The 72,089-nt window shown below is 33.2% G+C and overlaps 3 protein-coding genes across 6 annotated transcripts; all 3 read left to right on the top strand.

Moving 5' to 3' along the window:
* Positions 1-13,464: 13,464 nt before the first annotated feature.
* LOC128205340 (receptor-type tyrosine-protein phosphatase kappa-like) lies at positions 13,465-28,196 on the top strand. 2 transcript variants are annotated; one of them, XM_052906906.1, is made up of 20 exons: positions 17,493-18,146; positions 18,351-18,468; positions 18,578-18,645; positions 18,942-19,088; positions 19,428-19,585; positions 19,725-19,812; positions 19,972-20,036; positions 21,303-21,339; positions 21,525-21,628; positions 21,984-22,109; positions 22,574-22,722; positions 23,726-23,861; positions 24,516-24,644; positions 24,790-24,892; positions 25,120-25,196; positions 25,286-25,420; positions 25,802-25,930; positions 26,208-26,365; positions 26,592-26,727; positions 27,350-28,196. In XM_052906906.1, exons 1-20 carry the CDS (start codon positions 18,095-18,097, stop codon positions 27,413-27,415), a joined length of 2,181 nt encoding a protein of 726 aa, XP_052762866.1. In that variant the 5' UTR covers positions 17,493-18,094; the 3' UTR covers positions 27,416-28,196. The 2 variants fall into 2 exon arrangements, with proteins under 2 accessions (XP_052762867.1, XP_052762866.1); XM_052906907.1 differs by lacking the exons at positions 17,493-18,146; positions 18,351-18,468 and adding an exon at positions 13,465-13,818 and having other exon boundaries at positions 18,942-19,585.
* A 9,426-nt stretch (positions 28,197-37,622) lies between these two features.
* Positions 37,623-54,639, top strand: LOC128206804 (receptor-type tyrosine-protein phosphatase mu-like). Its single transcript, XM_052909488.1, has 22 exons — positions 37,623-37,641; positions 37,817-37,872; positions 39,875-41,797; positions 41,974-42,094; positions 42,220-42,305; positions 42,545-42,691; positions 43,152-43,315; positions 43,489-43,576; positions 43,822-43,886; positions 45,111-45,147; positions 45,293-45,396; positions 45,765-45,890; positions 46,920-47,077; positions 48,206-48,341; positions 48,774-48,905; positions 49,789-49,891; positions 50,966-51,042; positions 51,679-51,798; positions 52,079-52,207; positions 52,424-52,581; positions 52,726-52,861; positions 53,406-54,639. The coding sequence occupies exons 2-22, from the start codon at positions 37,818-37,820 to the stop codon at positions 53,502-53,504; spliced, it is 4,164 nt and encodes a 1,387-aa protein (XP_052765448.1). The 5' UTR covers positions 37,623-37,641; position 37,817; the 3' UTR covers positions 53,505-54,639.
* Positions 54,640-58,554: 3,915 nt separating this feature from the next.
* Positions 58,555-67,125, top strand: LOC128206805 (multiple epidermal growth factor-like domains protein 10). Of its 3 annotated transcripts, none has more exons than XM_052909490.1 (6): positions 58,555-58,718; positions 59,330-60,667; positions 61,241-61,358; positions 64,950-65,005; positions 66,041-66,192; positions 66,784-67,125. In XM_052909490.1, exons 1-6 carry the CDS (start codon positions 58,664-58,666, stop codon positions 66,808-66,810), a joined length of 1,746 nt encoding a protein of 581 aa, XP_052765450.1. In that variant the 5' UTR covers positions 58,555-58,663; the 3' UTR covers positions 66,811-67,125. The 3 variants fall into 3 exon arrangements, 2 of the variants coding, with proteins under 2 accessions (XP_052765450.1, XP_052765449.1); XM_052909489.1 differs by having other exon boundaries at positions 61,238-61,358; XR_008256587.1 differs by lacking the exon at positions 61,241-61,358.
* Positions 67,126-72,089: the final 4,964 nt, after the last annotated feature.

Below are 72,089 nucleotides of genomic sequence, written 5' to 3'. Positions count from 1 at the left end.
CCTCCTCCAAGTGCTGCAGCTGACGATGTTTGTGTTTCCGCTACTGTTTCAATGACTTGGGAGATAATAAGAGTAACAAAAAATATAAACAACGCATGAAACAAATTTTAGATATTTGCATTAAAAACGTTATGTTTTATTAACCAAAAGTCTTCTTGGTAAATCCAATTTTAATGTAGACACAACTATGAAAGTAAAGCCTGTTTTACCTTTAGGACAAAATATTCCCCTGAAGCCAGTGTCGCAGCCGTATAAACACATTCCTGTCTTTTCAGAACAAAGTGTTTTATTGTCCTTAGGTGTACAATATTCTTTACACATGTTATCACATTGGTTTCCATACATATTTAAAATGCATCCGTATGTACAATTGCCACTTATGTTACACATGGAATTTTTACAGTTTGTGCTACAATCCAGTCTACAATCAGGTCCATATTTTGTATTGTTCTTACATTGTAAACACGATCCATGTGCTTGATTGCAAGATAAGCAATCTGTATGACACTCTTTTTCACAGGAATCATTCCAATATCCATTTGAGCAACCGTGAAGACATCTTCCCGATGACGAATCACACTCATTTGCGACGCATTGTAAATTGCATTTTTCACACTGTCCATTATTGTCAGGAAAATATTCAAGTTTACATGTTTTGCAATTTATGGTATCCAGAGTCTTTTCACAAGAAACACAATTATCAAGGTTGCACAAGCAGCAATAATCATCATTTGCAAAATACGACGTATTTGTACATAGTTTGCAATCAGAATCGACGCAAATATCTGTTCTACATGTACATTGTCTTTGTATGTTTGAAAAACCAGATTTGCATTCGGAACATTTACCGGACTGGTCACATGATCGGCATGATTCGGGACAAGTTTTGTTGCATTGTGCTCCCAAATACCCGCGTTTGCATGAAATACATGATCCAGTTTCCTGTTTGCAATTGTTACCTTCGCACCCATCAGGACATGGTATTTTACAGGATATCCCAAAATATCCCCTTTGGCAGGAAAGACAATAAGACTCGTGTTCGCATGTATTACACGTCTGTAGACACGTCTGCTCACACGTTTGACCATATTGTCCGGATTTACAATCATGACAATATCCTGTAATGAAATTATCATTCTTGCAATGGCAATATCCTGATTTAAAATCACACTTGTCATGTTTGCAGCCTTTCCCACATTTGAATTGACAGTAATCACCATAACGTCCAGGTATGCAAAGGGAACAGTTATATTCCGCAGTACATGCTTCGCAGTTACTATTGCATTTTCTGTTGCACATGTTTCCAAAGTATTTATCAGCACATGTGTCACATCTATCCCCTGCCCAGCCATATTTGCAAGTGCAAAATCCGTCATGTTGATGGCATGTATCAGAGCAGCCTAGTGAACACTGCGTGCAGCCGAAACCATAGTATCCTGACATACAATGGTCACATTTATAACCAGTATAACCTCTTTTGCACTGGCAAAAAGCTTGCATTGAAACACAACTACCATGTATACAATTTCCTTGACATTTATACTGACATATATTTCCAAATCGACCGTCCGTACAGGAAGTGCACTGTGTAGACGTAGTGCACGATGTACAGTTATAGGGACATGGTGAACAAAGGTATGACTCCTTAAAATACCCTTCAATGCAACCAATGCAGTTATGGGAATTAGAACATGTGCACCCATTGGTTTTATAAACACATTCATAACATACTCCTTTATTTGAATAGTATCCGAGTTTGCATCCTGTACATCCTTTTAGGTTATCACAATGAACACAGTTTGCATCACACATGCAAGAGGGTCCATAATACCCTGTGTCGCACGCAGTACAACCTACACGTTTATCACAACTCGCACAATTGTTTCCGCAGTAATATTCGCATCTTGATCCATAATAGATTGCATTGCATTCTGTACAACCACTCCATTTGTTACACGATTTACATTGATATCCACATTCATCAGAACATGATGTTCCCCAGTATCCTTTCACACAAGAAAGGCATCCCCTATTTTTGTCACACGTATTACAATTAGTTCCACACAAAGATCCACAATTGTATCCGTAGTAGCCTGTTTTACACTCCTCGCAAGTATTGCCATTAATTCTTGCACATCGTAAACAGTTAGCGTACTTGCATTTGTTGTAACACCTGTCACCCCAGTATCCATCTTGACACCCATTATAACAGTAACCATTGTTATCACATATATTGTAGTTTCGGTAAGCACAGCAACCACAACTCTGACACTCATCGGGAATTTGTACGCAAATTACTTGAAAAAAAAGAGATAAGAAAACTGGTAACAATTCTTCTTTCTGTGTTAAAGAGATGTTATATCATAGTTTATGCGATCTGGAGAAAGCATAAAAATGCGAAATTGCCAATCAATCGGCTTTTAACATAAGTATTACTAAACGAAAAATATTTAACTTGTATTGAAGAAAGTATGTAGAGTATCTACATATGTAAGTTGGTAGAATGCAATTGAAAATTATATTGACCAAACTAATAAAAGGAATTCCACAGTCGCATTTAAGCTACTAAGAAGATCTCACTTAAGTATAAATTATCAATCCTGCAAAAAATATAGAACAACAGGAGAACTACATACCTTGAATTTGAACAGCTATCAGACAAACAATCACCATGCTGAGGTAACCATCCATGATCGAGATGAAGGCACCTTCAAATTTGTATATCAACACTTATATTCCGGCTTTTTTACTATTCTACAAACAAAATTAGAATATACAAACTATTCTGTTTTTTTTTCAAAATGCATTACTGTTCGATGTTTTACGGACATATACTTTTAAGATAAATCAACTGTTCAACAATATTTGAAAGAATGTATCTAATAATGTAATCTGATAAACACGGAAGTTAATTAAATAGAAATGCTGATACCAGCTACACGCAAAAGAAGGGACGTTTAATAAACTAATTTAACTTAACTTTTTGCCCTCAATGTCTGCGAAATACGAAATACGTCTTCCATTTGGATCTTTCATTCTATCTGTGGTTTTCCTTTTCTAACAAAGAGATTCATATTTAGATTATTGACACTGTGGTTGTATTTTATCTCCGAAATATGTATTGAATGGGTACTTAATTTTCTATGTTCGTCATATAACCAGCTGTTTTCTTTGTTTCTTTTGTTTAATTTGACGAATACTTTTTGAAATGTCATGTGTATTCGAGTGATGTTAACGACATTATGTTCATAGTACACAAGCTAATATAGTGTTGTTGTTTTTTTTGGTTAAAAAATGTACATAATATTCCTTTAATATTAATCAGTATTGTATTGATCAACTTCAATTAAACGGAAATAACTGGAAACGTGTATTTGTATATATATTTTCGTATTTTTATCCGACAGTGCTGAACAAATCCATATGACGATACCATCAGCCATCAGTAAATAAGTGCTACCGTTTACAAAATAAAGTTTATTTTAATTATTGGAACACTCAACAATATCTTCTTACTACCCGACCATAATATTTGTGTTCAGAAAAGTATTATTTGTCCTAATGATTTCGTTTATATAAACTTAACTGCACAAACTCATTAAGTCCATTTGATTTATGAGGAAATTTCAGGGGAATGCCGTGTTTTATCAAAGTGAAGTTGCGATGTTTTGAAAAAGTACGTTTATAAATGGACCTAACAAAGATACAAAGTAAAAAATGAATTACGTTAAACGCTTTTCTGACGTCTGAAGTCTGGCTTTTAGATAGTCCACAAATGAGATCGCCGTAACGACTCACGTTTAATCCTTTAGAATGGATATGTCAAAGCAGAACATCAATAATCTAGTTAGCCGACTACAGACGCCAAATTTCCGTTTAGTTATTAATTAGTGTTACTATATTCACTGTGTAAGAAAGTGGATACAGTTTCATGATAAAACAGGGTCTCACGAATCTCCCGATTCTTTTACTGCTAAAATTCTTTACTGCCCACTACGAGGCACAACATAGTGCGTTTGAAGAAGAACGTATAATTGTTGTAGAAACAAGCCGTCGGTCATTATGTTAACTCCTTAAGTTTAAAGCATGTGTATCTATTCTACTGCGCTATACATATGTCCAAGCCTGGTGGATAGTAGAAAGCCGTTTTATAGAAATCATTGTGCGCATGGGCATACGGAATATAATGTAGTTCCAATGAAAGGACATAACTCTTCCCAAGGTACAAACTAGCGTGTTCACCTTTACAATGTAAACACGCAGTAGTTACTGAAATTAAATGCTTTATGTGGAATATAATGTAGTTCCAATGCAAGGGCATAACTCTTCCCAGCTTACAAACTAGCACGTTCACCGTATACAGTAAAAACTCACTCCCTTAAACAAGGAAATCAACGTGGCAAATGAAAATTTGCCATCTAAGTATTTCATTGTGAAAATCATATCTGATTATGTTTGACTGTGTTTGTTTATCTTATTATAAGTGATTACACACGAACAGTTATTAACACGCATTTCAAACTTGTGTTGCTTCAGTTTATATAGCAGTGCATTCCCCATCGGACTTCAACATTGCAACTACCGTGTTTACTGCTTGGCAGTACATAGTAGTTGTTACTTTACTTATTTAACTTCGTTGTTGTGTGCTCTTCTCGCTTCTCACTTTGTTAGAAAGTATGTTACAATATAATATAACATATACTAGCACATATAAAAAGTATCATAAAATGACAATGAGTGTCACTGCAAAATTAATGATCTTTATACAATACATGACGAATGCAATGACGTCACACTTTACCCAGTCTTCAACCAATTCATACGCCAGTGCTAGTAGCGCATTTATTGAAGGGGTTACTTATAAGCTTGCGCATGCACTCGCTAGGAAAGAGGCATTTCGCGTTCAACACTAAATAATAGCATTTTTTGTGGTTTTCTAAACAATAATGTTATCCCGGCCCCGGGTTTGAGGGTAAACAGTATAATTATGTATTACCTAAGCGAATGTTCAACCAATATTATATAGTTACACTTTTCTGCAAGTAAAAAATGCATACATAAGTGTGTGCGATACTTTTTGTTGGTCAACTTTTTCATTAAAACAAACTAACCACCCATTATTTTATGTTTTTAAGTGTTATGTCTTTTATGGAAACAACTGTTTATGAACTTATTTGATCCGGAAACTAATTATATTACAGAAATGTACTCAAAGATTTATTAAGTTCTCTAAGGCTCCCCAAAGCTTCGTTTTGTATAGGTTGTGTGACGTAGTGAATTGTACGGATACCTGTTAATATAGCTATCGCTGTATAATAATTATAGTAGCGTTAATGTAACTATATATCCACACATTGCATTAAAGAATAGAGAATAACGATACATGATGAAAATACTATACTTGCAACATCAGATTTTAAACAAAACAGATCAAATATTTATTTAGACATTCAAATATGAAATTGTTAGATATATCTTACTTATGTAGATCATCAACAATATCCTCATCAACATCATCACCACCATCATCACCACCATCGTCACCACCACCACCATCATCATCATCATCATCATCATCGTCATCGTCGTCGTCGTCATCCTCGTCGTCGTCGTCGTCGTCGTCATCATGATCATGATCATGATCATGATCATCATCATCATCATCATCATCATCATCATCACCACCACCACCACCACCACCACCACCACCACCACCATCATCATCATCATCATCATCATCACCATCACCATCACCATCATGATGATCATCATCACCACTATCATCATCACAACAATCATCATCATCATCACCAACACCACCACCACCACCATCACCATCATCATCATCATCATCATCATCAAAACCACGAATTTAAGTTTAACAAAAGCCTAGAAAAAATACAAAAATAACACAATCATTATATATACATACCTTGAGTTTGAACAAATATCAGACACAGAAATATCAATTTATAACAATTCTCCATGATTAAGCTATACATCAAATTTACTTAAAACACTTATTTTATAAACGTTCAAATAGAATATAAACGTTACTATCAAGCTATCAAATAAGGAAGTAACTTGGATGCGAAAGCAGATAATAACACCGCATATACACACACAATGTATCAAGTTAAGAAAGTCAAAACTTCTTAATTGGACACTTCCTTCTTATTGCGAAGACCAAGGTTAATCGCATGGTTTTATATATCTTAATAATATATAATCTAACAGCTTTATAACACCGTATTTACGAATGCCGCGATCGCCTAGCAAAATATGTTATATAAAACATCGTTGTTTGTTATGACAGAATGAACAAGTCGGTATGTATAACATATAAATGGGTTGACATTAAGACAAAAGTAAAGAATTGACGCCAGCCAGTTCTTTTAAGTAATAGACAAGGTCATTGTTTATCAACTAATGTGGTTAAAATGCGGCGAAGTTGCATCTCAATTAATCATTTTGGTAAATGCAACTGATGATTTTTATTTTTTTATTTTTGCCTAGCCTCTGCTGATTAAAATCAATAAATGATGACTGATGATTTACCAAGTTATATGTACGGCAGTTTTGAAAAATACTTCATTCCTGTTGGCCACACTATAATTTTAAACACTAACACAACATGTATAAATACACAAATATATATTAGAACAATACTATTTTTATATTTGATTACATAAATACATTATAAATTTCGATACCAAGGTCGTTAACAAAAGCATTAATTTCTTCCTTGCACTTCCTGTGGTCTTTGCACGTGACAGCCTCTCGACCAGTAAAAAGGGATAAATTTTTTACCCAAACATATAGTGGTGCTTGTGAAGTACGTGAAGGTTGTCCATGTTTAATTTCAGTTAAAGGTCAAATACGGAACACAATGATTTACATAACACTGATAACTTTCATGATGGTAATAAAATTCTTTATCCATAATTTGTTATTTGGAATTATATGTTTTAGCCAACCGGCTTTGATGTTGGCAAAAATGACAATTTTTTTAAGAAAAGCGAAAATGTATACATATATAGTAAATAAGGTTGCGTTAATATGTTTTTCTTTCAATATTCAAACATGGCTCATTATAAATAGTTTAAATATAAAACAACTTCGCATGTTCTCATTTATGTTTCAATAAATATAATGTAGGAAAGGTATAATTCACAAACCAAGCGTAATAAAACAGCCACTTTCGCTTGGGCATAGGCAAAAAAAAAATACATTTCAGTAAATTTTGAAATATGAAAAAAGTCCTGATAATACAAGTCACATTATACATTTTCGCAATCTTTAACATTAACCATACTTACTGTAGGAGTATTGTGTTTAAGCATGATCACACGATCGCAAATGTTCACTAGATAAAGTTTTTGTGTGAATTTAACGCTTAAAATAAAAACATTTAGGACCTTAAAACAAAACAAAAACGTTGGCAAAGCCAAGAGTTGAATCGCTGTATTTGTGCTTATTCTTCGCTCGGTAATTTTGGACAATATTTAACACCGAATAAAAAATATATCCTTTGCAACATGTTTGATTGTGTATAGGAGTGGAGCATATTTTGCGATATATTATTGTTTGACACATTTGTGACAGCAGCTACCGGATTATTTTTGACAACATGAACAATAGTATATTTTTATGCCAAAATGTTGCAGACATGTCAATGTCAACAATGTCTCAATGTGCTTATATTTGTAAATAAACTAGTATACCTATAATACTTAATTAAATTATTTTTTCCTCGTTTTAAACATGAAATGTTTCCGCCTTTTTGTACATAATGTGTATATAATTAAAGGGTTTATATCTGAGAAAACATTATAGACGAACAAATATTGTATATTATAACAGCATGACACTCAAACGGCTGTATCGTGTGTGCAACTTATTCTTAGTTTATCTAGCCTAGGATCATATTTAAATAGGCCCTATGCATCCTTAGCCTTAATCGTATGTACACACTACTAATATTCCCGGTTAATTGATAGTTTGTAAGTATATGTTAAAAACGCAACTCTTCAAGCGGTCGCGAACCCTACAAAAATTATACTAATGACCACGTACATGATACATTCAAGGCTCTGATGTGGAAGTGTTTGGTTTCCGCGTGTCACGTGTGACTATATAAACTATATATTGACATTAAATGAGATCGAATTATCTTAAATCAAAAGTATCTCTACATGTCAAAGGACCCAAAAGATGCAATACGTTCCATTAGCTAGAATAAGAGCCTACAGTTACTGCGAAATTTAAGGAATTTCCATTCGCAACCATTATCTTACACCAAATAATATTCGTGGTAGTAAACTGTACCTGTCAAAATTCTAAAGGTTATTGAATGAGGACATAACAATTACCATATGAAGCGGTTAACAAAAACAAGGAATAGTGGACATTGATCAGGCATGAAGGTTACGCTTTCATTATATTCATATCAGGATGAAAATGTTCAAGTGGACAAAGTTGTTTTGTTATTGCATTAGGAAAGTTATTTCAAATAACTCTGAACACCACTGTTAAACTTCAAGTCACTCAATGTTAATAAAGTGTGTATATCCTCCATTCCCGGCCCCAAATTCACGAAAGTTCTTAAGCGTAACAAGCGCACTCAATGTTCATTTCATTAAAGAAATAAATGGATCATCGTTATAATTATAAATAAGATTTCATTTTAAATAGGACTAAAATAAAATAAGTGAGTTCAGCTAAATCCTGTTACAAGAGACTTGTAACGTGCGTCAAGAAACCGGGGTCTTGCATTGGCATTTCATTAATTGAATAAGGCACACGATCTGATTCTGGAAAGGGGCATGATATTAGATACATTTCAACGGTATTTGATTATGCGAAACTCTATTTTGTGAACTCTATCATTGATAACGTAGTATAGCGCCCCTGCATAATCTAAATTACTCACGTTCTGGGTGCCCTACCTGTTTGTGATTATTCATTATGTGAACACAAATGTCCTGATTGCTCAGTTATTCTCGTTTTCATATGGTATCCCTAAATAATTGTTCCAAACAAAACAATTGTCAAGGTTAATAGGGTATTTCAAGTTTTTGGATTATAACTGTTATAAATATATCCAATTTTTGCAGAATTAAAGATTGTGGTAGATTTTGATAATCAATGAAGCGTGTGTAATGATTTGTAAAGGGAAATCAAACATATACTACATAAAAAACAAAACTTAACTAAAAAAATAAAGATATATATATATATATATTAACATATTCCCTGTCATGCATAAACAGACAATCGTTACGAGACCAATGATGTCCTTGCTATAGTTTAAGATTTCAATAAGGCCCTTTAAAGTGGGGAACAAAGTATTACGAATAGAAGGGTCAGTATGATAATCCCGCGCTTTTGAGCAAGTGTATGATTTGCAGCAAACGTAAATGTAATGGTGCGGCTCTAATTGACTATGTAATACGACTTCCGACTCAAATGATATGGCACAAATATGAACAAATGACTGACTCTACGCAAGCCGTACAGTGTTTGCATACTAGTTATAATTTCAATCCTTGGTAAAAGGCGACAGCCCTCCCTCACCCTCGTCGTCAATCATTTAGTCTCAAACTCTTTATAAGCCTCCTGTTTGTTAACATTTTATCTCGTCCATCTTTTAAGCCCAATTCCCCGCAATAATTTTCTTGCCCGACCTCAGCCCGTCCATCTTTCTATCCAAAGTATCAAAATCATCTATTATGTTACAGAAACAAAATTAACACTTTATTTGCTTTGTATTTTAAGCTTTAATCAAATTAGTGTTTACAAATCATCACATCTGTAACGTGAACAGCTCTGTTGTGTGTTGGCAATGGTCAAAATCAAATTGGAAATCAAGACAACAGCCACATATGAATAAGTAATGTACTTTTGTGTATTGAAGTAAAGGGAAGCTTCTCTAGCGAAACAAGTCAGCATTTACAGAATTCACTTTATTGAGCAAAATAACGACAAAGGAATTTATATCTCAGTAACAAAATAATGCTTATACAAAAAACAATTATTAAATGTCACAGCACAAAAAGGTATATTAATTATATTAATTGTACTATGTTGTAACGCGACCATTTGAACAACTCGGTCGAAAGAAAACTGAGGGAAGTTCATGAAACAAACACTACAAATTGCCATCTTATTTTACTATCGATTGCGCGAAATCGTCTTCTTTTTTGTTTTGGTTAGCTACTCATCATACAATTCGTTAATGATTCAAATTTGCAAACATTTGCCAAGATACATCAAGTTTTCTCAGTTGAGAAAATGTCGTGCTCATCATGTGTCTTTGAATATAAAGTTGTTGAATATTAACCTGCTGCTGGTGGCACGAGTAAAAGCCTTTCATGTTATGTTCCTAAAATAAGACATTTTTCAGTTATTTTTATCACGCTAAATTCTGCGACGCGAATGTAGTTCCTAGACTTATAACCGTTCTATCATGATATGGGATCAAAATTCGACAGTAAAGTGATACGGATTTTTAATACGGCGTGCATTAGTTGAAATGTTGGTTGTGGGAAAGGAAACTGCTAGGCATATAATAATCAACATATACCATACATGAGCACATTGTGTCATAGTTTCTATAAGTCTCAGCAGTACGTTTTTATGATAACATAACAATAAAATGTGTTGCCACTAAGAGACTTTATAGCTATTTATTATGTATCATGTTATTAAATTTTAATCAGATAACACCATATATCTAAGGAATGAATTGCGTGTTTGGTGTCATTATAGGTGTATGAACGCAGTTTGACAAGTTAAAATGTGCATAGATTGAAGGATTCCACGCGTACTTAAACCAATCGAACGTTCATATCCTCGATAATGACACCAATTACGCAAGTCATTATTTATATTGACACCAACAGTTAATTATCTCTTTCCAAAAAATACTTAATTTCATGTAAGAAAACCTTACGACAATTCTTTCTTGTCAATCCTGTAAATAGAACGACCCGACCGTTACCGGAAACAGTTGATCAAATGACGTCATAATAAGGCGGGAAAACTTAATCACTTGATAATTGATACGTTACTAAACATGAACGTGAAACGCTAATAACAATATATAATTACAAATCATAAATTAAGTTTAATCAACATGTTGATTAAAGCTTTCGAGGCCTGATGACACATAACAATTAAATCAAGTGAAACACCGAATAACCCAAATACGGCAAATTATATTGACTGATTATATGACATCAATATCAATTTTAAAATGGCCATTGACCATTAAGAAGAGGGAAAATAAAGTTAGAGGTTAAAATCCTGTCTATAATGGCACACGTGGTAAGTATATGTGCCATGAGTATTGACGGAAGGTACACCATCGCATTATGTGACATACTTAAAACCTGTATTTAGCTTTTTATTGCGTATGTTATACAGTGATGAATGTTGAGTGATGTTATTTGTATATAACGGATGTTTTTTTTTCGGAGAATTGTCATTCTAAATGTCTGCCACAACAACACCAATCGATGCTTTATCACTCGACCCACTGTCGAGCAATCTGGAGAAGGGCCCGGTATTAAACCCGGGAGGATATCTGGATCGGCAATAAAGGGGGAGGGAGTAAAGCGACGTCACATAGTGTAAAATACAATGGTATAATGCAGCCATTTGAAATTTCACGACACAAATATTTACTGACGCCGGTAGAGTAGAATTCGGATGCGCCGGATTTCTGAGACAATCGTTGGTGGAACTTCGGATTATTTCTCTCAATGTTTATTTCGAATGATCGTTATTTCGAAATATTTAGCTGGGTCACGACGTCTTAGAAATAGCGGTGTTATACTGTATACAAAAACAGTTCATTCATTAGTTGTTATTGCATTATGTTTACTATATTGTTCAAATTCAAGCTTCGTCAATGGAGGTCACTGCTTCAGATATATGCCTCAGTGGAAAAAAAACATACCAGGTACCGGGATTTAGACTGTTTATTATGGAGGATTTATTCGAGTGGTCTTGATTCAAACAATATTTTTTATCACCTTGTTTATTCTATTTAAATGAATTATGTACAATTTCCGACCAGTTTTGAAAAATAATGATACTATACCGTAAAGAAGTCAAGTATGTAATGCCTACATGGTGTTATTTGTATTAGAAGAAATATTTTATTCTAGCACACCGGATAGGCATTTCCGATGAATTCAGTCGTGCTTGTAAATTCCATCTGGAACCCCCATGCCAGGTGAATCACGCGCTGTGATTTAATATATTTTAATTTCTTTTCTTATTTATGTAAATATAATTATGACATTTCAATAGATGAGATATATACACATTAACTTCAAAATAAAGCAAAGTAACCCTTAAAAGACGTGATACTGAACGAACTTCCTAACGTATGCAGTGAATGAAAATTACTGCGCGTCATGACGTCATAAAATATCATCGCACGCGCTTATTGGTGAAATATTCAAAAATTTGATTTTCTATGTAGTTTTTTTATACAATATGTTACTTAAGGTATGCTAGAAAATATATACTGCATTAAAGTAAGACAAGCCTCCTTACATGGCAACGCAGGTGCCCTCGGATCGGATTTTGCTATCCGGAACATAAACACATGACATACATTGTTAGAGTTTTTATCTTTAAGCTGGACATATCACCAAGACAGACGCGTTACGACACGCTCATGTAAAGGTTAGACATGCATCAAGAGGATGCAAAGATGGGCAAGTGCATTTTAGATATTGATATTGACAGCATTTAAGAATACCACCATAATACCGCTTTTATTATGATAGATAGGGAGGTAATTACAGAATATTTGACTATGATTGTAAAAGAAATAAGCCCGTGCAATGAGTAATACACCGAAAGTAAAAAAAAAAGAAAGACCCTTTAAATAGTAGTCATTTCTTATATTTTACAAAATGTTGACTGAAACAATAGCACTGCAGTAAGAAAACGTTACTTTGAACACTTTAAGAAAGTGTTGAAAATGAAATACGTAATAAAAAGAATTATTAGGTTATATCGAACCTGAGCGTAATCGTAATATAAGGTTTAATTTTTAAATTTAAAATATGAAATATGTACCGTGATCTAAATTGCATACGTGAACTATTAAATATACTTTTAATTTAGGTATAAGTACTGGCCTGAGTAGATAACAAATTATCGTTCTAGTTGTTCTAACACTATTATTCAACATGTATAATACATTCATTTTCTATTGTTGTAACTAAAAGTCTTGTATTTTTTAGCGAGTGGTATTGTTGTCTAAGAGTGTGGTATGTGGGATTAATTATCCTCATTTACTTTTTTAATATTGAAGGCGTTTACACACTCTTTATAAAGCTTAACACTTATCATGAAATTTATATGAATACGTAAACCACAAATCCCGTAAAACAATCAGCAAGCGTTTCCTTGTTTCTTTGTCAAACAGTTTCGAGGCTGGATTGTTTAAACTTGATGATTAAATGATGATTAATTTCAAAATCGTGATGCATTTAGAAACCAAGGAATTTGAATTAGGAATATGTTTTAAAAATTTGATTACTTGCCGTGATGTGTGTGGTGACATATTTAAAAGGCAATTCATCTTTAAATCGCAATTCATTTGGAAACAAACGAAGTAACAATTTAAAGTTTGCATATGTTTTGAAGTATACAATACTTGCTATAATTGTGTTGCTTTAATTTAAGTTATGACATATCTATTTGAATGTATTTAAGTTGTATTTTTTCATGACATCAGCATGGAGGTTTGCTTCCATGTGGTGGTTCTGTGGCTGATATTTGTGCAAGCTCAAGGTCAGTATTTTTTCGTTTTTCCCTTTATTTCTCATTACACTCTTTTTTCTTACCAACTTAGATGTTTGTTTTCAAAACTATATGACTTTTATATAACATACAAAAAATATGGTCGCCCGGACTTAGCAACCTATAATTGATATTGTTTCAATTTCCGGGCCCCTTTGGTGTTGCCATTTGTTATATTTCAAGCCCGCGTACTTCTGTGAAGAAGAAATGTATAACAATCATCAAACTACAATACCATCTTCATTAGTGTTCGCGTGATATGCATCTTGACACTACAGTTGCTAAATGTTTTATCTTTTTTTTCTCAAAAAAAATGAATGGAAATTAAACTATTGCTATTAAAACAATGCAGTGTATTCAAAAGCGAGGAAATGATAACAAACATATTTTCACCAGGTGAATCGTCTTTGAAGCTACAGATATAAACACAAACATCTTATAGGTAAAGTAAAGTATGAAACTGTAGTATTTAAAGTAATAAGAAGTGCATATGGACAGAAACAACGTTAAACTTCCACATACATCATTCACAGTGTTAGCCTTAAACACAAAGCTTCTTTAACAATCAACATACATTTCTATATACTTGTACTCAGACGGATAAGAAACATAATATTGTTTTGCATTTCTTTCAAAAATCAAGATATGGACAGGTACATACGAATAGGTCTTTTTCTAAAATATCTCTTGATAAACATAAAAAACATGAAAAGCATCGTCATTCTAAAATGAAAATGGTTACATTTAATATTTCCGTTTGAATTTTCAAACAGGTGGAATAAAACTCTTAGTCTGCAGAAGAATATTTGTGTCGACTTCAAAATAGTTTCATTTTCAAAAAATATTTTCAAGAGATAATTCATGTTCGAAGAATTTTAATTTAACATTGTTGTCTGTTCAAAAAAAACCTGATTTTGCAAAAGTTGCAACACATATGTTTATTTAGTAAGTCTTCTGTATGACATTTTTAAACTAATATTCAAAGTTAAAAATAAGTTAAATGTTTTAACTTTAGTCACATTTAACTGCGATAGCAATTATGTTCATTCAAAACTCTCTAATATATCTGATATATTGATTCTGTATTTATATACTAACAATTAAGCTAACTGTAGATTCTTTTAAGGAGTATGTCGATCGTTTCCTCTGTTTTATTCCGTCACATTTCATGATATCATTTGTAATGTATATTGCCTATTTATTCCGCTGAAAGAAAAGCATATTATATTCTGCTGTAATAAATGCTTATTAAACGTTTATTTATTCTGCTACAATAATGCTTTTTGAATGCTAATTTATTTCTCTGAACTAAATGCATATTGAGCACTCATTTATTACATTTTAATAAATGCATATTGAGTATTCATTTATTCTGCTGTTATAAATGCTTATTGAATGCATATTTATTCTGCTGTTATAAATGCAAATTGAGTACTCATTTATTCTGCTGTTATAAAAGCATATTGAATGCATATCTATTCCGCTAAACAAAATGCATATTGAGTACTCATTTATTTTGTTGTTATAAATGCATATTGAGTACTCATTTATTCTGCTGAAAAAACAACCCATATTGAATGCATATTTATTACGCTGAACTAAATGCATATTGAGTACTCATTTATTTTGTTGTTATAAATGCATATTGAGTTCTCATTTATTCTGCTGAAATAAATGCATATTGAATGCATATTTATAAAGCTAAACTAAATACATATTGAGTACTCATTTATCTTGTTGTCATAGTACATGCTTGTTTATTCAGCTTTATTGAATGAATATTGAATATCTTTTTATTTTGCTGTAATAAAAGTTCATCGAATGCTTATTCTCCTGTCAAAAAATAAATAAAATGCATTTACACCCCTTTATTAAACAATGAATCTACACGGTTTTAAGTTTGGCGATTTAAATTACATTGATATATGTAATGTTCTGCAATTCTGGATTGTTTACCGTCATTTGACATAATAGTTTCCGGATTATTGTGAAAAACTTAATAATAACTACAAAGTCATCTATAAACATACTGGTTGTTTCAAAATTATGGTAAAGGCTTATATGCATCAAGAGTAAAGAAATCTCTCAATTTTCCTATAGTGGCTTTGGAAGTTTTTGGAAGTTCATTTATTAATTAAACTAAGGTGATTTTGTTTTATAGATATAGGTCATAACCATATAAATGAAAGTATAGTGCAAAAATAATATAAAAGGTGATTTCATTGTGTGCCAGTATGCTATAATAACCGTCATTATGGACAAACGACTCAACAAACTAAAATAGTATATATGTAATTACTTTTGTCAGTCATATGAGATTCCACATATTTACTTATTATACTACAAGTAAAGGTACTTGATATAAATCTCCAGGTAGGTACAACGTCATATGAGTAAAGTTGTAATACGTTTACCAAAGACTATCGCTCTAATACTCTAGTTTTTGTTATATTTTTAAAAGGGGATTGCGTAGGCTTGAACATTTCAGTGTTCTTTCGTGAAGGCTTAATGCACGTACATTAATGATACCATCGGTATCAGAATATGTTCTCCAAAGTCCCATGATACGGCATCAGTCCAAACAATTTAATTTACTTGTGGAGTGAAAAAAATGTTTTGTATGTCGCATAGGAATTCTAATTGAGTGTCAGAACTGTGGTTGCTGCAAAACCGGACAGTCCTACACATGTAGAACCGAAGATTACTGCAATTATGGCTGCCTAGATGGGTATTGGGGTGATAAGTGTGTTAGCAAATGCAGTATAACTAATTGTGCCATATGTAACGGCGACAGAGGACATAGCTGTCAAGAGTGTAAAACTGGCTTTTATGGTTACAAGTGTGAATCTGAGTGTAGTAGTCATTGTAAAACGTGTCAGAAATGGCACTGTTGCACAGAATGTAATACCGGATATTATGGTGCCAATTGTAAGCATTATTGTGGATATAACTGTTTGGAATGCAATAAGCAGTCCGGTTGTATTGGATGCAGGCACGGATATTACCTTACAAATGGTGCATGCATGAAATGTCAAAACACGGGATGTACGTGTACTCTTAATTCACAGTGTCATGGGTGTATTGACGGTTATTTTCTACAACAAGAACTATGTGAAAAATGTCCCAATTACTGTATAACGTGTGTCAATTCTACAAAGTGCACGTCATGTACGGATGGATGGTTTGGAAATATATGTCAGTATAGATGTACAGCAAACTGCGTTAACGGTAATTGTGTGTCAACAAATGCTGCATGCGATTGCAATGCCAATTATATCGGAGAGACGTGTGACCAGTGTATCGCGGGTTATTTCGGTAACGACTGTACACAGAAATGTTCTACAGGATGCTCTGATACATGTTCAGCACCAGACGGATCTTGCACATGCAAATCTGGTTGGAAAGGAGATAAATGTGACACATGTGACAATAAACACTATGGAGACATGTGTGAGCAAACATGCCCTCAATGGTGTAAGACATGTGGAAATGAGTCCCATTGTTTAACGTGCAATGACGGATACTTTGGGGTATCCTGTCAAATACCTTGTCCTGATGAGTGCGAAGGAAATAATTGCAAAAAAGAGCATGGGTCGTGTTTATCATGCAAAAGTGGTTATTTCGGAGAACACTGTAACATGTCTTGCCCGGAGTCATGTCTTTCTTGTAAACAACACGACGTATGTTCCGAATGCAAACCTGGGTTTTCGAACACGCAGAAACTGTGTACATGTAGAACAGATATTTGCGATAATTCAGTTAACTGCAACTCATGCACGAACACCTCCTTTTATCCAAATGATGGTAAATGTTGCTTGTGCTATCTTGAGAATTGTCTTTCATGTGCTAAGTTTTTTAATATAATTATTGCATCATTTGCAAGAGAGGATATTATCCAAATAGAAATGGACAATGTGAAGCTTGCAATTCACAATGCGTTAATAATAAATGCAATTCGTCTTCGGGAAATTGTATTCAAGGCTGCACAAATGGATACTGGAATCAAACCTGTGACAACAAATGTGCCCAAGAATGTTTATCTTGCAGTCAAGCAGATGGATCGTGCACACAATGCAAAAATAATACCAAGTATGGACCTAAATGTAGACTAGAATGCAGCACTACCTGTAAATATTCCAAGTGTGGCATTGATGGCAATTGTAAATATGGATGCATAACAAATACGTTTGGAAAGAAATGTGAAAACAAGTGTGATGACCATTGTTCACCAAAGAACAATAGCACACTTTGTTTTGAAGAGTCAGGAATGTGTTTATACGGTTGCCAAACAGGATACCGGGGAAGATTTTGTCATCAAGGTAATACTAGACTCAGTATACTATTTCAACATTAGTATTCATTTAGAATGAATAAAATGTAATAAAATTTTCTGTTACTAAAGCAGAATTATTTTTAGTGCAATTCGTGTTTGAAATTACTCCTGAACAAAGTGGTCCTGGTTTGCTAGTTGTTCTATACAGTATTTTCATTTTGATTTCATCTTGCTCTTGAAATGTCCGCAGTTGAAGCAGTAGTGGAACAACATCCATCGTCAATTGAAGCTCTTGGTGGAGGAATTGGCGGAGGAGTAGTCGCTCTTGCTGTCATTGTGGTTGTTGGACTTTGTTTGCTTCGGAGAAGGTTGAACACTAAATATTTACTTCTGACTTAAGCTACTTCATTTTTGAATCATAGGTTATATTGGTAACAGTAAACCTGAAAATGTAAAGGGTACCTTATTTATTTTCAGAAGAAGCAAACTATCCAAAAAAGAAACCGAGAACCTTTCCGCCCTGTACGCAACAGTGAAAAAAGGAAGTACGTATGAACCCTCTGTACAATTAGTTATGTTCTTTTTGTGTTTTATAACGTATAATGTTTGCACTAAAGATGTTAGGATTTGGTACAGTACGTTTGAATTAAGTAAATTATTAGCGATTATACGCATTGGGTAGACGTGCACACCACACGCTAAATTACTTTATCTATACGAAAATTGACCCATCTTTTATGAACGATTATCAATCAAATAATAAGCCACTGAACAAACAAACACATAATGATAATTCAATAGAGACACACAATAGGGCAACAATCTTGTTTTCGTATTTTAGGAGCTGCGCGAGCAGGGAACGCTAATGCGGATACTGACAATTTTCACTCTGTCATCATCATAGAAAACCCCGATTACGAAAGTCTACTTACGGGTAGTTCTGATAGGAAAAATACACCTTATTTGACAGAAGACAATCTTGAACTTGGTACAGGTGTTTTTTTTAAAACGTTTACTCTGTGTATACGGTGTTTGTGCTTAATCAAACCAACCATATGCCAGACGAATATGTGTTTTTATAAAGCTCGTGTTAATTTAAACTAACGAAATGCCAGAGAAATGTGTCATTTCATAAAACTAATGTTAATTCCAACTAACGATATGACTGAGTATATATAAAGAGAGGATACGTGTTTAAAGTGCACATTAACATTCAAACTTAATCTATTACAGAGAAATATCTGTTCATATCAACTCAATGTAATGCTCTAAAAGTTTTGTTTCTCTAAAATCAACCTGATGTTATCTCCATTTAATGATTTTGCAGACGAAGATGATATTTTCGCAAATGAAACTGCAAAACTATTTGTTGAAAGATGTGGTGTTTATTATAACAACGCTAGAGAAGTTAGCAAACTGAATGTTTCCGATCTTCCAGAACATGTACAAAATATTTCTTTAAAGGAACTAGAAGAAGAATTTCAGGTACCTTTCGCCGCCTTATTGTACTTCATCATAATTGCTCATGGCATTACCTCGAGGGTAATGTGCACATACTTTGCGTTGAAATGTTAACATAATGAACTAGCCTTTTAATATGTTTAATTCGATTTATCTATTGCAGAAAATTCCATACGGTTTTGTGAAATCCTTTGAAGTTTCACAAACAAAGTTAAACATGCACAAAAATAAGTATCGAAGAATCTACCCGTGTAAGGCCACTTACAATTTCTTTTTAATTTAGTTGTCATTCATTGCTATATAGCGTTAAAAATATACGCTGGTGCCTGTGGATTCCAATTCATTTTTGTACCCTGTTCATACTATTTGTATTCGTTGCAAGAGTAGATGTTTTGCTTGTTTCATTTCAGATGATGATACGCGAGTTTTAGTACGCGGCGGAGACACAGACTACATTAATGCAAGCTATATAGACGTATGTTGTTTCTTAAAAGGCAAAATGATTGTATCTATCCTTTATATAAGTCTATTGTCAGTAACACAGGAGCCCATTTTATGAATGAAAATGATATCGGTTATTAAAATTAAACGTTATATCATAATTTCTTTCATGCTTTCTGATGAAAGGTTGTGTTTCACCAGTGAAATAAGAACAGTGAACATAATAATTTGGGGATTAGGAGGGAACATATCAACTTAAAGAACTATTTTTAAAATCTCCTTGATCTAAACTAAAAACGTCATTTCTGAATGAGAAAATGTTGCAGAAAATTAATAATATAATAAATAAATGATAAATAAAAAATTCTTTAACTGTTTGTCTTCTCAACTCTTGACAATAATTTTGCCATGACACTTGTGATAGAAAGTACAATCTTACACCGAAATCAACAAATATATACTCTATATCGTTATGTTTGCAATACAATTGAGTAAAACACCAACGCTCAATAATTAACTCGTGTTTATAGACCGTTCCAAGCTGGTGTCCCAACATGTATTAGGTATTATATATTGTAAACATACGTAGAATGTAATTGTAATGTTGATAAATCGTGACTCTTGTTGAGCACATTAAATATTAGTGCAGTTATGGCTACAATTCCTTATTGAAATAGGCCTCTTGTTCTAGATAACAAATACATATCGTATCTCTGTGTAAAAGACATTACAAACGCGTCGTTGTGGCCAATACTTTAACATTAATTTGTACACTAGAATCAGTCCTATATAGTCATTAAATGCATTTAATAAATCAATATTATTATTACCATTGCACCTACTTTAAACTGCAGTAATTTAAAGCTCCGTATTAGTGACAAACCTTTCACTCATTACGATAGATCAATTATATAATTATATTTTCGTGTAAAAAAAATAAAATATATATATATTCTCACCAATAAGTTTCTTTTTATGTGTTTAAGGAAGTATAATTAATCAACATTATATTTTTAATAATTTAACGTGGCTTGTATATTTTTTGTCTGAAGATGAACTTGAAATGGTCAAGTCCAAATACATGTTTTTGTTATGTTCTGTTCTGTCATATAACACTCTGGCTTAGGCATTACAGACCAACTTAATATTGTATATGCTATAGGATGGATGATTTGCATTTGTAGAACTATTTAAGCCAGGATTTGTGCACATATTTCATGAATAAATGGAAAAACGCGAATAAACACTTTTAATAAATTAAGGTTCTTATAACTAACACAGTTTAGATTCTCTTTCTCAGGGATTCAGAAGACGAAATGCATACATTTCTACCTTGGGTAAGTTTCACGTATTTCTAACACATAATTTAATGTATTATAATGCAATATGAAAACAATTATATCACAACGTTAACGACCATTTTCGTGAATAATTAACTAAATTGATATAAAACCTAATTGCTTACGGTATTGAATATTTGCTGATTATATACATGTTTAAGAATCAATAATACAATTCTAAGGTCCAATGGCTAAACAGCTTGACGATTTCGGCCAGTTCTGGCGAATGGTCTGGCAACAGGAAGTGGAGAAGATTGTCATGTTGACCAATTTGGTAGAGGGTGAGGTAATGTGATCTTTTAATGAAAGGTAGATTACCTTCCATGATTAAGTTTGATGTGGGTGGAACTTTGAATATTACATATTAATTAAAATAGACTTCTTATAAAGTATGGTATGGTTTTGTTGATACTTTAAATTTTTTAAACAATTCTGAACTGGATTACAAAGCAACATCAACTTTTAGGTTATAAGTACATGTATACGTCAGTAAATGTTATAAAGAGATGCAAGATGTATGGATTTGGTCATTCCACTATGGTCGTATGCCATTTGAAGAACAACAGAAAGATACTGCCTTCGCCTTTAAGTTCATTAACTAGATGGTCCTGAATTTTAGTCACATATTTGTTTCTTTGCAGAGCACCAAATGCGAGCAATATTGGCCTCATCATAATCAACGTATACCATACGGCGATATAGAAGTTGTGTGCAAGGTGGACAAATTGTACGCAGATTTCATTTGGAGACAATTTACGCTTTCTAAGGTACATTTCAATTAGATATTTCTGATGTGACTATAAACGAGCTTTTTTGAGAAGTAAATGTTTAAGCATTTCGGTGTATGACAAGATTATGTCACTTAACGATTATTGAAGTCCGAGCACTGACCAGATGTTTTCCCAAACTTATGGAGTTCATTTTAAAGTATTCAAGATTTATTTTTGTACTTTTCATTTACAATTTGTCTTTGGGATTACCCAACTACAACAATGAAAAATCCATTTCATTTTTCCCTAATAAAACATCAATTGACCAAACCCATGCGTCGGTTTTATATTAATCAGGGGTTTTCCGAACATGTGGCGTTCATTGTTATATAGATATGCCTGTACCAACGGAAGAGCAATATGATTGTACATATTGAAGACCATAACCATAACACATATAAAATAGTTATCTAATGAACTTCTTCTTGGCTCTTTACTTTCTTTTTTAAACATGGACACAGAATTCCGAAGAAAGAAGTCTCCATCATCTTCAATTCACAAGCTGGCCAGCAAAAGACGTCCCTGATAATGTTACATCATTGATAGAGTTAAGACAGAGGGTGAACGCCTTGCCGAGTACCTTTAACGGACCAGTAATTGTGCATTGCAGGTTAGATGTCAAACTGTGTTCCAGATACATTTATTTTAGCGTACAATCCCTAACGTGTAGGAAATAATTAAAAAGCTTACGACTCCTACACCAAAAACTCATGATAATAAACGATTCGAAAACAATGCATTAAACTTCGTTTAGATTAAGAAGCGATCCCTTACCATCACAAGGTAATCTTATTAATGAAAGCCGTATCAGTTCCATTGCGACTATTTAATGCGAGCAGTGATTATTCGTTTTGCATGGTATGTTCTTAATAGAGATGTTACATGGTTGTGTATTACACAAATATGTGTTTAATTTGATATGTACTAGGATAAATGGTTTGGCTTACAGGAAAATGTATGAACTCGGCCGTTTATAGACGGGCCTTTCCGGTAACTTAGGTGTATCTAAGTTGTTAAATGCATTGGCTAATGCATAGCATAGTGGAATAAACCCGTCTCTGAAGTACATAAATAGAAACATTGACTCATTGACTAAATAAGAACTCAACCTCATAAAACAATTTCAAACGCAATAAATCTATTTAGATACGTGTTATGGAATCACACACGCTAACAGTGCATAATATTTTTTGAAACAGTTTTTCAACATTGAGTAAGTTTTTGTCGTGTCTTCCAAACGTTATTTTCTTACAAAAAGTCATTTAAAACAGTCACTAAATCCTATGCATAGTTTGGCATACATGGTTAAATGTTTAAGCTGCAAATTTCAGACTGTTATCATTTCTTTAAGTTAAACGGCTTTCCATTCAGGTAAATTGCTGATGAAATAGTGTTAGCTTCAATGTATTGTATGCCAGATATAAACATAAAAATACATACAACGATTTACTGGGACACTCTCGAAAAATATCATAAAGCATGGAAAAACACGCATTGCAACTGACGCTACTTGTAAATCAAAATTAGATTAACAGAATTAAAATTACATGCGTGTTTGAGTCTCTCTTCAGGGAAAATTCAAAAGACTGATATTGACATCTGTTTGAATTCAGTGCTGGTGTTGGAAGAACAGGAACCTATATAGCTCTGGACATTCTGACTAACGAGGGTGAGGCGGAAGGAGCAATAGATATCCCGGGATGTGTTCTCAACATGAGAAAGAACAGACTCAACATGATTCAGACTATGGTGGGATGTTAACTGTTATATAATGTATAATACTATTTTTGCAATGTGAATAGTGCTATAAGCGTTATCACTATTGTGAATAGAGTTATAACCTGCTATGAATCACGATCGTGTCCGCTCCATAGACAACTATAATTCACACCCCGAACCATCGACATCCTTGCTCAGACAATATGACATCTCCGATTAATCATTTGTCGCAATACGGCACCGTTCCTTATTTCTTAAGCGTTATTTCACAATGTAAATTATTCTCCGCAATTTGGTGGTAAGTAAATCTCAGTTTCTTCTATGGCGACGTATGTTAACCATTGGATTGATATGTGAAATTTAGAAGTACCATTTCTATTTTGAAAATGATGGAAATCAGAATTAAATATAGTAGTTGAACTCAAAGCAATATATTTAATGGGCAGAAAGGAGACTGAATCCTTACTTTTCATTATTTTCTCGTTAAGTACATAATATATTTTTTATTCATTACCAATTTCATTTCATCTTAGAGAACCCATGACAGATTCAGATGAATAGCAAAATGTAGCAAAAATGCATTCTTTAAAGGTTTTTAACAATATGTCGAAAATTAACAAATACTGGATGTTACCCTATGCCTAAGAATCACGGTTATTTAATATATATGATTTATATTTAAAGAGTCAATACAAGTTTCTTTACCAAGCTTTGGTCCATTCATTGACCATGGAGGGGTCGTTGATAAAAAGAGACCACTTCCATGAATATATGACGATGTCCAGCCAACAGGAGGTACACAAGCAGTTTGAGGTACGATTGCTACTGAAAGTATAGACTGTTTAAATGAATCCATGTTTGAATTACTATGTGCATATTTTACTCAAGCTTATATGAAAAAATGATCATAGTATAATATAATATTTAAATGTAATAATGCATTCTCATTATGTTTCAGAAACTGCAATTGAACCAAGAGCAAAAGTCGGATAAGGAGCTACAGGCTACTGGAAGGAATCGGCTTCTAACAATCAAAAACAGGAAACTCGCGGATATACCAGGTACCTCGATTGTTTTGTTTGCAAAAGATCTTTTTTTCTTTAAAGAACATGAAATCATACATATATTACATATGTTTCAAATGCAACGATTTACACATATACATATCTCATCAAATAGATTGAAATTTCAAAACCACTTTTCATTTGAAAATTGTATATCTTGTAATGTTGAACATTTGTGTTTATGTGTATACATGATCTGTATTCTTGGTATTTTATATCGTTAGGTGATTCCAATAGACCACGTCTGTATCTGTTTTTGAAACCAGGCGAATCTGATTACATCAATGCAATATACATCAACGTAAGTGAATGTTATATATTCAAATGATAATTTGCGTTTAATGAATTGCTGGAATTATCATTTATGACCTTTTAAACCTGTACTTTTAGAGTTTAAGAACGAGAAATCGTTTTTTGGTTGCGCAAACACCTCTGCCTGATACAGTTTCTGATTTCATCACACTTGCTGTTCAAGAAAACTGTTCATGTATCGTTAGTATGGAGGGACACTTGGAAAAGCATGAGGTAATATCAGACTGTCAATATATTTTAAAAAGTTACGTTTTTAATCTTCTACGCTTACCTTCAAATATTATAACACCATGTTTTAATCTGATTTTTTTATAAATGTCAAATCATTTATAAGGAAGTCATTATTGATTGTCAATATTCGCATATATAATATATATTATTCGTTAAACAAGTTCTATCATGGCGTCATTAATAAATGGGCTGCACGTTGTAGAATGTTAGCGACTTTTATGTATTTAGTCCGTAAACATAAAATACGTTCTCTATAAATTTTGATAGCTAATGAACCCCATACTGAGATACAATGATGATATCCTTTATAGGGAATGCAAATACGAACAATTGGTTTCCTGCTACTTACATTGTTTTATACAGGGGATTGGCTTGTACTTTCCTTGTGACAATCGGACATTGAAGAAGAATATGGTTTCCGTACGATCATCAACAGCTCTGAATGAGATACACTTTGTAAAAAGAATGCTGCATTTTAAACACGAAAGAAAGGTCAGATTTAAGACATGTGATTTTACCAAAATTAGCAAAATGTCATTTTCTCTTTTTTTTATAAAATTAAATTTAATTTAAAACAGTTTTCTTACGTCCGAAAACAAATTCAAAAAACATAAATATAAACAACGATCACAAAACAACAAGAACAGCAAAGGCACCACAACCAACGACTTAAACAATAGCACCACCTCCAACCACAGCAGTGTTAAATGCATTGACTATATAACAGCTCAAACATTCCCTGTGAAAGTATGATATTGCTATATTAAAGACCAAAACAGACGTGATGATTCCACACTATGAATACTTGGACTGGGATACAAAATTCAATATTCCGAAGTCGGCAGAACACTTTGTTGCATTCATCAATGAAGTAGAAGACGCTTCCAAATCATCTCGCCTCAAGGGACCGATCCTGTTGCATTGTCTGTACGTACTAAGTTTGCGTGTCTCCCATTCGCCTTTAATTATTGTCTGTTATTTTATAACATAACCTTTGTACAATCAAAATCACAATGAACAATCCGATATTGATAGGCATAGATTGATACTGTAAATTAAACATCTAACATACCGCAAATTTATGGAGGGAATGAAAACATTGTATTTTATTTAACGATTGAACATCCATAAATTTACATGGCCTTTGTGACAGGAATGGTGCTGGAAAGAGCGGCCTTTTATGTGTTGTCTCGATATTACTCGAAAAACTGATTGAAGATAATGAAGTCAGTGTGGTCAATGCGGTGAATCATGTCAAAGTTAGAAGACCACTCGCTATTCCAAATAAGGTAATACTGTTGCAATGCAATAATTTATCTATTAGTCTATTTTGTATGATTGTGATTCATAATCTGCTTCATAATAGGTTTGGAACACAATGATACAATGGAAACCAATAACTTACAGGGACAATTGAAGTGGGAAGATAATTAACAATAAGCCTCTCAAAGTGGACAAGGTTCAAGTCCTAACATACACTCAACTAGAGACGCAATTTAACCATGCTTGTTTAATACGAATGTTAATGAATTCACTGTACAATTATTGAACAAAAATAACAGAGTATTAATAACAATACATTTTGAGTCTATGCAAATCTCTGTGTGTTAACCACAAACTATTTGTACTAATATTGTATTTAAATTCTGCAACTGTTAACATTTATGTCAAGCTGTCTGTCACATTGAACAGGAAGTAGTAACTACGTAACTACGTTGTTGTTACATCGTGATGTTTTGAATTTTTATTACGTCGCTAACTTAATTGTGCTCGTTTGCTCTCATCGTGTAGACTGACTACAGTTCAATCATGTTTTGAAAGTACGAGCATGCCTTCCTTTTATATATTCAAAAATAATTTATGCATATACTTCATTTTTAAATGCAATTTTATATGAATTTGATATTTTAGGAGCAGTTTTACTTCTGCCACGAGTGTGTTCTCCATTCCTTGAACGCAACTGAAAACGCTGTGTAATACATCATAAGAGAGAATGCTGCGTAATACAATTTAAAAGGGAATGCTGCGTTATACACTATAAGAGGGAATGCTGCGTTAAACATTATAAGAGTGAATGAAGCCGGCTGTCTAATTTAGAGCAATATCATCAGGTGTGTGTCCTTGACTTGAAGAAATGAATAAACATTTGACAAATATATGATGACATGTAAAGCTGTACTGTATAACATTTGCAGACATGGTTATACTTGCAAACATATCATCTGTATAACCGTCATTACATAAGAAACAGAACGCTAGTATTTAATATGGAAAAATGAGCACTGTGTTGTAAATAACGTTGTAAATATTTGCATATATTTATGCTTTTGAGTCCTTTTATCACATGTTTTATTTTATCAGAGTATTATCCGATAGGCAATTAGGCTAAATATGCTAGCGTACCATGCGATAAGTAGCATTTGATTAGAAACATTCATAGATAATCTATGCGCGTCAATATGTGCAGGATTAGCTTGACAATTTGTTACAGAAAACTAACAACACCGAACCGATTAACCCCTTTGATAGCTCGGGCTTTACGCTCGTTGTTTATAGTGAATGAAGTGGCTGTAGGAACATTTTTGATATTTTATGATCGCATTGTACATTTTCATTATCATCTTGTTTACTATAGCTATTCAATCATGTTGGAGGACTTTGCAGAATACACACTATATTTGATACATGGAAACCAATGGCTGAAAGGTTTTTTGTTTAAATAATTGCTCTTATTAATCTAGCCTTTCAGTGTGTTAAAGTGTTATAGGCGTTTAAGGTATGTCATAGACGAGAGGTAATGTACATAGAGAAGGTTTGCATGTAGCAGACCATTGTAATGAATGTTTACACCTATGTATTTATGGTTTGCATTACTTTTGCTGCAAAGAATATATTAGTATTTGTATATACTTGTTTGGGGGTTCCAATTGATTTTTCTGATGTTCTTTGTATTTTATATACTAACAATGTTTCTGAACAAGTACTTCAAATAATCTGTAATACGAATATACAAATAATGAAAAAATATATATTATCGATCAATGTACAGAATAAACAAACACAGATATTTATATTTTGTATTTTTTTTTAATATCAATTGTCGAGAAAAGATACCAGATAATCACATTATTTTCCATATGTGGAATGGATAAAATGTCTAATGAAACTAAAATATCATTTCCCACTCAAAATCGCATGTCTTAAATTTTACAGTGCATTGAGGAATCTGCGCAAATTTAAAACAGGATTCTTCTCTGTTTGATTTAGTTACACAACATCATAATACTTGCATTTTATGTATCGACCGGTTTAAGTCATGCTTCATTTTGCCCTAATATAATGACATATGCTGTACAATAAAGAATTTTCTTCAATGTGACTGGTTGGATCCATTTTCTTTGCCTTTGAGGTTACAATCACCTATTCACCTGAGGATCTTTATCTGTACGATAAGATATCAGCAAGACTGAAAAAACGTTCAATAGAAAATTTTTCGATTATAATAATCCAATAACCCTTTTACAAACAAATATTTGAAATGTTTGGTTGTAGTATTGACATTTGTTTCACACGCTACGCATAATTCGTGCTTTAGTTCATACACTCGAGTCAAAAAGGTCCGGTGCTGTACATATTAATACTCCCTTAGTAGATGTCGATATTTGATATAACCATGTGCAAAGCAGGAAGGTAATACGTGACGTTCGACGGTTACTATTCATTAACTTATCAAGACAACCCCAAGTAAATATTCATTATTCAACTATATTGAAGCTTGAGGACAGTGTTTGTGATCATAATATCATTATCAAGATTGATTAGCAAATGAATTACCCAAGTAACTTGGGTTGATCAGGGGTTCACTTTAGATCGCTAGATGAGCCGTTACTTAAGCAGTACGATCCTCTTCCTCAGGAATCAAACATATAGCCTCTTAGCGTGGTATCTGGGATTATGGTCCTGCTTAAAGAAAAAAACATGTGGTAATAACAGTCTTAAATTGAGCATTCGTTTGTAATCAATGCATATTTTGTCTACCTAAAGGAAACTTGAGCAGTTTTAACTTGAGCCCGCTAGTGGTGAGACTAGCGTTATTCCCCTTAAACATGGAAATACAGTTGGATTTTTTTTGGTTGGTCAAAAAGAAAACATTCTAAAGTTACAACGCGTTACAACCATGCCACAAACGGAGATTGGTATCCCAAAAACGAAAGTAGCGATACAATACAAAATATATTTGATTTCTCCAGATATGCACCGTATTGAGAGAAAGAATTGTGAACAGACATACTTTATCAATGCCTTAAATTTCCGGAGAAACATAGTTCAAGCCGATCGGCTCAATTTGCTTCGTTTAGATTGGTCGCCCTTTGCCATACTTCATAACTTACTATTTGCGAAGTTTGCCCGTGAATCGAATTCATAATACAGTGGAAAGTACAAGTCCGCGTGTAGCAAACATTTAAACAATATACGGTTCAATTGTACAAGAACCTAACTTACACTAAACGGGATACTTACTACGTAGAAAGCAACACAAACATATTTAGCATTAATCACAATATCTTCATGCATACTAGAAATAAAACGTCTTTTGATGTTAATATTTAATCAATTAATAAAATTTGTCACTAATTTGTTAAGTTAATGTTTAGATTTGTTTGTGAAACCGGTCCAATGAGTTGGATACCGTAATACTTCGCAATGAATAAATGTGTTCGATAAGCTTCCTATTCATATGTAAAATGTCTTTCCCCAATGTATTTAGTTTAGTTTAATCATTAATTTAATTCAAATATTGCCACAAAATTGTAAAATTATTATGAGGGTCATTTTGTTTGTTATTTTCTGGTTTTGGTTGTTGTTGTTTTTATAGTCAAATTCCCATTCATACCAACAAGTATAAAATGTTTTATGTCTTACAAATCAAAATATTAATGCCAATATTTATAGTAATAACATACAACCGAAACCAATTGAACAAACTCAATTGGGACTTGGTTTCTACAAAGCTTGTAAAGAAATCGGAGAAAAATGAAAACAACTGGAGGAAAATAGTTCTCAAAAATTAAGATAACAATTTTGGATGGAAAATCTCATGACAAACAGTATTTCACGAGTATTTCATTTAGATATATCTACTATTAACTATATAGAAGAGCACTGCTATCAAAATATAAGAGTTTCCAATTGTTGCCATCGCCTTTTACAGCTTTTACTTTTCTTCTGCACCTTTGCTTTTGTTGTGTATTTGTTAAGTCATGTTCATAGACAGTTGGCAAGCAAGGCAAATATTGGTATTCTTCCTTCCCATTTTGATTTGTAAATAAAGTATTTTGTTAAAAATAACAGTAAATTGATTTGATAGCTTTACCTGTTTTACAATAAATCCGTAAAGGCTATAGGTCTGTAGGATAATTAATTTTACCAACTTCTGTGAATGAGAATGTAATAAAATGCCTGAGTTATGCCAAATTCTTTTGCTTAATATCACATACCAAAAGCCTGTTGTATATTGTTTGTCATTATTTGGAAGGGTAAAACCCTTTTTATGTATACACATGTTAGCACTGGATTGAATTTCATCAAAATTGAGTTTGTTGTTCGGTTAGCGCAGCGGCTAGCGCACTCTCTTCTCACCCAGGCGACCCGGGTTTGATTCCCGGCCTGGGCGCGTGTGAGTTTGGTTAGTGGTCACGAAGCCGGACAAGTGGGTTTTATCCGGGTACTCCGGTTTCCCCCACAACACAATACCAACATCTCGCGCAACATCGTGCCAACGAAAGTGACTTAGTATCGTCACAATCGTTTTAACAGTTATAACGTTAAAACTGAAACTGAGTTTGCAAAATTACTGCCCTATTTTTGTTTTCAGGAATACCATACAATTTTAAATATACATCCATTTTTTAAAATATCTGAATACCAGGAGCGGTATTCCTAAAACGTGTGAAGTCATTTCCTCACTCATGACATTTCCTATGTGATGATAAAATGCCAAACGATAGGTACCAAATTTCATTGACGAGCAGCGGTTTGCTTAGTCTTTTACTTAATAATATATTCAGCTATATAGTTTTTTCCTGTGCTATACAGTCTGATGATTTGTAAATCAATAAATTCTAAGATTTTAAGAATAGACAAGGTACAATAAACCGGGGCTTCACAGGCACTGGTGATCTGGTACAATAGTATGCAACTTGAGACGATGATGCCCTTCATGATCTGCTGCTGCTAATACTAATATTTTATGATATTGTACCGGTTTTAGACAACTCACATTTCAACATGACTACTAAGTTAACAGCTCGTTTGGGGAGTTCAATTTACGTCAGTTAGATGACTGACGCTGCGCTCACTCAGCCTAGTCTTAAGAATTGATTTCATGATATCTAACTAAAACATGAACTATATAAATGACCTCGAATAAAATTTCTCCAGGAAAGAGAACAAAATATAAAATATTTCACATACCTTGAAAAATCAAGTCAATCCACAAAATCAATTTGCACACTTAACGTACACAATGAAATGGCAACGGACACCATTCCAATTTAACATGAACAGAAAACAATTACAATAATACGAAAAAGTAAGGATCCAAAAGCAAGTTACTAAAACTTTAGCTTAGTTTGTAACTCATAGTTAGTGACGTGTTAAAAGAACATGCAATGATATATACTGTTATTATGTTTATTTAATGTAGCTTTATACGTATAAGATTGAATATATGACACACAACCCCGACAATGCTTTCCCAACAAGATGGAATCTCTTTGAAGATGATATAAACCTCTGTTCACATATAAATGTGTACCTTTTTGTCACCTAAGAGAAGAGCATTAAGGGTAAGTACACAGGGGATATCACTAAAAAAAACCTTTCTCTGTGGTGAGTATAAGGGCCATATAAGAAGAAAATAGGAAATCCTTTAAATAGCGTTTCTGACGCATAAGGGCGATTTAATGATATTATTATGTGAAGATCATGATTAAAAGAACTGCAACCAAGCATAAGACGACAGTGATTTGATATCGCCGTGAACCGACGTTGTAAAGCGGGAATAACCTTGCAAGGTGTATGTGAAGTTTAATTTTAAAAGATTGGATAGGTTCCGATTGTTTTTGCTAGTGAAAGGTAGCTCCAAACTCGGATAGTACGTAAACAATGATAAGGGATATGACTGAGTTCGACAAACAGATAGGGGTACGTTTTAGGACATTTTAAGACGATAGCGGTTTTAAGGTTTTGAGGTTGGGTGGGGACTAAGGAATTTAAATAATTAGGTGTAATGCCGTTGTTCATCTAATACAAGTTAACAAGTCTATGTTTATTTCTTCTATATGCAAGGGTGACCCACTTTAACTAAGCCAATAGACTGTGGATGTCACAAAGTATTGTGGCCCCGGCTACAATTCGTGCTGCTTGAATCTGAATCGCCTCGACATTGCTATGTAAATCGGCTCTACAATTGTCCAACACGACGTCAGCATACTCCAAATGCGGCATTATCAAGCTACGTTACAATTTTTCAAGGCAAGAATGGGACAAAACCAATTTAAGGGAACGCAGAATATTTAATATGTAATCTCTGCCAAGATTTGTTGAGAAAATAATTGATATGATATTTCCATCTAACATAATCAGAGAGGCAGAGACCGAGATGTTTATGCGACTAAACCCTTTTTATCTGGAAATTTTGTATAAACAAGGGTTGGTGAATCAATTCATCCCGTTTCCAAGAGAAAATCATTGACTATGTTTTGGAGAGTTGAATGTGACTAGCCATTTCCTTGACCGAGTTGTTAGATTTTGAAGATCAGAATTAATGATAATAGCTGGAACGTCTCGATAACATTATAGAGGCTAGTTTCATCCAGGAAAACGCATTTTTAGCTTCAATGCAAGAAACAATGTCGTTAATGTAGATGAAAAAAGAAGAAGGCAGAGAGTAGAGACTTGGGTACTCCTGACTGTATATCAGCCCAAGATGACGAAGAGTTCGAGACAACGACTTTTTGTCTCAATTTATATAATAGACCCTTATGCCAGCCGCGACCGAAAGCCATTTTAAATGAAGAAGTTATGAACTGTAAAAATGTATATGCATCAAACAAAATGTATACTGAAGATATAAAACAGATCTAAAATAAACTTATTTAGATTATAAACTTACCGATAAATACAAATAAATGCAAAGGCTATTTAGTTCAGAAGAGGTTATAAATGCAGTGTTTGAAATGAAGTCCGATAAAAGTCCGGGTATTGACAGTCTTGTAAATGAATGTATTATAGCCGTGAACTATCATGCACATAAAACTGGTTGTCTTTAGTTTATAAATATAAGGCGCATACACGATGTCTAAGGCTATATAGACAAATTACAAGTAGATGGGAAAGAACTATTTCTAGACTTTCGGAAAGCCTTTGCTATTTTTCATCATGATAGTTCACCGTTATGATTGCTTTCATTCCATGAATGGTCAGTTTTCTGAACTATATACTTCGATAATAAAGCATGCAGTTATAATAATGGGTATAGATCTGAAACGTTTAGCTTAAACCGTGAAATACAACAGGCGTGTCCAGTTTCTGCATTTTTGTATGTTATTGCTACTGAGATTACGGCGCTCTGAATACGTAACGCAAATGATTTAGAATAAGCCGAAATATAAATTAGAAAACAGTAAAAGCACAATTGGCAAATGTGTAAGGGACAATAAAACGGTAAAGATGAAACGAATAATATTTATTGGTGACAGCACTATTGGTGAAATAATTATGATATAAATTGAATCTTACATGATTAAAAAAGATAAAAATGGTCAAATGTCTTACTGACGCACATGAAAATCATATTTAACTGCTTCCTGGATGAATGTGACATTTGCTTCCTAGTATTTACAGCTATAGATAGTATTAACAGTGTAAGTGAAAACATTCCAGACTTCTGTAAGAACGTGTTTGAAGTATGGGTGCAAAATAAAAGTATGTAAAGTAGTAATAAACGCAAAACGTTTGATTGGATAAGAAATCAATTTATATGGGGAAACACACATTTGAAATTTAGCATTAATTTTCTTATTGTATAAAGCCTAGATAGACTCAGGTATTATCATCTTAAACGATATTCTAACTTAAAATGGCTGAGTAGATCAAATAACAGTTCTAGACAACCTTTCCGCTAAACAAAACTGCATAGCGAAGTTAACCACATTTTTATAAGCTGTACCAAATTCCCGAAAACAGATAATGGAATCAGAAGAAACGTTTAAAAAAGGCGGACTTAACAAAAAAAGTCGGGAGCAAATTAATGGAGACTCTTAAAAGCAATGGAATATACCAAAACCTAGCTAAAACAAAATTTGCAAATCCAAAATACATACATATTGGGAAATAGACATCAGCGGTGAAGAACCATCGCGATGGAGGCTGAAATGATCAACCGGGATGTCACTCCTCTTTTTTCAAAGCGCCCGGATGAGATCACAGCCGAATACCATTTCACAATGTTGAAACGTTATAAGAGACACACTGTCATATTACAGTTAGAAGTGTGCTATATAATTTGCGTTTGTATTCATGACAGGTGTTTAGCAACTACAAGATGATTATCTCTATTTATAATTAAACAATTTGCGCAAAATGGATTTACCCAAATTGTTGATATATTGGACATGTTTTACAATGCGTAAATTAATATGGAAAGTATACTTAATTGAACTTCTTCTAAATGTTTATTATTGTTATCAACTTTAAATGAATATTACCTTCGAATAATACTCCGCGTTGACCGTCCTCCCAACAGGCACCGCGTGACACAGGATCATTTCCCGACAGTCCGCAGACATCATGTTCATCTGTTAAACGGCGGAACGTGAGACTCGTGCTTTCTCAGGTGCCGGTGACACAGCTCTCCTCCATACAGCTGAGTGTGCCTTGGTCTCTGGTTCTCTTAGATATAACCAGGTCTCATCTGTCGTGATGACGTTGTTCAGAAAGTCATCTTTTTAGCCGTAGAAACTTCCCCGACTCCTTCACGCGCCTGTCTCTCTCGATGTCGGTTAAAATGCGTGGCACCAAGCGTGCGTGGACCTGCAAAAGCATGAACATCGGCTATCAGAATGATAAAATATGATTTTGTGCTTTTGAACATGATAAAAATAACTGTTTGCGATTTCCTAACTTGGAAGAACAACTTATAAAATGTTAGTGTTCATCAAAATAATTTGCAACAATTTGAATATTCCCCAATCGATCCAGTATTAAACTTTTATTATGCTTCTCTAAATTAGAAATCAGTGAAGACAAGTGAATACTGCTAAATACCTTCCTCATATTAAATTTTGTGGTAAGAATGCTGTGTGCGGTTCCATAGCTGACATTGGCAGCCTCTAACAGCTCCCGTACAGTCATTCTGCAGTCCGCTTGCAGTTTCTCTTTAATTGACAACACGGCTGACGGTCAGATTGTTGACTTCCGTCCACGACCTGCATCATCTTCAAGGGACTTTCGGTCATCGGAAAAGCGTCAATGCCACTTGAATGCATACGTTTCGGATGGTGTTTTCCCTACTTCTTTGCAAAATTTAATGTTTGCGCGAATTTCCAAACCTTCTGGTGACGACATATTTAAATTTATAGCATGCGTGACTGTCATACAGCAGACGCTGTTTATTTAAAAATGTAAATGCTGATTGACGTCATATTTTCAAATGGCGTCGGGCAGACGTCGTCAAACAAAGTCGCGGATTTATTTTAGAACTTCTGCAGCTGATATTTATTTATTAAGTTTTTAAATAAGCATAATTACGATAAAATGTCACCTGGGTCGGTAGCGCGTTACTACGATTGCATTATATCATGTTGTCTCGCAATATGCTATATTATGCATTCTAATCAAGGCAGTCAATGGAAAAGGGGTTACTCTTTCAAATAGTACCAATTTTAATATGTTGCAAGTAGTATGAAAACAATTATTGGACCAGTCTACATAATTATTGATCAAACCTTGTAAAATTATCATTTACGAAGTTAATTTGGAAACTGGATTTTGATATATATAACTACTGTGAATACAAAAACATAAACCAAAATCCCAGTGTGATGTGTACAAGAATATGTAATTAACACTTATTAACAGTATTAACAGTATTATGAGTATTTAAAGTCTATAAATACCTTCTTTACTCATAATACTGTTAATAAATTGTAACTTATTCGAGATATATAATTCATAAATAATTCATAAATATTGATGAAAACATGTTGCCTTTTTATATAAATTGAAAAAAAAAGCTTTCAAATAGAAGGCACTTTACATATTGTTTATGTTTTGATTTGAGATAGAACGCAAAATCACTTAAACGACGGGATTATATTTCATTTATAAATGCGAATGAACAATTTAACCGTGTGATAAAAATGTTTCACCTACATATATAACAGAAATATGTGTGAAAAGCAATATTTCGAAATTATTCTTTCCTAAATGATTATAACGAATCAATATCAGATGATTTTAGGTATCCAGGTTTTAAGATATATATTAAATTGTATTGTTTGATTGGAATCATTACAATTTGAATGCTTCTTATTTGTCCGAAATGATTTTAAACGCTTCTTTTTGTTCGTGACAGTAACAACAAAGAGAAGTAACGCTGCCTGGAGTTTGAAGTTGGTTGAGGTTGGATTATCGTTCACAAATGTATTTATATACTCATGCGCTACAAATATTGATCACACTTATCCCAGATGCAGACCTTCGTATTGTTATGTTTGTTGCAGACTTCATTAACAAAGAATTTTCGAAGACTTGTTATGAGTTTATGATGTTAACTTGGATTAATGGAATGCATACATGTTTACCAAGACGACCTACATAATTTAAACTATAAAAATTAATCTTAAATTATAATTTACCTTGGAATATATTTATAATAAGAGGAAGGAACGTGTATACCAGTTTATATTGAAAAAGTGTATCAATATTTGTATACAATAGCAATATTTAATACCAACATCACTTGAGTTAATGTAGTATGAGTTCCATAAATCTACACTAAGAACCTTTATCGATGATAATGTTTAAATATAAGTAAAACCTACTTAACTTGTATTCTTTTGAGTAAGTTCGTAACACTTGTAAGCACTTATCTATATTCACTTCCTTATTTGTGCGCCTTTTATCAATGTGCTGTTAAGGTTAGACACCATTAAAATATGTTTGAATAATGATTTATGTTAAAATTGTAATGCAGTTGTTAACGTTACAGTGACGTTTTGATGTTGTTATTCAATTGTTATACAAAGCAATGACTGAATTCAAGTGGTGTCAAATTAATTAAGTGCTTTTATTGTGTTTCATTTATAACTTCAGCATGGATATTTGCTTCAATGTTGTGTTTTTTTATCTGGTATTTGTGCACGCCCAAGGTTAGTATATTTTGTTTTTAATTCCAGTCAGTAATTTCTTTTTACTCTTATTTTCATATTCCGCAAAGATATATATGTGTTTCAAAACTATTTTGCTTTTTATTTAAACTCATAAAACCTCATGGATCTGTTGTTACAATGACGCCTGAAATGGGCTGAAACTATTAAGTAACAAAATTCATTCCGTTTCGCTGTGTAAATTGTTAGGATATGTATTCATAGTTGTTTACTTTGATGAACTATCATTAAACTGAGATTCTTTTGTCTCCAGCTTTTATAATACTAAACTGTGTGTGTTATCCTATGCCTTCCCTTTCCCCTTACTTGTTCTATCGGATTCCTTCAAATTTCGAAGAAACCCTGTATTCGATTCGGTAAATCAACTACCACTAATATTTGGGATATAGTGGATAAAATAGAAATATATGACAATCATAAAAATAACCGTATAATTACAAACAAATCGTTATTTTGGCAACATTTTCTAAATGAACATGCAGAAATCTTTTCGGAGGAAAGCTAAGCAACCATTGTTTTTTTGACATTCAGATCATGGGATGGGGCTAGTCGCGTAGAACCTATGGCATGTAACTGTTTAAATCATAGGAAGGTGCATGTTCGATTACTTCGGTTGTCAATTCCTCCAACCTGGTCACGGCTAGTCGCGTCAAAACAGTATCAAAAGTTAAATATGATATCGGAATTGTGAAAAAACAAAAACATTTTTTTTGTGTTGTGAACAATGTTGTGAACCAGTACAATAGTGTGATAGTTCTCTTAAGAAAGAAATGATGAACTGCATGCGAGCTATAACTGTTGTTTGATTCTCAGACTTCTTTGGTGGGCCCAAAGTGTATAAAATTCATCAAAATGCTAAAACAAATATATTGGCGTTCGTATAATATGCATCTTGGCACTACAGGTATACATTTATATTTCATTCTACTATTGTTTTAATCAAAATCAATTTTTAAACTGAATTAAATGATGTTTAATTCATTGATATATGTCAGTGGTCAATTGGAAGGTTTTCAAGGCACATTAGTTTGATCGAATATACTTAAAAAGCATTGCTACAGTGTGTGTGCGGAAATGTGTAGACTAGTGATATATTACATTTTACACTGTACAAAAAATCGAATAACTCTTCGGCCTGTATCAAGTTGAACGACGAAGTTATTTATGATTTATTGTAATTCTTGATGCTATTATAAACGCAATTTTATGTAGTTTCGGTTAGTCTGTGTAGATGTTGACATTATTAGCATATACATCAGTAAATATACTGATAAATGTATCATGATGGTCAAGGATCATACTCATACAAAGATTGAGAATGTCAAAATCAATAAAAAAAACAGTGTGGGCGTTTGGAGTTACGTTAAGTGTATACATTTCTAAAACTGACTAGATGTGTGGTGATCAGATTTGTTGTATTGATTCTTATCAAACTTTTAGACAACAACTATACAATTATAGTACGAAAGTAAACAGCGGTATATTTTCTATTACGCGTCATTGTATGGCAACCATTGAAAAAAGAGTTAAGAAAAAAAACAAATAAAAAATGATGAAATTATTTTTATAACTGATATAAGTATGTCTTTATTTCTTTATATTTTACTATACTACGAGAAAATTCGTAACATATGTTAACAGTATTATGTTTTAAAACAAGAAGTAAGCAATGCGTACATTAATATCCGAGTATGTGCACTATTCTTCAATGTGAACATAAGAAATGCAAAATGATTTAAATATCATGTGAATGACAAATTAAAAGTTTAAATATTCTGTTTTGCCCTTATCCTTTGTAAATCTGATAGCTTTCTCTAATAGTTTTTAGTGTGTTTTTTAACGTTAAATGATTAAATTATATAATTTAATCGGTACTAACATCATGTGATTGGACACAAGCTCACGTGACATGACTCAGCGGTATAATCAGTCCGAACATTTTATTTTATATGTAGGATAATTCCTTATATTGCTATTTTTCTAGTTTGCGCAGAAATTCCAAGCGAGTGTACGGGCTGTGGTTGCTGTGTACCCCGTCTATATACGTGTGATCAAAACGAAAACTGCTATAATGGATGCCTAGATGGATATTGGGGTAATAGGTGTTATAACAAATGTCTATACCGCAACTGTATAAAATGTGATCGTTATTACTGCTATCAGTGTAAAACAGGTTTTTATGACAAAAAGTGTGAATCCTCATGTGGATATCAGTGTAAAACGTGTAACCGTTGGAATGGTTGTACAGAATGTAACACGGGGTATTATGGTTCTAGGTGTGAAAAGCATTGCGGAGACTATTGTGCAAGTTGTGATAAACAAATTGGATGTACTGTATGCGAAGCTGGATATTATTCCAACAACGGATTGTGCCGCCAATGCTATTATAAAAGCACTGGATGCACATGTACAGAATACAAAAATTGCATTGATTGTATGGTTGGGTATTTCCCGAATAAAGAACAATGTTTACGATGTCCAAATACCTGTACATCGTGCACTAGTTCTACACAGTGCACTTCCTGTTCGGACGGTCGATTTGGAAATATGTGTCAATATCAATGTGCAGAAACATGCATACACGGTAGTTGCTTTTCAAAGTACGCTACTTGTCAGTGCAATTGGTATTATACTGGGGACACATGTGATCAGTGTTCCTCGGGATATTATGGTCATGAATGCATGCAGGCGTGTTCAGAAGGTTGCTCCTCTGATACCTGCTCGCAGAATGACGGATCTTGCACATGCAAAGATGGATGGAAGGGTGTTAAATGTGACAGGTGTGCTGATCGATATTTTGGAAACAAGTGCGATATGAAATGCAAAAGAAACTGTGATTCGTGTAATGGATTGTACAATTGCGAGGTTTGTAACTTGGGTAATTATGGAAGTTATTGTCAACACAGTTGCGGCAAAGGTTGTACTGAAAATCAATGCGAAAAGCGGACAGGAAATTGCTCATGTATAAATGAGTATTTCAAATCAACAAACACACCGCATTGTAATGAATGTGTTACCGGCAGATACGGTCAGGCGTGTGAGCAAACCTGTTCTAATGGGTGTTATACGTGTGAAAACGAGACTTACTGTTCTTCCTGCCATGACGGGCACTTTGGTATATCCTGCCAAATGCTTTGTCCTGATGGGTGCCAAGAGAATAATTGCAAAAAGAATGATGGATCGTGTTTATTTTGCAAGCCTGGATATTTCGGAGATTATTGTAACAATTCTTGCCCAGATTCCTGCCAATCGTGTGACCACTACGGTAAATGTTCAGCCTGCAGACCTGGATTTTCAAACACACAAAAACAGTGTACATGTAGAAAAGACATTTGCTTCAATTCGTCACATTGCGACTCATGCACAAATGCATCCTATTTTGCAAATAAAAATGAATGTTGCTCGTGCAATCTTAATAAGTGTGTTTCATGTACAAAGGCGTTTGATAGCATTATTTGCCAACTGTGCGAAAGTGGATATTTTCCCAACAAAAATGGACAATGTGAAACGTGCAAATTACGATGCGCCGAAAACAAATGCGATTCATCTTCGGGCAGATGTATTCAAGGATGCAGTAATGGATACTGGAATCCAACATGTGACAAAGAGTGTGAAGAAGAATGTTTATCTTGCAATCAAACAGATGGATCGTGTACCCAATGCAAGAACAATGCAAAATATGGACCCAATTGTAGAAAAGAATGTAGCAATACCTGTAAAAAATTAATATGTGACATAACTGGAAATTGTACAAATGGATGCATTACAAATACATTTGGAAAGAAATGTGAAAACACGTGCGATGATTATTGTTTACCACAAGACAACGGAACGCTTTGTTCTGAACACACTGGAATTTGTTTATACGGCTGTCAAACTGGATACAAAGGAAGATTTTGTCCTAAAGGTAAAACAGGTTTTATTTGCAACTACAATGTAAATTGACTATAGAATATTTGTTCACGCCTTTTCTGATTTCTGGAAAATTTAAGGTTAAATGTTCTTGCCAAAATATAATTAATATGTGTTGCATTTTATATTATGCACGGTTTATTTTTCATCGTATTCTTGAAATGCCCGTAGTTATTGAAACAGAAGCGGACGCACAAACATCTTCAAGAGCAGCCCTTGGTGGCGGTATTGGCGGAGGAGCTGTAGCTCTTGCTGCCATTCTGGTTGTTGGACTGATTTTGTTTCGACGAAGGTAATAAAGTGACTATATACGTCTGCCTTCAGCGAAGAAATTGACATGCATTTAAATGATCACACTGTTTATTTCATTTAGATAATTGTAATCTTCAAACTAAATTGAATCCAATTCCTTTTCAGAAAGGTCAATTTGAGAAATCAAAGAAAAACACCTGAAACAGAACCTGAGAACTTATCTGCTTTGTACGCAACGGTGAACAGAGGAAGTACGTATGCGTTATGTATAGCGTGTTGATGATGTATGTTGTATATTCATAGCAATATTCTGATGGATGTGTATCAAATTTGTAACTAAATGTAAAAGTTCCTAAATTTTACCCAACTGGGAGAAAAATCATGTTCTTCGTTGTGCATTTAGTAAAATGTTTTACTGAAAGGACTACTGGATGTTGACTACCTTAAAAGGAAGGCCTTTTTAATATATTAAACTTTTACGTGTATATAGGACCTTCCCAAGAAGATTATGCCAATGAAGACACCGATAATCTTCACTCTGTCACCATCATGGAAAACACCAGTTACCAGATTTCACCACAGCAGAACTATGAGAAGGAAGATATGTCTATTTTGACGGAGGCCAATCTTGAAATTGGTTAGTTATCATAATCGTAATATAAATACTTTTCATCATATTCTTTCCGGTGGTTTTAAAAGATTAATCAGATAAATGAAATTGATTTTTATTGTATCAAACAGTAAAAATATCATTTTGATATATTTTCACTGTTTTGAAATTCATCAACACTATCAATTCCAAACCAAACGTCAGCACGTTCAGGGCTGGCACACAATTTCAACGACGTAATATATGAAATGACCTAACATGCGCATACAAATTGCCGCGTTTTTCTAAAAAGGTTTAATTTTAATTTATTTTTTAAATCCTATTTTAAGCTTATAATATAATGCAAAATTATTGTTTTCAATTTTTGTCACTCGTAATATAATAATTAGTACTCGCTAAAACAGATAACGATCTTACACTGGAACAAACAATTATCCTCTATTTATTTTGACATGAATACTTTCTACTTGAGTGAACGTATTTTTAGATGACGAAGATTTTTGTGCACGGGAATTCACAAACATGTTTGAGGAAAAAGGAGGTGTTTATTACAACAACGCAAGAGAAATCAGCAAATTAAAACTGACTGTAGCCGATTTACCTGAATATGTTCAAAACCTATCGGTAAAGGGTCTAGAAGAAGAGTTTCAGGTACCGTACACTGCCTTGACGTATAACTCTTTGTTTCTTGGTCGTGTTTTATGGTTCAGGTAATACAGTCAGTTTAATTGTAGGTACACATTCCGGTAAACATGTACTTATTCAATTTTGAATATGATTACTGTTTAAATTTTTAAAGTGTTTTTGTGTGTGTGTTTTTTCAGAATGTACCGTACGGTCTCGTGAAACCCTATGCAGTTTCACAAATGAAGCTAAACATGCACAGAAACCGATACAAAGGAATTTATCCGTGTAAGATACATTTCCCTTCTTTTTGAATCAGGATACTTTTCTAAGATGTGTACGATTGTATAAGTGTTACAATAGTTTGTTTCCGAATCATCTCTGTATGTTTCAGGCGTTCATAACTGCGATTGTTTTCTTTTTTCTTTTCTTGTTCATTTTCCAATTTGTTTCACTTGTTTTTTCGTTATTGAGCACGATTGAGCAACAATGGCCTGAAGTGTACTTAATTGCATCATAAATGTCAATTTTAGATGATGATACGCGTGTTGTAGTACATGGAGGAGACACAGACTATATCAATGCAAGCTATATAGACGTAAGTCCAGAGAAAGCAAAACGTATTATTATTATTATTATTATTATTATTATTATTATTATTATTATTAGTAGTAGTAGTAGTAGTAGTAGTAGCAGCAGTAGTAGCAGTAGTAGTAGTAGTAGTAGTAGTAGTAGTAGTAGTAGTAGTAGTAGTAGTAGTAGTAGTAGTAGTAGTAGTAGTAGTTGTTGTAGAAGTAGTAGTAGTAGTAGTAGTAGTAGTAGTAGTAGTAGTAGTAGTAGTAGTAGTAGTAGTAGTAGTAGTAGTAGTAGTAGTAGTAGTAGTAGTAGTAGAAGTAGTAGTAGTAGTAGTAGTAGTAGTAGTAGTAGTAGTAGTAGTAGTAGTAGTAGTAGTAGTAGTAGTAGTAGTAGTAGTAGTAGAAGTAGTAGTAGTAGTAGTAGAAGTAGTGTAGTAGTAGTAGTAGTAGTAGTAGTAGTAGTAGTAGTAGTAGTAGTAGTAGTAGTAGTAGTAGTAGTAGTAGTAGTAGTAGTAGTAGTAGAAGTAGTAGTAGTAGTAGTAGTCGTAGTAGAAGTAGAAGTAGTAGTAGTAGTAGTAGTAGTAGTAGTAGTAGTAGTAGTAGTAGTAGTAGTAGTAGTAGTAGTAGAAATAGTAGTAGCAATAGTAGTAGAAGTAGTAATAGTAGTTGTAGTTGTAGTAGTAGCAGCAGTAGTAGTTGTAGTAGTAGTAGTAGTAGTAGTAGTAGTAGTAGTAGTAGTAGTAGTAGTAGTAGTAGTAGTAGTAGTAGTAGTAGTAGTAGTAGTAGTAGTTGTAGTAGTAGTAGTGGAATTAGTAGTAGTAGTAGTAGTAGTAGTAGTAGTAGTAGAAATAGTAGTAGCAATAGTAGTAGAAGTAGTAATAGTAGTTGTAGTTGTAGTAGTAGTAGTAGTAGTAGTTGTAGTAGTAGTAGTAGTAGTAGTAGTAGTAGTAGTAGTAGTAGTAGTAGTAGTAGTAGTAGTAGTAGTGGTAGTGGTAGTGGTAGTTGTAGTAATACAGATATAGTAGAAGTAGTTGTATTGCAATTGTGTCTGCTCTTCTTGTTAAAATGATATTGGATTGCATTTACAGCTGCATAATTTAAAAGTCCATTCGTATAAACGTAATAATTTAATTCGCTGTTTCTGATTACAAACGTAATATTTGAACTCTTGGCATTTGTGAATACAAATTGAAAATACATTAAATCGAATAACCGTAGGCATAATTAACACAAATTCTTTTTTTCAGGGTTTCAGGAAACGAAATGCATACATAGCTGCTTTAGGTAATATGATGCATGTATTTAGCGTTTGTTTTATAATAATATTAGCTCCTTTGAAACAAATAAACATAAATGTTCTTTTTAAAACACTTTCAAAAATATTATATAATAATGTAAACGTATATGGTAAATAGTATGAACTATTAAGGTCCAATGGCTAAGCAGCTGGGCGATTTCGGCCAATTCTGGCGAATGGTCTGGCAACAGAAAGTGGAGAAGATTGTCATGGTGACAAACTTCGTAGAGGGTGAGGTAAGGCGGTTTTCAAATGACAAGTGTATGACCTTCTATGATAAAGAGTGTTGTTGCTTTGTGCTGAATGGACAAGAAGTGAAAATGATACATATATAGTTATAACTACAACGAGGATTAAAGCAACAACAGTATAATTTGACATTTGGTATTTTATTATGAATACCATCAACATTATTGAGTAGGAATATCATATTCTATTGGGATTGAGAATATTGAAAAAGAGGGGAATGATTTTGAAAAATCATATACTTTCACTTTTACCTCTCTGGCATTAGAGTGCCGTTGACATAACGTATAATTATAATACTGAAGTGCAACGTTATGTCAATATAGTTAATAATCAGTTAATGTTTTTTTCTTTGCAGAAAACCAAATGTGAGCAATATTGGCCAGATCATGGTCAGAGAAAACTATATGGCGATATAGAAGTTGTGTGCAAGGTTGAACGACTGTACGCAGATTTCATTTGGAGACAGTTAACGTTATCCAAGGTAAAGTTTAATTTACTTGGACACCGCCAGTAGTTTGAGTATAAACGTAAACATAGGTTGATGGAGTTTGTGCAGCTACGCTTATTAATAATCAAATAATCCAATTCTGATTAAAATTACCATAACCTATACGTGATACAAATGACTACACAACCAGTGACTTGGAGTACTATAGCGCATCGTCGGATTCGCACAACTGACCCATTTCATGACACTCCATCCTTCACCTGTAAATCAGTTATCAGTACTGAGTACTCAAAGTTTTCAAGTACTCCCCCCAAAAGCTCAGCGTCAGGTAAAGGATATATATCATATTTATTGTCTTTAGGAGGAGGCGGTCTAGGTTTCAACATGTGGCTTCCAGTGTGCAAAGCCTCCACTATACATCTTAATATTAAAGAAACTTAGGCATAAGAAGCTCAGATAAAATAGATTTAATAAATAGATTCTAAAGTTAAGATGTCATCACTTATTGTACGTGGAAGTTTCTCCCTTAAAATATGGTAAGTATGTGCACTTAAGGTATTACGGGATCAAACAAGCGCTTTAATGACTTCCTTAAAGGTTGATATTTCTTTGTAAGTACTTGAATATATTTCAATCACAAAACTGCGTTTTAACTGATTTCTTTGCCACATTGGCCTTTTTATTTTCTTATTAGTTAAGAAAACAAACTTAAATAAAACAGTAGTGCAAACATGATAGTCAGTAATAAGCAAAGTACGAAATGCAAAAAAAACCCCAACAACAACAACAAAAACAATCATTAAATGCCATATCCATTTTAATATAATTTACATTTGTAGAGATTTTTCATCTTAAATATAATACTTTTACATTGCGCTTTCGTATCATTTATCGTATGAAAAGGAACTCGAATTATGTACAAATGTAATATGTATTTAGTTGCATTCTTTCCTCGACCTACTATGTGTTCAACAAAGACAAACTTGTCTTCTTTTAAGAAAAGTTACATGATAAACGAATTTCAGCGTGCATTGTTTATATTTATGTTTCATTTCAAATCAGGGTAAACACAATTTCGAAGAAAGAAATCTGCAACACCTTCAGTTCACAGCGTGGCCAGACAAGGACATTCCTGATGACGTCACATCAATTATAGAGTTTAGACAGAAAGTGAACGCCTTGCCGAGTACTTTTAATGGACCTGTGATAGTGCATTGCAGGTAGGGTGTCAAGATGTGGTTTAGCTTATTTCACCGTTCATCCTTAAGCTTCAACGATTGATGAAATGCATGTTTGGAAATCAATTTAAAGCATTTTAGATCGAAATAAAACACAAAATGAGAAGCGATTCATATGAGATTCTTGATTGATTTTGCAGTGCATATAGTTTAAAAAACAACAGGTTTTTGTAAAAGACAATAAAATAACAATCAGATAGCATTCGCTTGGAAATGTGTATTTCAATTTGATGTATACTAAAATAAACAAGAAAAATGTTTGGTGCTAGGTTTCAAATACGCCGCAATGATTTGGCTATCAATACACTTCTAATTGGACCGTTTTTTCTGTTATTAATAACCGATCGTTTCTGTTATTAATAACCGGATCGTTCGATAACGTAATCTCCTAAAACTATTCCATACGCAATATGTATATAAGTTAAAAGTTAATATTGCATTATCTTTTACATGAATAGTATTTTCTCATCGTATCGGTATAGAGACTACAAAACGGTATGACATTTTGCCATTAGCAAAATAAATCAGCAGACATACTGTAAGCCATATTCTTATAACGAGGAGTGTCCCAGCAACCTTGATCTGACATCAAACATTTCCGGGGATCGATGCAACCACTACTGCACTTTACTACCAAATGACATGTGCATTTATGAACTAAGATTGATAACGTCTTAAACGTATGTAGTTAAAACGTATCCTTAAACTATTTGATATAAAACCGCAATCAAAGTCGTACATTTGCATTCCGTGTATTTATAAAAGTCACCGGCCTTACCTTAGCATAGTTTGTCATACAAAAGTATAAAAAGCATTATCATGTCTGTGAATTAAATTGCTTTCCCTCATGCAAATAATTTACTTATCACATCATATTAGTCTGAGAGTCTGAGTGTATTGAGTATGATGACGCCAGAAAAAGTGATACAGATACATTCTAAGATTAACAGGTACACTATCGTAGACTGTCAAAAAAAGTATTAAATTAAACATATTGAAAATTATGGTATTTGCAAATCAAACTTAATATAATTGAGTAAAAGAATGCATGTTTTATGCTCTCTTCTTGGCAGACACAATAGAAAGTCATTGAGCTTTATATGTCTTCAGTGCCGGCGTAGGAAGAACAGGAACCTACATAGCTCTGGACATTCTGACCAAAGAGGGTGAAACAGAAGGAGCAATAGATATCCCGGGATGTGTTTTCAACATGAGACAGAACAGACCCAGCATGATTCAGACTTTGGTTAGATGTTTGCTAATGTATATGTTGTATAAGATTATTAAATGAATAGGCGCAAAAAGGCGTGGTCCGTTAATAGATAAGCGCAGTAGGGCAGCGTTCGATATTCATTGGTTTCACGGAATAAATTCTAAGTACTATTTTATAATGAGAAGGTAAAAAGTTCGATTGTGTCCATTTAAATGAAATTTATGCATTTATAGGACAAAAGAAAGATTGAATACTTTCTTTTATATTTTATTCCTTGCTAGTTAATTGTTTCTTTCAATCATTACCAATTTGATTAAATGTTTACATCTTATTGTTATGCCAAATGCAGTTCAAGGAAGTGTAGCAATAATGCATACTATAAAGTATTCCAGCAGTACGCCCGAAAGTAACTAAAGCATACACTAAAACCACTGTTTATCTAATAACTATGATTTCTACTTTCAGAGTCAATACAAGTATCTACACGAAGCTTTGGTCCATTCATTGACACTTGATTGCTCGGTGATAAAAAGAGAACACTTCCATGAATATATGAATATGATGTCCAGCAAACAGGAGATACAGAAGCAGTTTGAGGTAGGAGTGTTACTTAAGGTATCAAAGGTTATAGTGAACCAATGTTTAAAATTAATGTAAACACCGTTAATCAAAAGTCGTCGGGACCTAGATAAACGATATCCGTCTAACGATAATCCGGATTATCACTTTTCCGACAATGACAGCGTTAGTAAATCATTGGTGACGTAAAATATGTAGTGGTAAATATTGCAATGTCGGCTACACATTATCAACATTTTTTATGAATGTTTGTTTTCAGTATACAGTTATGTTGAATTATTGTAAAAGAACGCCAAACGTTTTTTTTTTTAAACTTTTTATTAAAAGACGTTATGAACTTATCGCCGGATAGTTCGACAGCGAGTCGAGAGAGTAATGTGGCGATTGCATTCGGTAAGATAAATATTTTAAATCATATTAAGACCGTGTAAACCAACGATTATAAACAAACATCACTCATCCAAGATAAGTCGCTCATTATCTGACATCGACGTATGTTACATACCAGTGCTCAATGCCATTCTTTAGTATTACCTTACTATGCTACATTATCACCGCAGGCCGAAGCCCACATGCTATCCCAGTATCTTGTGAAACTATGAGATGACCGACAGGCTCCATTCAAGATTTCAGTTGACGAAAGATAATTGATATAAACTTAGGACAGTTGTTTTGACTTTAAAAGAGCTAAAAATTCAAAAAAGTAATATTCGGTTAATTGATCAAATTTTTAATAAAAAAATAAGAAAAAAATCGGGACCAATAAAAAATAAGAAACAAAGATAAATTCGGATAAACGGTGTTCGGATTAATGGTGTTTTAATGTTTAATGTAACTACTTCGTATCAAAATTTACATTAATATTATGCATATATAATGTTGTGTTCTGATTATTCGTTAGAAAATGCAGTTGAATCAAGAGCGAAAGTCAGAACAGGAACTGCAGGCTATGGAAAGAAATCGGCTTCAGACAAAAAAGAACAGAAAATACGCAGACATACCAGGTACCACTATTTTTATTGCAAAAGTGCAGCATTCGTTAAATGGTTTAGATATATATTGGCATTTATCTCAAAATCGCCTATTTAGACGAATGAACATGTTATAAACATATATGCATACACTAAATAACAAAATATGACAGGTTAGTTTCTCTTCAGGTATTAAGAGATTTTGTGGCAATAATTTTAAACGATTAAAATTATGTAAGTAAGTAACGTTAAATGTGCTTTATACAGACATGATCATACAAAAACATATAAATGGCCCCACTAGATAACAATAATAACACACGGACCAAAGGAAAAATCACCAAGTTTAAACACTTAAACACTGGCTGATTGTGTAAAAGTAATTTAACATAATGGAATTCAAAAACAAAAACTATATCATATAATTCATTTTCTATATATTTTATGTTCGATTTATATAGGCAAAATGATTTAGAATCCATAATCTGATTAAACATATGAATTATAAGGCTATTTTGTACCCTAAGAATGCAGCTACAATAAATGAGCATTTGCTTTAGGGTACATTGGCATTAAATGCCTGAGTTAATTTGATTTGGTTTTAGGATTATTGAGAATTTAATTATTAACATCTAATGGACAATTCAGTACAAAATAAATTTCGTTCTCGAATTGTATTATTTCACATAAACACAATCCTTACCAAGTAGACATATCGCGCCAGGCGGTTTTGTAGCCCCATTTCCAATTTGTTATATCATGGCCATGTATATTATTTTTCTTCAATTAGCGCCAAATTCTCCAAATTGTGTCTCACAAATAGAAACCATATCCCCATCCCGTATTTTCGCAAAACTCGGTTATCGTTAGTCCAGCCACATACATTTAACTGTGCTAATATTATATTACGTCTGCCATATTTTCAAAAGGCCGGTACCCGTCCTCATGACCGTTGATAACATATTTCCTTTGATTTTGATTTGCCACCTGTTTCCGTGTCGGTGGTGTCTGCTGTTGCCAAGCGCCCTCTTCTGTCAACTTGAAAATCCCGTCCTTTGAAGTGGGTTTTGTTCACATGATCTTTATTCTTAGTGTTGTGTATTTAAGGTGATTCCAACAGACCACGACTTTATCTGTTTTTGAAACCAGGCGAATCTGATTACATCAATGCGATATACATCAACGTAAGTATGTAGGATGAATATTTAGTCATAAATTCTGCCTCAATCTGAACAACAGACGTACGTAGGAATTTCAGTTAATTAATGGCTATCACACATGAAATTGAAATTGTAACTTGCAAAATCAAACAATATTAACAAAAACAAATTTGCAAATTCAAACAAATTTTGTAACATATAAGAAACATAAAAAACACATAAAATAACTTTAGATATTAAGAATATGATTAGTGATATGAGTCTGTTTGCTTTATCACGGAAATACAGTATCTAACTGAAATAGTAACACTGACAAACGCTTATATTGAAGTTGTTGATCTTACGATAGTTTGCCGTACGCATGTTCAAATGATAGCTCTAAAAGTATTTGGATTGAAATGATAGCTCTATAAGTATTTGGATAGTCTGCATACAATTTGTTGACTTGCTGAAACGAAGTTTCCATTACATTCAGTAAATGGACTAATCATTTTTACAATAAAGATACAATGTACACTACAGGGAGAACGTAAAGAAAAAAAATATCTTATAATACTCTTTATAAAGGCCTAACGTTAATGCCTAACATACGCTAAACGAGAGCGACAAAACTCCCTTATTACTATTAATACATTTCTGTTACTTTAAATCACTTTTCAGAGTTTCAAAACAAAAGACCGCTTTTTGGTTGCACAAACACCTCTGGCTGACACAGTTTCCGATTTTGTTGCACTTGCTGTTCAAGAAAACTGTTCCTGTATTGTTAGTATGGAGGCACAGGTGTTGTTTTTGTTATTATCTTGTTCATACAACAAATAATGTAGCAATTATGAAAGTACGATATTACACGTATATAGCGATATATAGCTTGTGTTAAGTTATACTCTTCATTATTTAGCTATGTCTATGTAGAAGCACTTATTATTATTTCAATACTTGTTCATTTCGATAAAGCCTAAAACATAATAAATGCGGTATCGAGTTGCCAGTTATGTAAAATCCTCTGTATATTATTCAGATGAAGAAACGGGTTTCCTGTTACTTTTATTGTTTAATGCAGGGGATTGGCTTATATGTTCCTGGTGACAACCTATCAATGAAGAAAGGTGTGATTTCCATACGTTCTGCCAGAGATCAAAGTTCAAGACACTTTGTTAAAAGAAAGCTGCACTTTGAACCCGACGAAAAGGTTCGATTTAAGGCTGTATGATTATTTTTGAAAACACAGCAAATGCTAATTTCTCTTTTGTTTTAAAGTTGAAATTTTAAAAGTTTCTTATTGTTCATGTGGAAATAAATATGTGATTTCTAGTATGAAATAAACCAAAACAACAGCATTAACAAAAGCACTTAAGACGACAACAACAACAACAACAACAACATTAGTATTTTCGTTGGATTTTAGCCCAAGCCAGAGATTAGAATACCACACTATGAATATTTGGACTGGAATAGAAATGACGATACTCCAAAGTCGGCAGAACACTTTGTTGCCTTCATCAAAGAGGTTGAAGACGCATCCAAATCATCTCACTTGAACGGACCGATATTGGTGCATTGTATGTACGTACACCCTTTTATTAGCAAAGTCGCCTTCAGATTTTGCCTTAGTGTTAATATTAAAAATACCTTTGATATCACAAGAAAATAACTAATTGATACGGTCGTAGATACCAATCTTTACCTGACATAATATCATTGTGACAGGAACGGCGCTGGAAAGAGCGCACTTTTATGTGTTGTCTCGACATTACTTGAAACACTGAGTGAAGATCATGAAGTCAGTGTGGTCAATGCGGTGAGGAAAGTCAGAGCAAGACGACCTCTTTCCATTCCAAATAAGGTAAATATATATACTTTCTCAACCAAATCATTTTATATAATTTATGCTTGGTAATATTTTTGCACCACAATGGCACAATGGAAACCACGATGACTAACCAGTAGTAATTTTAACGATAAGCCTGTAGAGAGGCGCCAAGTTCAAAACCTAACATACACTGAACGAGAAACACATTGAATAACAACTGCTTCTTTAATACGAATGTCCATGAATGATATTTATATTTATTGCACACGAATAAATTTTAATAGTTTGTATCGGTTGACGTTTTGAGTCCATCATATGTTTGTTTGTTAAACTTCTTAATATTTGTTCATTTGTTTTCAAGGTCGACATATTTGGTAGTGTAATTGCCAAGTTGGCATTTAAATTGCATAATGAAATAAGTAACGTTGCTATTGTTTCGCCTAGATGGTATCCTGTTTATGACGTTGTTTATGTTATCGATTCGCATATTTAAATTGGAAGTTTTCGTCTTTTTTATATTTTTAAAACTGTCTATCCATAATGATCATTGTTTTGGCATACAGGTTTTATTTTTCAGGAACAGTTTTTCTTTTGCTACGAGTGTGTTCTCCAATCCTTGAATACAACAGATGATGCTGTGTACTACAACACAAGTGCGAATATCAAGAGGAAGTAAACACGACTGACCATTGTGATACAAGACGTCGATGTGTTGCCCTTTTCAAGAACACATGAATATTAACATCATGGATAGATATGTAATCTTCAGCTTCATTACGTATAATTTGCTATGTTGACTTATGTAAACGTAAACTGATTGCAGTTCTGCATCACCGTAATCACATAATTTACAAAACGCTAGTGTTTATATGTATATCTAAACATTGTTTTTTGACTGTCATTGTAAATATTTGCATACTTACTGCACTCATTATTTGAGTCATACTGTAGTGTATTGTATTTGATCGAAACGAGATCCCATAGGAGAGGCATAAATGCAAATTTATCGCGCAATAGGTAACATTTGATAAGATTCAGCGACATTCAATGTGCGCGTGGGGTATACTTTCAGTCGTTAAGTTGATGTAAGAACGCAGTTAGTGCTGCTTTAATGATTAATGAACGCATTGTACATTATCATTGTCATTACATATGTGTTGCATTATGCCGGATGTAGAAGGTACTTTGAATACACAATGAATAAGAAACGTTTACAAAGACGTCATACAATTAAACATTTTTTATTTCATTTTTATAAAAAAAAATGTTGTATTTAAACGAGCCATTAAGTATTTTAAATGTTTTTGGCGTTGATAAGGTTTTCATTGACAAAATGTTTTGTACGAGAAAATTTGCACGTAACATAATATTTTATTAAATATTTAAGCATTTGCATAACTGCATATATATATATATATTTTTATAGAAGTTATATTTTTATTTAAAAATAGTTTTCTGATAGTATTCTATGTTTTCTACCAACTTGCATTGGCTTCAAATAATATGTATACTATAAAACAGTTGATTTATGATTAAAAGTGTTATCATTTATCAAAAGGCAAAACGTGGAATGGTCAACATGTCCAATGGTACAAAAACATCATGTCTCACTCAAACTTATATGACATGAATATTAAAGTGTAAGGATGAATCTGAAAACAGGAGTATTGTCTGTTTACTTTATTTACGTTTTTTTTTTACATTGAATTAAAGCATTATATGTATTGAAATGTTTTTATAATGCTCCAAATTGACCTTATTCAAAAAATATGTTGTATATATTTTTATAACGAATAAAATATATTGTTCTTTGTGACTGGTTGGATCAAGATCATTTGTCTATGACGTAATAACACACTTCCTGAGGTTCAAAGATTAGCTTGAAGCAAGTAAAGACAAACATAAAAAACGGGAAGTGAATAAATATGTTCTTGATACAATACATTGCCTGATTTTAAATAGATAAAGCTGTATACACCATTATAACTATATCATATGTGATCATGTTATAAATAAATGTATTCTTAAAAAATAGACGAATAAGCATGTTTGTCGGTCCACTGCTAATATATATTATTATGTCGATTTATCATTAAGTTATACAACACGTTAATTATTACATAGTACAAAACCGAAGCCCTCATAATTGAAGGCACACACCTGTTTGAAAACACTCCTGTGCAATCTTATTAACCCTGTTTGTGGGTGCCGTAACTACTACTTATTTCTATACTGATTTTGATGTCGAGTTTTGCTATAAAGCTGTGCAAATTAAGGTTTCCTTAACATTATTTTTAATACATTAAGGCGACATTTAGTTTTTTCCCCCGTCTATAAATGCGACACAATAAGTTATTCAACAGTGTTGACCGAATGCGGCAGCGTCAGCAAAATATGCAGCATCAGTCGTCATTTTATTAAGGTAAAATCAAACAACTCCATAATTGTTCCCCATCGACATGTATGTATATCGTGTTCAGGCAATAACTTCTTAATTAATTATCAAATCTTCTTGAAGCTTAGCTACAGTGTCTAGTGGTATGATTTCCATACTCATTTCAACTACCAAAATAACCGCTTCTAGAAATACCAATGTTTTATCATTTTGTAATATATCGCTCCCTAAATTAGTATGTGGGATTGAGGTCTTCCAAAAATGTGTGTGCTATTATAAGTCTCAATTTGTATAGTCTTGTGTTATCGATACAATTTTAATATGTTGATCACCACCGTCTTGCGCCTAGGACGAGACGAGCGATATTCCGCTTTAAATTTTGAAATGAATTTTGTTTATCTCTTGTTCGACAACAAATTAATTTTCAACACAGTTTTAGAACGTCAAAAATAAAAATTGGACGTATGTGTGGTTCTGCAATTTGGCACATTAGATAGGTAAGATATTTAATGTAAGAAAATTCTAGGATATTAGGATGCTAGGATATTACAACCGCTCTGTAAATTATTTGAATATAAGGCCATCAAGGACCGCTGATAAAAATCATAATTCACGCTTCACCTTTATGTTTTAAATATAGATCTTAGCAACAAAATAAATGAATACACAATGAAAATGTTCCTATTCAGGAATAATTCAAATTCAATAAATTAAACAAGTTTAAACATTTCCTCTCAAATCCCTCATCCTCAAACTGATCGACTTGATTAAGTAAACACCTTGGAATACAGGACTGATTTCAAGATCAGAAATAGTTATATTTATTATGTGTATCGTGTTTCTGTATGTACTTCGGTCGACATTCACGCTACCGGTAAATTAACCGTTGTTGTATTACTTAATATATATTTGGCTAGGTCATTGGCAATTGTATGCATATACAGTATAACCATAGTAAGAGCTTCTCAGGTTCTTTAACGAGCGACTGTGTATAGTCTCACGGGTCACTCCTGTTATACGTATTTCATGTAATAGCGTAATGTGAAGTGCATTTTATTTCAATTCATTCAACCATGTCAATTTAGAATATCCCATTTTAAAACCTTGCCACGGCCGGGAAACGTAAATAACACGCAAATGTTTGTCTAAAGCCGTGAATTAATATTCAAATCTGTCCCCCACAACAAACAATAACTTGTCCCAAATGTATTTATCAAGGTATTAATCCAGTGTATTACACATCTCCCTCCTAAAGGTTATCAATAAGATTAAAAAGGTTAAATTACCATTGAAATGATGATAAACGCTACCGAAATCGTTGCCAATTTGCTAAGTCTTTTACTAGAAAAGCAATGCTTATTTAATAATTACATGAAAACACTCATCACCCAATAAATTACGTTTAATTATAGCTCATTGGATTGGAAAACTTAAACACCCAAATAAATCAGCTCCACTCTATGTCTGTCATTATAATTCTGCTTTCTGGATGCTCCAACAGTTCATGACAATGCTAGTACAGTATTGTAGAGGACTTGCACAAGACTCTTTTTATCGAGGCTATTTATGTACAATTTCTATAGTAAAGTACAACATATATGTCTCGACGATCCGGTGACGAAGATGGTGTTGACGATCCTTGGCCGAAACATTATTGTTCATGTTTTAAACAAGGTATTTTTCACCGAGGCTACACTGGTATCAGGTCTATGGTGCAGTACAATATATGACAACTATTGTCGGGATAAGATGCTGCTGTTCATGATCGTCTGCTGCCAAATACGAAGCTCTTACAACATAATACAGGTTTCAGTTAACGCCCTTTTCATATAGGGTAATAAGTTACCAACTCTGCATTTTAGTGAAACATTCAAGCAACTACATAGTTGTTACTTATCTTTTAATGTTCACTGATTGAAATAAGCGACATGAATAACGGAATTATCCGGTATCCACGAGGAATGGAATTGAATGAATTTCAACTTACATTACAAAGACTTACTTCAGGGATGGAACCGAAATAACACTTTAATATTTATTCAGCCGAAAGCCAATTTTTACATAAAATATTGTTCTGTTCATAAGTTTTTAATATCGTCTTCGACACCTTTTAGTAATCTGTAATGTTCCAGCCAGAACCTTATATGACTAAAGTTCACGGGTACGAATAACTTATCTAAAACAAGTCAATGCTGCATCTCGTCTTATCTAAACCAGTTTTCGCATGCCTGTATTGTCATGTCACTTTTGATTTTGTGATAATTACAAGATTTCGTTTTCAACAAGAGTGTCCTTTCTCTTTTGCCTAATAAACATAATTTACTCATGACAAAAATGTTGCTTTACAGACCAAAAGACATCCTCGGTTGAATGCCAAAATCGACAGAAAATAATAAATAGTTTGGTACATATCATTTAGGTGAATGTGTTGTAAGTTTGATATCGAATTAAATCATACTTAAGTGACTATTACAAATAAATAATCTAGGCATTTAAGCTTTCAACGGTTAAGGAACAAAATTGAAATTCATCTCATACTCGTTTTGTTTAATTGTGAATGTCCCATTTTTATCCGTATCATCCTGACGTTCGTGACGGTTTCAGCAAAGAGAAGTAAATCTTCGTGGTTTATCATGATCTAAGGTTGATTTATCGTTCTCCTATGCCTATGTTTTCATGTAACTATACGCTACAAATAATCTTCGTTATGGACACGTTTCTATTTTTCCAACCATACTACATTTCTGTTTATACAATTTACCCAAAACAATTATTCTGAACTTATAAATTATCCTGCTCTATTTTTATTATTAAAGTAAGACACCTTTAAACCTTCGAAATAAACCAAGTCTATTTGCATAATTATAATGATAATATTTTATACCATCGTCAAAACAAGTAATTTTATTTAAATTCTATAAAAAGCCATGTTTCTCATATGAGTGGTCAACATTATATCTATCCCTGTGAGAAGGCTTTATTACTGAGATATTCCGATACATATTTCTCATTCAATCAGCTGTCAACCTTTAATGCGTATAATCATGTTAAGCGGTAAGTATGAAAAGCGGCTGGCTCAGTAAGTGGCGTGTTTACACTTTGACTTAAACAACTGAAACAATTGATTGTTAGAATGAACTTATAAATGGCTAAACGACATTGTCGCATCAAATCATTCATTTCCATTACACATGTTTAAATATTTATCAAATATTACTAGATAAGAGGGTTAATGAATACCAATTCACCACTTAAGCTTATCTTTTTGTGTGTGTACACAGGTATGCACGTATCTGTAATCACTTCCTTATCCGTCAGCAAAACATTTAGATCTTGTCTGGGTTAGATTGGTTTTAAATATATTTAGATAATGATTTTATTTATAAAATCGCAATGAAGTTAAAACCATAAAGTAATTGTGTTTTATATATACCTAAATCATGGGGATATGCTACATTGTGATGATTCTTTGCCTGATATATATGCAAGTTCATGGTACGTATATATGTGGGGTTTTTTTATTAATCAGCGGATGAATTATCAGATATATATATATATATATATATATATATATATATATATATATATATATATATATATTTATTTTATTTTTTTTTTTTTTGAAATACCAAAAACTTTATTGAACAGAGAACAAATATAAATCACATAAATATGTTAATTTGTTTTTTTTAAAAAAAACAGAATACAAATCAATATAAGAGGAACACAATTTCATGTACAAGCTTTCTAAACTAGATACAGTTATGCAATTTACTGCTTTAAACCTGTTTCTTTTTTCAGAAGTGTTTCACAATACACGCTCTATTTAAAAGTTTAATGAATATATAAATTTGTCTGTCTATGTTACGTGACCTTTACGGTTAAAAAATCGGGTTTGAAATAAAATTTAACAACCAAATATTCATTCAAGCATAACATCTGATGTAACTGTTCCTAGGCTGGCTGAATATATTCTACCCGTGCACACATATTGAAATGAATGTCACAGACGTCCAATGCAAACAATACATTTTTAACGTTAAGGATTATCTTAATATTAAAAATGTTTGATCTTCCTTTGTTTTGTGTTTCTTTATTTTGCACAGGCATTCCAAGTGAGTGTCAGAACTGTGGTTGCTGTGTGCCCGGTGCACAAACATGCATTTATAATGGTTACTGCAATTATGGATGCCTAGATGGATATCGGGGTGATAGGTGTTATATAGAATGCCAGTATATCAACTGTAAAAAATGTGCACGGAATGATGGCTTCAACTGCTCTGAGTGTAAGAATGGTTTTTATGACAATGAGTGTGGATCGTCATGTGCACCTAATTGTGAAAGATGTCAAAGACAAGATGGCCAGTGTAGTTCTTGTGTGAATGGATACTGGGGAAAGAGTTGCAACAATGAATGTGGATATCATTGTAAAACGTGTATCCGATGGGGAGGCTGCACAGAATGTAATACGGGGTATTTTGGGCCTAAATGTGAACAATATTGTGGAGACCATTGTGCTAATTGTAATAAAGAGACTGGATGTACTGCATGTGAAAATGGATATTATGGAACCACTTGCGAAACTCAATGTGGTGTAAATTACTGTACATCGTGCACCAGTCCTACACAGTGCACTTCGTGTACGGATGGTCAATTTGGAAGTACATGTCTGTATAAGTGTACCGATGACTGCGTACACGGTAATTGTGATTCAACGACAGGTTCTTGTCAGTGCAATGCTTATTATACAGGTGAGACATGCGACCAGTGTTTTGTGGGGTACTATGGTAACGGCTGCACACAGAGGTGTTCTGAAGGCTGCTCTGACGGGTGCAATCGGATTGACGGGGCATGCACATGCAAATCCGGTTGGGCAGGGGATAAATGTGACACATGTGCCGATAAATACTTTGGAGACATGTGCAATGAACAATGTAATATTAATTGTCTGTCATGCACTGGGGAATATAACTGTACATTTTGTCAATCTGGAAGGTATGGTGATCAATGCCAACTCAGATGTGGGAAAGGCTGCGTAAATGCCAAGTGTGATAACAAATCAGGACATTGCATATGCATAAGCAATAGTTTTGTTGCAACACCATCAACAGGCTATTGTGATGTTTGTGTACCCGGACATTATGGTCAAACGTGTGAGAAAAGATGTCCTGATACATGCTATTCATGCGAAAACGATTATAATTGCACATCATGCCATGACGGATATTTTGGAAAATCCTGTCAAATACACTGTCCTGGTGGGTGTCAGGAAAGTACTTGCAATAAAGAGAGTGGGTCGTGTTTGTCATGCAGAGGTGGATTTTTCGGAGGATACTGTAACATATCTTGCCCGCAGTTATGTAAATCATGTGACCAAAACGGGTCATGTTCCGAGTGTAAACCTGGATATTCAAACACACAGAAACTCTGTACACATATAACAGGTATGTGTGTCAATTATATTGCAGCAAATGTACAAATACATCTTATTTTGCAACTGACGTTGATTGTTGCTTGTGCCATCTTTGAAACTGTGTTTCTTTTGCAAAGCTTTTTGATACAATTTAAGAGAAATTTTGTCCTCGAGATAAATTATTAGTTATTGTTCATATTATCCCGCTGCTTTATAATTGATTTTGATGTATATTGTATGATATTCGATTCCTACGCAATTAATCAACTGCTTTTAGTGGAAATAATTTGAAATGTTATTGTCCAAAAATGGTTTACCAGTAATGCTGTTCAATACATGTGTTTTGTTTATTTGGTCTACTGCTAAATAATTCAAACGAACGTTTATGTGCTTTCTTTTTAAAAGCTTATGCATTCGTTTGCCTCTGTTGTACATATAACAATATACTGCAATAATTGATAACAAATGAGTTACATTTCAATAAAAAAAATTAGTCATTTAGAGTGAATATATTTTAGAATGTGAAAGCATTGCTTATAATCTGGTTTGTTGAATGGAATTAGATGAAAAAATGTATATTAATATTAAAATCTTTTTTCAGCAGATATTGAAAATACAAGTGAAAGTGAAAAACAGACAACATTGTCAGCATATCTTGAATGTGGTGGTTTGGTGGTGCTTGTAATCATTGCAATCCTTGGAATGTGTTGGTTTCGTAAAAGGTTCGTTACAGTTACAATTATTAAAATGAGCACGCTATTATATCGGTGAATTCAATTGGCTAGGATATGTATAGTGTGTTATAAGAGAGAAATTATGATTAATTCAGATGAAAAAACAAATCAATGTATACAGTTTCTTCTGATGATTTAATCTATGAAATGCCCTGTTTTATCGATCATTTACCAATATGCTATTCAGTGCAATTCAAGATAGCATAAAAGTATCAAGAAATAGCAAAGTAATAATTTGTGTTCTTTCTGTAAGACGAAAAGGTTTACTTTAGAGTGTGAAAAGATACACTTAAAAACAATAGGAAATTTGAAGAAATGAAAAACCTTTGAACTTACTTACCGATAAAATTCTACAAACTCAGATCATGCATGTTTATAGGATAACTTAAAACATTGTTTTCGTTTTAATAAAAATATCGTCAAAGTCAAAAATTGGCAATATTGTTCCATTTTGGTTTGCGAACTTGCAAAATCAAAATTGATTGAGGGGAAAGTAAAATTAATCCACTTAAGTAAAATTCAAATTTATTTAATTTCTTAAGTATTGTCCAGTATAATGTAAATTTACATTTATACGATACGCACCATTTTATTTGATAACCATAGTTCATTATTATAACAATGAGAACATTTTATACTTATGGACATTTTTTGAATTCTGGCAAATGTTGTATAGTAAAGTTTAAATTCACATCTCAACAACTTTTTACATCCCTTCCATCAATCAGTTAAACAATATATATAACAATTAAAGATAATTAATTGTCTTAATCGAATAGGAATTGTAAACATAAATATATATATTTATATAAAGAAACAAAAACAGCAATGTTCAATTTTGCGAGTTCAAACAAATCCACCCCCATCTTATTCAGCTACAGTTGGAAAGTTGGAGAATTGGAGCATTCAATACTATGATATGGTTCACATATCAGAAATATTCCATACCATGTGTCCTACAACTATTTTGTTATCGCAATTTCATTTACAACTGCAACGGTAAGTTTGTACATGATATCAAAGAAGTACAAGTAAGTCCGTGTCTTCTCGAATAATGTGTGATTCCTTGCTGATCCCATTCAAAGACTGTCTCATCAATGTCGTGGGAGACCGGTGTTGTTAAATAGGGAGGAAGGCACACTAGAAAGTTTCACGGCCTCTTGTTACACTTTCTGTGTTGTTAGTGACCGCATATATATCTATTCTAGGAAAAGGTATGCCGAAAGACAAGCCATTTACCGTTCACTGTCGTATAATATGTGGTTCCCCATGATAAACTACTTGTGAACATCAGGGTGGTCTTGCTCTAAATTCAACATATTTTGTAAATATATGGAAGCTGCCTTTTAATGAAGATGTGTTTAAAAGCAGCAAAAAAATAATTTATCTTTCTCCAAACATTACGATGTTCATCCTGGTCACCAACACGTTACGTTCAGTCCTAATTAATTGTCTTGGTATGGATATCATCTCGATTTACTGGAAGAAAGTCATGCAGTTCTGTTGTGAGAAAGTCTCTGTTTTTCTACTTTGAGTTCAGCAGCTACTATTTGGAAAGTGTCATTCTTTGTTATATAGTTGGTAGTGATCTCACTTTTTGTATTTTTCATACTGTTCTGATAAATGTCCATGTAAGTCTCTCTCGTTGGTACATAGTAATTATTAAAAATCTGCGTCTGCATCGGGTTTTTTTTATATTTGACCAGCCTGCGAATCAAATCCCTCTTCCATGATAGTCATGTCAATATTCAAGATTTTTGTAAACAACATAGCATGAAGAGCTGTATCTAAGAAGCAATGTCACCTTAGCGCACGGGAAATAAGTCATACGATCATCATGTACGTTACTGCATTGGGTGTATACACTCTTGCAATAATGAACCAGATATAATATGCCCGATGCTCCTAGAAGAATTTATCTCAGTGTGAAAATACCAAATCTGAGAACTACTTAGTTCAAAAGATCTGACCTTCTGCAATATGAAATATTGTATTGACCTTCTGGAACAGTGACTGATCAAAGGTGATCACACTGGAGTAAGTACATACTTTGATGACTTTAAATAGCCAAAGTGCAGTTTGGTTAATACATGCCTCATCACTTTGGTTCAAGTTTATCATAAGCATGCTATCCCTGTTTTTTCCGGATACTCTTCTTCTGTTTCTTAGAAAAGACAGATAAAACCTGACCAGCTTGGCCTTCTTGTATTCAAAGACCAGATCATTTTTGAAAATTAATCGAAAGTGTAATCTTTTGTCTGTAGTTCATTAACAAATAAGTAAGATTGACTGTAGGTCATGTGTGAAAGAATGTGTGCCAGTAACATACTTAATGCTTATCTTGCCAAGCTCTACAATATTTTACTAGGATTTTTATTTGGTATTGGCATCTTTACAGCTGATCCAGGGCATGTACAATCTAAAATGCACATTCATTTGTTTTACCATGACTATCTTATGTGCATGCATTATGGTCACAATTGTCAGCAACAAATTGTAACAGTTGTCCATGAAAAAATATCAATCAAGTCAGTGTTCAAACCTGCTTCAGCACATGCTTTAAATTGCTGGAGCTTAGCGTACGATGCAGACAATCCCACCTTGTTTAGAAGATCAACCAAGTACCTTGATCCAAACCTATGATGTATTGAACCACTAGGCCTAGCTGTAAGGGGCAAGAAAATTCCTGGGGCGACATGCTTGGATGATAGTCTGACCAATGGAAGCCAACTTAACAGCGTCAGAAGCTGAGAACATGGATGCAGGAAGCATTTTCGACTTTCGGGTATATACTTCTTGTTCTTTTCAGTAGAAGAATTGGAACTGGAGTTTTGGAAGAACGTTTTGTTCGTTCAAACTGCAATAATGTGTTGATAACTTTTGCTGTGTCTAGTATTAATGATCTTTCTTGTTTCGTCATCGGACCCATATTCATCATGCGTGTCAGCAATTTTGGAAATTGTTCTTCTGAGACTCACCTTGACTTCATTTTCTTCAAGAGTACCTTTTGGTATATGTTCATCAACATGATCCAGTAATTTGCTTTTCAGATGTCTCATCGAAAATGCTCTTTGTTCAAATGATTTTTACCATGACCTGGACAAGCTCACTAACGTTTAGTATGTTTCCATATGCTCCTGAATGTCAGAAACTACATTTTTGAAACTTTCATTAATGATTTAGGTGATACTTATTGGCACTTTCACAATTTATTCACGGTGATATGCTACGCTGACTAGCATTCTTATCAAACCGTATCGCATATAGTGATTTTCCCTTAAGAACCGATATCTCACATTTATGCTTTAATTAGATCCAAAATGACATGCATACAAAATGACGTCACTAACGTGTATTTTATTTTCAGTCTCTTATTCTAACCTGGTAATCTACAGACATGAAGTCCCGTCCTGCAAAGCACGCTAGTTTGTTAATAACAATATCAATTCTGCTTTGAATTAGTTTTTTTTCCAAAAGCATCCTACGGTGTCTGATATTTTTTAATGTACCAAGCCCAGATGTATAAAGCGAACTATATTGACTTCGAGTAAGCAAATGTTGGCAAATGATTCATTTCAGGCGAAGGTCAAACATGGAACATGATGATTTACATACCAACAATTCATTTCATGATGGTGAGTAGTTCAACAACATTTTATCATTTTGATTTATTTGCATTTTAGAATTACCTGTTTTAGCCTACCATCTTCGTGTACACAATTGATTATTGTACAAGGACGTCAAAATCGAACATACACACATTCAATACCTTTATTTTTTAACTTATTCAAGTATTCTATTCGATGAAGGCTAACGACAGTAGCAGTCATTATGGACATATAAATTTTACACAATAACAGCTAAATGGTGATAACAAACTTTATTTCAAATTTAATATTTAACAGTCAAACATGTCGTGATAAATATGCATAAAATATCATGTTTAAATATTAAGCAATAGAAACAAAGAAGTAAAAGAATATATACATTAATGAAAAACAACTTTAAAGAATGGTGTTTTTACACAATTTCTGTTATTTTAGAATTATTTCCTTTATTTTAACGTCTAGTAAATAAACAGTGCTTAGTTGTCAACAGCAATTTGTGATGTTGTGTTCAGTAAGATAAACATGTTATGGATGCTTAGATTAATATACTACCTACTAGGGCGATATTTGATCCTCAGATTGATTAAGCGCCTCTTTTTTTAACTGTTTATCAATCATATCAAAATGAACGTGTTATCATTTGTACAGTACCTCTTTCTAAACCCAGCTGAGGGCTATCTATTTTTTTAATATTAGCAAAAGTCGTCCATTTGTAATAATAGTAGTAAATTTCCCTAACGATATACATCCACAATTATCGGAGTGTATGTGCTCCGCCTTTTTGTAAAACAGTTGTATAATAATTCGTTAATACTTATAAACATTTCTGGATTTTTTTTTTTTATTTACACCGCATTCCACATTCCAGATTTTTAAACTGCTCTTAACACTTAAGACAATATCACTACATGTATATATTTTATAGAATAAAGATGTCTTCATATGGTACACAGAAATCAATATACTTTATTACACTATTTTCTTTACAGTGAAAAGATTGACTTATATTTAATTATATGTATATAGATGTACTCGATACTAATGTTTGTTTTAATTTTTTAGCCAACACTTATGACACAGTGGATTCTAATCTTCGTGAGGTTGAACTCAACGATCTGAAGTATGAGACTCTTCAAGTTACAGATGTACATAAGATGCAAAAAACAACTGACTTGTCTACCATCTCTAAACAAGGAAATGAAAACCCGGCATATGTAAGAAACATGTGCATGATACTGCATCCATTTTATAAAATATATTTGAATGTCAGGACAAGAGATACACTTAAAATGATTTCCTTTTTTCGTTCGCCAAATGTCCAGGCTGTCTCAGGAATGTTTTCATGAACTTTGTCATATCTAATTGTGCTTGATATGTAATCGAAAATTCGCTGGAAGCAAATTAGATTTACTTTCATTGTATTCGAAAATACTTGAAAAACGTATACCATATCTCCTTCAAAATGCATCATGTTCATTTTTTGTATATATATATTTTTCAAAACGTAATCTTATGCCATAAATGATGTATTTCTTTGTCAAAAGCTACATCCATTTTGGACAATATTCTTACATTTTTGCATAGTATGTGTGTGTGTTTGTGTGTGTGTGTGTGTGTGTGTGTCTCTCTCTCTCTCTCTCTCTCTCTCTCTCTCTCTCTCATTGATATTTAATGTCACAGTGTAATTCGCTTATGTTGAACTTTAAATCCGTAGCGTTTCATAATATTTCACTTTACATGCTATACGTTTTTGTAACTGATCTCAAACTGGGGATATTATGTTTAAAGCACAACTTTTCTTTCAGGAAAATGTTAGTGGACCCTGGTCATAAACGACTATCCGACAGGCCTAACAAAAAAGGACATCATTTTAATTGAAGACGACTGCTGTTGTGGTCAGACGAAAGCCAAAAAGGGTGAAATAAAAAAAAAACGTCCCAAGAAATTCCCCAGAAAGAGCATTTAAGCATTCGACTTATATGATTTTAAAAACAATTATAGTTGCAGAATGAATGTAAACACGAACTGTTTGATATATGTTTCCAAGTATACTTTTGCATGCCTTGTAATGCCTCAATATCACTCCTGTATCTTTTGAATGTTTAATAGACATAGATTTTGGGACACCAGAATCATATCGTTCCACATTTGCATTTTGTTCTGCGTCTAAAAATATATATTTTCATACCCGGAAATCACACGCCGAATAGTCCAAATACATAGAAATATACTGCCTGTCAATCAAATATATCGACTTCAACGGCTATTTTGGATGACCTTCGTTTTAAATGTAAACACATACGCACTGGACTCCTTATAAAATGCTTTACTAACATGCTTGATATAAAATCAAATATGTTGGCATTTCATTTTTTTTATTAAAAGAATAAATCATGTAGTAACGGGTACCGAATACCTATAAATGTATGAAATGAAAATTACAGAGACAAACCGAGTAGTTAAAAAAAAAATACGTATTCAGATTTTGTGAAAAGGCACCATTTCTATGAAAACGTTATATAACTTTGCTGAGAGCGCGAACTAAGAGCTTTTCGACGACAAGAGATAATGCATCTGTTTGGAATTTAAACCAACAACATAAGATTTCCGCTGTATAATTTCGGATGAACGATTAGTAACGGTTTAAACTATAAAAATTATCTGTCTACAGGCCAATGAAATTGATATATTTTAAAAGGTTGAGTTTGACAGATCTTAGGCGTTTAACGTTTGTTTGATCCATTTTATATGTGCAACTATGAGAGCAATGCGCCTGCCATCTAAGACATTTAACTGAAGAAAATTTAAGACAAATGCCAAACCGATAACAACTTATAATACATACACTTACTCATTTTTTGCTGTATTTAAACGGTGATTTGTTTTATAATCGGTGCGTGAAATTTTGATATTCAGTAATATGAACTAAGGCGCTGCCTCTACGGGCTTGAAGTATTATTGCTGGAATCGTAGTTCTTTTTATGAAACACATGTTGTACAATACATCGCGGCCGGCATTTTTGGCCTCTCGGGCCATCAAGAACAACTAGCTGTTTTATATAAACAAGTCGCAAACTTTTCAGTACATGTTCTTTCAAGTACAGAGCCTTAATTTATGAATATTCATATGGCAAGGACGAAGAGACTTTTTTGAATGTGCTTTTCAGCTTTATAATTATTTTTATATCGGGTCTACAGTCCAGTACAGTCCATACTGTCAGTGTGTGTATACCACGTGATAAATTACGTCATAAATGCTACGTCGGAAGGCAATATTTAAGATAACTTTGCTATATCTTCACCATTGTAAATGAAACATAGCGCAGTCCACGCCGATTACGGAGCTCTACCTTCGTTCTTTAACCGAATTTTGATTGCGAGTTCAGTTTCTTAAAACACTTCGGCAAACCTTTCAGCCGTCTGACGGAGCACTGTCAAAACATTATTTTTTACCTCAACAAATTTGGAAATAAAACAAATGCGGGGCGCTTTAAGCGGCATAGACTGCCCTTTGTTTCATTTTAAATGGTGTTGTAAATGAAAAGTTATCTTTGATTTAAGTCTTCATTTTAAGCAATTTTGCCTTCCGACGAAGCATATATATAACGTAATTTATAACGTGGTTTATACTAGTGATGGGCCGATGATCGCCGATAATCAATTATATCGGCAGACATTCGTAATTTGGCGATCGGCGACCACATCGTTCCATAATCGAATAATCGAAAAAAAAAGTTTGCTTGAATCTAGTAAATTTCCAACTTTATATAGCGCAGTAACTTAGAGCTAAGGGAAGTAACCGATATTTTGAGTTTTAACAGTTCTTTCATTTAGTTTTTCTTTGCGTTTAAATAGCTTTATGATGGCGGACGGCCAGGGGGGGGGGACATCGATCTAAAAATATTTGATTATCCTGGATATCGGTCGTCCAGGTGCTGGACAAGTGCAAATTATTCCAGCGAAATGGTTAGGGTCATTCAAGCCCGGATTCTTATGAAACTAGGCTTGATCGACCCCAGATGTGCTCACATACAATTCATAAATGTATTGAAATGAACGTCAAGACCAATGTAAAACTGTTCGCCTTATTCCAGAAGACCAGAATGCTTTGTGTCAAAGGTGACTTCCGGTTTATTTCCGCATTCAATTTCCTAGTTATCGATACGAGTGAAAGGAAACGCATAATTGGCAAAATAGATTGATAGGTGAGTAAAACTATGAATTTCTACCGTTTTTGGTAAATGTCAATGAAGTTTTCGACGTTTATACCCAACTTCAGTACACATTAAGTGGGTGGGGTAAAATAACAAAAGACTCATAGTAGTTCTCAAAGACTTCAATTACTTCTACTTCTACCGATTAGTGACCACCGTCATCATGTGGTCACTAACCGGTAGAAGTAGAATTAGAAGTAGAGAATACATATTGATTATTATGAAATATGCATTAAATTGTGGTTTGTTGATTTTGTTATTAATTTAAATTAATAATATTTTGCAAAAAGTGTGAATTGTTAATATATGCAACTTTAAAGCAGTCAAGTAAATGAAGGTTAAAGCATAATTAATGTGATTAAGAAGGGCATTTAAATACTGACTGCTGTGCTGTATATAACAAATATCCAGGTCATAGAATAGCAGCTTATAAATAATGTACTAGTAAATTGTAACTATTTAAATATCTGACTGATATCAAAGCTGCATTCTCACAGATTAAACATTTTGACAACTGTTTTATTTATTGTCTTCGAACGAGCCAATTTATGCAAACCTGCAAGAAAACCATTAATATAAGACCGCTGACAAAACATCGGATCACAGATTTTCATATTTAAAAAAATATTTTAATGCATTTTTCTTAAACCGTTAGTAACGTTTTTTAAAATTAGCCATAAAATTATAATTTTCAAATGGAGATATGAAAGTCGGTGATCTGATTTTTTTGTCAGCAGGCTTATATCACTGGTTTGCAGATATTTACGCAGAAATTGCCTCATTCCAAGACAACAAATAAAAAAAGTTGTCAAAACGGTAAAATCTATAAGAGTGCAGCTTTAACAGCCTCTTTATAGTGATTTTTTTTATTTTTCTGGCTAACTTGGATGATGATAACACTATTTTATTTAATTTCAGAGATGTCCATTCCGGATGTTTCAGTCAGCCAAGTTGATGCTCAACAGGAGTAGGCAGTTGATACCATTAATCTGATAGCACCTGCTATATCAGTGGTTTTACAAGATATTTTTGTTCAAAACACAAGAGACTGGATTCGGTTCAAGAACAGAGATGAAGTAAATGAAGTGTGTCAATATGAATGAAAACTTTCCTTGACTGCAAGGACTAAAGGAATGCACACAAGTGACATAGATTTAAACGTTTGATACAAAAAGTAGACGTTTAGAACTTAAAATTATGACACAGGATATGAAACAACACTTCCTAATAGCCGATAACAGTCGAACAAGAGATTTTTCCAAAAGAAGAAAGATGGATTTTTTAACCATTGGCAAATGAACCTTTAAAGGAATTATTGCATACCAAGGACAATTTATTGTTTTTGAATTGTATAATGTTTAATGTTATTATTACATATGTTTATTAATATGATTGTCTATGATCTTCTTATTCCAATGACTGTTTAACTCCCATAGTTAATATTAAAAAGACATAAAATCGATTTGTGGGCAATAACTAGCCACCCGGTTAACTTAGTTTGTAGGAGCGCCGTGCTAGTATACCGGCAGCCATTGGTTCGAGATTTTTCCTATCATGTTACTTTAGTATTTTTATAGTCAATAAGCCCGGGTGTCGTTAGCGTACAGTAGGCCGAATATTTTCTTGGCCCCAATTCAAACAGCCTTGAGATTTAAATGAAACTTGGTACACATGCAAATTTTCAGAAGCAGTAGGCTCATGTCCAGCAAGATCATACATAATATTTCAACACTTGAATGATTAAATACATCTGCTGCTATGTATTCAAATTTCCATAACTAAGATTGTTCATCATTGTTAATATAGTGCTCAAGTTTAAAGCTGCATTCTCACAGACTGACCGTTTTGACAAAAAAAAATGTCTGAAAACCAGTGATATAAGAATGCTGATAGAAGATCAGGAAACATTTTTACATATCTTGACTGTTTTGACAAAACAAAATGTCTGAAAACCAGTCATATAAGATTGCTGATAGAAGATCAGATAACATTTTTACATATCTTTGTTTGAAAATTGATATTTGTGGTTAGAAGCGCTACTAGCATTAAGAAAATGGAGTCTTTTGACAGTGTTTCAAACAACTGAGATCTGTTCTATTGTGAATCATTTTATATGGTTGACTGAATTGAAAGCAATGATACTACAATCAGTTAATCTGTGAGATTGCAGTTTTTAAGGTGCAGGTCCCTTAAGATCAGTTGGCAGGAGATCTCATCATATTTAATGAAGAATCATACATTCAATGATGCAATTCAACTTATTCATTTTGATTAGAATCATCATATTATGAACACCATGAGCTCTGATTTTTTTGATTTTTTATGACAAATTTATCATATCTGTAGAAAATGTCTGATACTATCATACAAATTATAGCAAAACAAACAAAAAATGGTTTTACAGAATTAATATTTATTTAAATATCTATAAAAAGAGTTGTTCATATAATAAAACATTATGATGCACATTTTAAATGTAAGTACAAGGACATAATTTTTTTTTTAATTTATATGATCATTGAATAATAATATATCTTATGATAATAATAATAGTTATAAGTGTTAAATACTAAGCACTAAACATATTATACATGTATGAATATCAATAATAACAGTCAAAAAACAACAGTTCAACCAACAAAAGAGATCCAACAAGTACTAGCAATGGGAATCCAACCAATATGACCTGACAACCTACAGTAGCGGTTCAATCATCACTTCATTGCGTTCAAATCAGGCTCAACTAGATATCCATCCATTAAATACAGTCCAATCAACACTTGTGGTCAAACCAACACTTCTTGTTCATACATTAAAAGTTGTTCAACCAAAACATGTAAATCAACTGAGTATAGCTATCCGATAAACAATAGCTGTATATCTAACAGTGATTCAAA

Source organism: Mya arenaria, chromosome 10 (assembly GCF_026914265.1).
Source record: "Mya arenaria isolate MELC-2E11 chromosome 10, ASM2691426v1".
NCBI classification, from domain to species: Eukaryota; Metazoa; Mollusca; class Bivalvia; order Myida; family Myidae; genus Mya; species Mya arenaria.
The sequence above is the reverse complement of the archived record's forward strand: the minus strand, read 5'-3'. Positions and strand labels throughout refer to the sequence as shown.

Bases quoted from the DNA above. Each gene is read 5' to 3' on its own strand.
- LOC128205340 (XM_052906906.1), top strand. From the start codon at position 18,095: ATGTGTTTATACGGTTGCCAAACAGGATACCGGGGAAGATTTTGTCAT. The intron at 18,646-18,941 runs GTACGTATGAAC...TTCGTATTTTAG, and splicing joins CGCAACAGTGAAAAAAGGAA to GAGCTGCGCGAGCAGGGAAC. The intron at 19,586-19,724 runs GTACCTTTCGCC...TATCTATTGCAG, and splicing joins AACTAGAAGAAGAATTTCAG to AAAATTCCATACGGTTTTGT.
- LOC128206804 (XM_052909488.1), top strand. From the start codon at position 37,818: ATGGATATTTGCTTCAATGTTGTGTTTTTTTATCTGGTATTTGTGCAC. The intron at 43,316-43,488 runs GTACCGTACACT...GTGTTTTTTCAG, and splicing joins GTCTAGAAGAAGAGTTTCAG to AATGTACCGTACGGTCTCGT. The intron at 51,799-52,078 runs GTGTTGTTTTTG...TGTTTAATGCAG, and splicing joins TTGTTAGTATGGAGGCACAG to GGGATTGGCTTATATGTTCC.
- LOC128206805 (XM_052909489.1), top strand. From the start codon at position 58,664: ATGGGGATATGCTACATTGTGATGATTCTTTGCCTGATATATATGCAA. The intron at 60,668-61,237 runs GTATGTGTGTCA...ATCTTTTTTCAG, and splicing joins ACTCTGTACACATATAACAG to CAGATATTGAAAATACAAGT. The intron at 66,193-66,783 runs GTAAGAAACATG...CTTTTCTTTCAG, and splicing joins GAAATGAAAACCCGGCATAT to GAAAATGTTAGTGGACCCTG.